Source organism: Microcaecilia unicolor, chromosome 7, assembly GCF_901765095.1.
Source record: "Microcaecilia unicolor chromosome 7, aMicUni1.1, whole genome shotgun sequence".
Classification (NCBI taxonomy): domain Eukaryota; kingdom Metazoa; phylum Chordata; class Amphibia; order Gymnophiona; family Siphonopidae; genus Microcaecilia; species Microcaecilia unicolor.
In genome coordinates this window covers 27479752-27551840 of record NC_044037.1, presented here as the reverse complement: position 1 = coordinate 27551840, position 72089 = coordinate 27479752, and positions in this window count along the sequence as shown.

The following is a 72089-nucleotide window of genomic DNA, read 5'->3' as shown; positions in this document are numbered from 1 at the left end:
AAAAGCAGGTCTACATTCCATGCACAGAAAGATGTAGTACCAATCCAACACTGACCCAGTCTTTTCTTTAAGACATGACGTTACCTGATCATATTACATTACATGAATGAAAGCAGATTTCACAGTCTTCACACTGAAGCATTGGCAATATTCCCAGGTATTCTTATAAATTCTTGTTTTTTGATTGTAACATGCCAAATCAGAGTGGCTCACTTGAAAACAGCCACATCTCATTTGCAGCTGCAGAAAGATTAATTTGAAGAGCTGAGTTGGTAAACACAGGCAATCTTTTTATGAACACCCAGAAATTGCGAATCTGCTGCTGTTGCCAGACTGATGACCTGAAACAAAATGTAATAGATTGCAACTGACATTTTTGTATATCAGGATTATTTTTAGCAGCTTCAGGCATAGAAGCATTCAGCACTTTACCGAGTACAAGTTGAGAAGTGGTGGACAGTCCACAGAACATGAAAAATCAATATACTTTAGAGATATTATTTTGTTACTATGTGCCTGAAATGTAAATAGGCTACCTCAAACTTACGGGAATGCAATAGTTTAGAAAACAGTTTAAAAAAAATGAAAATTCCAATGTCTCATAAAGGGGGAAATTCTCAGACTGTCAACTTTAAGACCAAACTTTTGGGCACATTATGGGCTAGATTCTATAGATGGCGCCTGAAAATTCTGCGTGGAAAAAAAAATACACCTAGGTGTATTCTAGAAAATATGCCTAAATTTTATAGAATAGGCTTAAATTTCTGTAATGTATATAGAATTCACCGAGCGCCTCTCCACACAACCAAATTTAGCCACGGCCATTTACGCCATGGTTTACTTGGCATAAGTAAATAAGTACATAAGCATTGCCATGCTGGGACAGACCAAGGATCCATCGAGCCCAGCACCCTGTCACCAACAGTGGCCAAAAGAACAAGCAATTTGTCCCGCCCATCCTAGAAATACTGTATTATTCCCTCGTCCATTCAATAACGTTCTATGGCTTTTTCCTCCAGGAAGTCATCCAACCCTTTTTTGAAGTCCGCTAAGTTAACCACCTTAACCACCTTTTCGGGCAGTGAATTCCAGAGTTTAACTACTCGTTGAGTGAAGAAAAATTTCCTCCGATTCCTTTTAAATTTACTACGCTGCAGCTTTATCGCATGCCCCCTTGTCCTAATGTTTTTGGAAAGCGTAAACAGACGCTCCCCATCGACCCGTTCCATTCCACTCATTATCTTATAGACCTCTATCATATCTCCCCTCAGCCGCCTTTTCTCCAGGCTGAAGAGCCCAATGCCTAAATTATGTGCAGAGTGGGTGTTGTCCCGTTCCGGGCCCTTACCTGGCGGTCCGCGGACAGGAGCGGGAGCCAGGGCGCCCATGGGACCCGGGAGGGCGGTGATAGTCTGCCTGGGGGATCGGGCGCTGCCGCCGGCCGCTCCGAGGCCGGCGATCCACAGAGGCAAGCGCCGGTCTCGAAGAAGGAGAACCGCCGGCCAAGATGGCGGCGCCGGCGTTTTCGTTCTCCTCGCTGGAGCGGGGCCGGCGAGGTAGCTCCGTCTACTTGCGCCGGATTGGCGCACCCCCCTGAGAGACTCCGCCCACTGGGCGGGAGAGCCAATCCAGGCCCTTAGGTCTGCCTGGGCGAAGGGGATTGGTCCCAGCTGGCATTAGCGAAGGAACGAGCGGGGGATTTAAACGGAGCCATGGAAGGAGTCCAGTGCTTCCGTTTCGTGTTTCAGAAGCCTATCTCCTTTGAAGACTGTGTTTGTTCCTCGTGGCAGCTAGCCGTCCCGCTAGCTATCTCCTTTGAAGACTGTGTTTGTTCCTCGTGGCAGCTAGCCGTCCCGCTAGCTATCTCCTTTGAAGACTGTGTTTGTTCCTCGTGGCAGCTAGCCGTCCCGCTAGCTATCTCCTTTGAAGACTGTGTTTGTTCCTCGTGGCAGCTAGCCGTCCTGCTAGCTATCTCCTTTGAAGACTGTGTTTGTCCCTCGTGGCAGCTAGCCGTCCTGCTAGCTATCTCCTTTGAAGACTGTGTTTGTTCCTCGTGGCAGCTAGCCGTCCTGCTAGCTATCTCCTTTGAAGACTGTGTTTGTTCCTCGTATCAGCTAGCCGTCCTGCTAGCTACCTCCTGTGAGGACTGTGTTGGTTCCTAGTGCTCAGCTGGCCGTGGCTAAGCCACCTCCCTCAGACTGTGTTTGTTCCCAGTGCTCAGCCAGCCGCCCGGCTAAGCCCTTCCCCAAGAACTGTGTACTCACATCCAGACCGGCCAGCCGTCACCCCGCGGTTCCAGCAGTCCTGCTGGCCGCCCGCAGCTGAGGGCTCAACCCTCGGTGAACGGCGGTCGCCGCGGGTGAAGATTCGGGGTGCTCGGCTGTTTCCTGGGGCCTTGTGGGGCTCGGGGAGACTTGAGAGCTCACCAACACCAGAGCGACAACAGAGGCGCGACAGAAAACGGAAGCCATGAGCTCGCCGACGCAACCTGATCTACGGGACCTGGCCAAGGTTCTCCAGCAGCAACAGGAACAGCTTAATGCCCTGTCTGGGGCACTCCAGAACGTATGCTCTCAACTTTCCACGCTTCAGGTACAGAACCAGGCCGCTGTGGCCCAGGGGGCCGCAGCGGCTCCCCGTGTGGGAGGGTTCCGCATGGGACCTCGGTTCCCTGAACCAGCACGATACGATGGGACCCCTGGAGGTTGTCGGGGGTTCCTTAACCAGTGTAACCTGGCCTTCCGGATGCAACCGGAGGCATTTGCTTCAGACCAAAGTAAAGTGGGCTACATTATGGGCCTTTGCGTAGGGAAGGCCCAGGACTGGGTGGCCCCCCTGAACGAACAACAGGACCCTATTTTGGATGATTATAGTGAATTTCAGCGCCGGTTCCGGATGGTGTTCGACCTTCCGGGGAGACCCTCCTCCGTGGCGTCAGAGCTGCTCCGGATTCATCAGGGAGAGGGCACGGTGGCCGACTATGCCATCCGGTTTCGAACCTTAGCCACGGAGCTGCGTTGGAATCCGGAGTCCTTGATGGCCATTTTTATGGAAGGCTTACAAGAACGAATCAAGGACGAATTGGCGGGACGGGAGATTCCCGGACAATTGGATGCCCTCATCTCGCTCTGTATACGAGTAGACACCCGATTCCAGGAGCGAGCCAGAGCCCGGGCGGAGCGGCAGAAGTGGGCACGAGGGACCCCCCGGACGGGCAAAGGGCCGTCCCCTCGCCAGGGGAACCGGGACTCCACGGAGCCCGGGGAAGAGCCGATGGTGATGGGCCGTCAACGGTTGACCCCCTCCGAAAGACAGCAACGACAGTCGAACGGACTGTGCTTCTATTGTGGCAAGGCTGGACATTTCCTCCGGACTTGTTCCGTCCGGCCGGGAAATGCGCTCCCCAAGGCACCCTGAGGGGAGGGTTCTTGGGGCACGCCGCTCCCCTACCGGACTCCCTGATCATCCTACCAGTAACATTACGGTGGCAGGAGGCCACGATCCAGACCCGGGCCCTGGTGGACTCGGGGTCAGGGGGCAACTTTATTGGACTCGAACTGCTGCAGAAAATGGGCTGGCCCACGCTCCCGCGGAGGCCGGTGTTGCGAATAACCTCCATCCAAGGGACTACCCTTCCCCAGCCGGTCACGGAGATCACCCCCGTGTTGGGATTGCAGGTGGGGGAGGATCATCGGGAGGAGGCCGAGTTCTTAGTGTTATCCCGGACCATTCACCCAGTGGTCCTGGGATTGCCGTGGTTACGGTACCACAACCCGGTTATCGACTGGGCCGGGGGAAGAATCCAAGCCTGGGGTAATTCCTGTCAGGAGACCTGTTGTAAAGGTCGGGCTGGCAGCTGTCCGGCCTTAAATATGTTGCCCAACGAGGGACAGGTTGAACTGGGCTCGCTGCCTATGGATTATAGAGACTTTGCAGACGTGTTCAATCCTAAGGAAGCGGAGGTGCTACCGCCTCATAGGTCTTTTGACTGTGCCATTAATCTGAAGACGGATACGGTACCCCCACGGGGCCGACTGTACAAACTGTCCCGAGGAGAGTCCAAGGTGATGCAAGAATACATCCGTGAGAACCTGCGAAAAGGGTTCATTCAGCCTTCTACGTCCCCAGCCGGGGCAGGGTTCTTTTTCGTTACCAAGAAGGATGGGTCCCTGAGACCTTGTATTGACTATCGGGGATTAAATGCCATCACCGTGAAAGATCGGTTTCCTCTACCGCTCATTCCCGAGCTCTTTGACAGGCTGCAAGGAGCTCAGATGTTCACTAAATTGGATTTGCGGGGGGCCTACAATTTAGTGCGAATCCGGTCAGGGGACGAATGGAAAACGGCCTTCAACACCCACGAGGGACATTTCGAATATCGGGTGATGCCGTTCGGCCTCTGCAATGCCCCTGCGGTGTTTCAACGTCTTATCAACGACGTGCTAGCGGATTTGCTAAACTCCACGGTGATTGTATATCTGGACGACATCCTGGTTTATTCTAAGGACCCCATGGAGCATCCGGGCCATGTTCGCGCGGTGCTGCACCGCTTACGACAAGCGCATCTATTTGCTAAGCTCAGTAAATGCGCCTTCCATCAGCGGTCCTTACCCTTTTTAGGGTATATCCTGCTTCCAGGGGGGTTACAGATGGAGCCAGACAAACTCCGGGCCATTCGAGAGTGGCCGCAACCGATGGGACTGAAGGCCCTACAACGATTCCTGGGCTTCGCTAATTACTATCGCCAGTTTATTCCCCAGTACTCTCGATTGACAGCACCGTTGACGGCGCTCACCCAAAAGAACGCGAGGGTCAGGGATTGGCCGCCAGAGGCGCAAGCGGCCTTTCGTCAGGTAAAAGAGGCTTTTGAATCAGCGTCAATTCTGCTGGCCCCCGATCCTGAGAAACCTTTTATTGTAGAGGTGGACGCGTCCGCCCTAGGGGCCGGGGCGGTCATTTCTCAAATCAACCCTGAGGGTCGGCGCCAGCCGTGCTCCTTCTTCTCACGTAAATTCTCCCCAGCCGAACGGAATTATACGGTAGGGGATAGAGAACTCTTGGCCCTGAAATTGGCATTGCAGGAGTGGAGACACTTGCTGGAGGGAGCGGAACACCGGTTTACGGTCATCACTGACCATAAGAATCTCCTGTACCTCCAAGACGCTCAGCGGCTGAATCCCCGACAGGCTCGGTGGTCATTATTCTTTGCCAGGTTTCATTTTCAATTAGTGTTCCGAGCGGCGTCCCAGAATACTCCGGCAGACTCACTCTCTCGGGCATTTGAGGTCCCGGAAGAGACCAAGGAGACTCATCCGATGTTAGATCCCGCTTGTCTCAGTGCGGCTACAGGGGACGTCGCACCGATCCAGAAGTTCGTGGCGGCCGCCGATCGGAGAAAGGTCATGCACTGGGGACACTCGTCTAGATGGGCCGGGCACTTCGGGTATCAAAAGACTCTCCGATTCATCACGAGACATTATCAATGGCCACAGATGAGACGAGATATTCTCCAGTTTGTTACCTCGTGCCCGGTGTGTGCACGGACCAAGCCAGTAGGAGGACCCCCCGTGGGAGACCTACAACCACTACCCGTACCGACCAATCCCTGGTCGGAGGTATCCATGGATTTCATCACTGACTTACCTCGTTCCCAGGGTCATACCGTGATCTGGGTTGTGGTAGACCGGTTCTCAAAGATGGCTCACTTTGTCCCATTCTCGAGCCTTCCTTCAGCAGCCTCTCTAGCCCAGGCCTTCATTCATCACATTTTTCGACTACATGGGCTGCCCAGTCGGATCATCAGTGATCGAGGACCCCAATTTACCTCACGCTTCTGGAGAGCCTTGTGCACGGCCTTGGGAGTAGAGACCCATTTTTCATCCGCCTACCATCCTCAAACCAACGGCATGGTTGAGAGGATTAACCAGACACTGAAGGGATTCTTGCGAGCTTTTGTTAACCAACGACAAGATAACTGGGTTTCTCTACTTCCCTGGGCCGAGTTCGCTTATAACCAAAGTGACCACTCATCCTCAGGACAGTCCCCGTTCTTCCTGGTTTACGGACGACATCCTCGGCTTCCAGGGCCGTTCCCTTCTACCGCAGTAACACCGGCGGGGGACCAAGTCGTGGCCGACCTACAGAAGGTCTGGGAGATGGCTAGGGAACAATTACAGAAGACCGTGACCAGGGATAAGATCTTTGCCGACCGCCATCGGCGGCCCGCCCCAGTGCTCCAACCAGGACAGAAGGTATGGTTGAGCACGAAGCATCTGAGGTTCCGAGTGCCTTCCCGAAAACTGGGACCTCGATATGCGGGACCATTTGCGATTCAAGAACGAGTTGGGCCAGTAACGTATCGGTTGCGGTTACCCGGTACCCTACGAGTGCACAACGCCTTCCATGTCTCGTTATTGAAGAGGTTCCGGGGGTCCGGGTGGCACCCGCACCCATCCCAAGAGGAAGATCTCCAGGTGGCCCCGGATCCGGAGTATGAGGTAGGAGAGATTCTTGATTCAAAGTGGCGGCGGGGAAAACTGTATTATTTGCTATCATGGAAATCGTTTGGTCCCGAAGACAACTCCTGGGAACCCGTAGCTAATGTACATGCTCCAGAATTGGTCAAAGCCTTCCACGCCCGGTATCCGTCCAAGCCCGGGCCCCGGAAAAAGGGGTCATCCGGGGAGGATACTGTCCCGTTCCGGGCCCTTACCTGGCGGTCCGCGGACAGGAGCGGGAGCCAGGGCGCCCATGGGACCCGGGAGGGCGGTGATAGTCTGCCTGGGGGATCGGGCGCTGCCGCCGGCCGCTCCGAGGCCGGCGATCCACAGAGGCAAGCGCCGGTCTCGAAGAAGGAGAACCGCCGGCCAAGATGGCGGCGCCGGCGTTTTCGTTCTCCTCGCTGGAGCGGGGCCGGCGAGGTAGCTCCGCCTACTTGCGCCAGATTGGCGCACCCCCCTGAGAGACTCCGCCCGCTGGGCGGGAGAGCCAATCCAGGCCCTTAGGTCTGCCTGGGCGAAGGGGATTGGTCCCAGCTGGCATTAGCGAAGGAACGAGCGGGGGATTTAAACGGAGCCATGGAAGGAGTCCAGTGCTTCCGTTTCGTGTTTCAGAAGCCTATCTCCTTTGAAGACTGTGTTTGTTCCTCGTGGCAGCTAGCCGTCCCGCTAGCTATCTCCTTTGAAGACTGTGTTTGTTCCTCGTGGCAGCTAGCCGTCCTGCTAGCTATCTCCTTTGAAGACTGTGTTTGTTCCTCGTGGCAGCTAGCCGTCCCGCTAGCTATCTCCTTTGAAGACTGTGTTTGTTCCTCGTGGCAGCTAGCCGTCCCGCTAGCTATCTCCTTTGAAGACTGTGTTTGTTCCTCGTGGCAGCTAGCCGTCCTGCTAGCTATCTCCTTTGAAGACTGTGTTTGTCCCTCGTGGCAGCTAGCCGTCCTGCTAGCTATCTCCTTTGAAGACTGTGTTTGTTCCTCGTGGCAGCTAGCCGTCCTGCTAGCTATCTCCTTTGAAGACTGTGTTTGTTCCTCGTATCAGCTAGCCGTCCTGCTAGCTACCTCCTGTGAGGACTGTGTTGGTTCCTAGTGCTCAGCTGGCCGTGGCTAAGCCACCTCCCTCAGACTGTGTTTGTTCCCAGTGCTCAGCCAGCCGCCCGGCTAAGCCCTTCCCCAAGAACTGTGTACTCACATCCAGACCGGCCAGCCGTCACCCCGCGGTTCCAGCAGTCCTGCTGGCCGCCCGCAGCTGAGGGCTCAAACCTCGGTGAACGGTGGTCGCCGCGGGTGAAGATTCGGGGTGCTCGGCTGTTTCCTGGGGCCTTGTGGGGCTCGGGGAGACTTGAGAGCTCACCAACACCAGAGCGACAACAGAGGCGCGACAGGTGTATTCTATAACAACATGCATAGATTTTAGAAACGCCCATGCTACACCCATGGCCACACCCCCTTTCAACTATGCAACTTGGAATTTATGTGCACCATGTTACAGAATATGCTTAGCGAGTTGTGCACGTAAATCTTAATGCCTATTAGTGCTGATAATTGCCTATTAACATCTAATTAACAGCGTTGATTTGCTAGTTAAACAATTAAGTTATGTGCATTGTTATAGAATACGCTTTGATTTCCACACAGAAATTAAGGTGCGATGTATAGAATCCCAGATTTATCCATGGACTTTGCATTAATTTTCAAAAAGAAAGCATACTCTTTTTTTCCCTTTGAAATGTGCACCTAAGAACATAAGAATAGCCCATTGGAATATAATGGGCATCTCATCATTTAGATACAGCTGATTTTTAGCTAAAAACGCTAGCCACACCTTAGTAAAATGCCCCCTTAACCATCTCACTCATTGTTCTGATTTGCAGATCATTTATAAGTATGTTAAATAGCACTAGTCCCAGTACAGATCCTGTATAATTATGGTACAGCCAGAGACCCCCCCTCTGGAATGGTGGAGGGCCCAGTCATAGAGCTCAGGCCATTACAGACCTTGGCTGAGTCAGAAATCTGATGGCTGACATAACTGGGAGCTTACTGGAAAAGTATGGCCTAGTTTGTAGCCCGGATTGAGGCCTAAATAAGCTAAATTAGGAAAAGTTAGGTCAATAGATATGGAAACAAAATGGAGGATTTCAGCACAAAATGGAAGCCGTATCTGTTGCAAAGTGGAATTTTCTCTAATGTAAGTTAGAAAAACAAGTTGAGAAGTGAGACTTTCCTGTGAGCAGGATTGTGGTCAGCCATGGTGTGAGAAAGGAAAGTTGTAGCTGGATGCAGGGTCTTGCTTTAGATTTGTGGTCAAGCGAGCTAAAGACAAAACCATGTTAGCATGATAGAAGCTACTCATTAGCATGAGCCAATCAGTGACAACCATGACATTAGCATAGATCCAATCAGGTATATCTACTGTCATATTATCCATATCCTCATTGTTCTGATTTGCAGATCATTTATAAGTATGTTAAATAGCACTAGTCCCAGTACAGATCCCTACGGCATCCACTATTTACCCTCCTCCATTGAGAAAAATAGCCATTTAACACTACCCTCTGTTTTCTGTCCAATAACCAATTCCTAATCCACAGAAGGACATTGCCTCCTATCCCATGACTTTTAAAATTTCTCAGGAGACTCTCATGAGGAACTTTGTCAAAAGCTTTCTGAAAATCTAGATACATTACGTCAACCGGCTCACCTTTATCCACACATTTATTCACACCTTCAAAGAAATAAAGCAAATTGAGACAAGACCTCCCTTGGCTGAGCCCACGCTGACTCTATTGACTATTGCCTTGTTTTTCATGAGGTTAGATTTTCTACATGAAATGATGCACGTTGATTATGTGAGTTACTTTCTCATTTTGCCCAAATGCCACCCCCCTTTCACAAGTGCTGCTCAAAGTGGAACATGTTGCTGGAGGCCGGCAGTCTTCGTACCCAATTTATATGTGCAACTTGCCATTTGCCCATGTAAATAGCTTTGAAAATTCAAGTTCAAATCTAAAGTCTCTGTTGAAGGAACCTCCTTATCCTCTTGTAGTAATTCCTTTTTTCGATAAGGTTGTATATAGTAAATCTTAGATATTGGAGGATGGGATTTTTCTGGAATCTTTAAATTCTCAGTTAAATACTGTTTAAAGGTTATCAATGGTGAGATAGCAAGCTGCTTAGGAAAGTTTATCAATCTCAAGATGTTTGATCGTTGGTAATTTTCTAAGATTTCAATCCTGTTTTGTAGGAAAGTATTTTCTTTTATCAAATTCATCTGGATCTGTTGGCAGCTTTGTATAACAGCAGAGTTATTTTCCATACCTTTACCCAAAGAAGTATGGCATGGTATACTAGCAATGTCAACACAATACGTAATAGAACATTATAATTGGTAGTGAATGGTAAGGCAAGGTTGTAACATATAGATGGGTAATAAAGTAGGAAGAATTAGAAAGTAAGGTGACTGATTTGAAGAAAGTTGCACATGGAGGAGTGGATTAACATTTCATTTTGGCTCTGAATTTATAGGCATGACATATAGAATCTAGCCCATAGTCTGTAAATGCATGGGGGGAATTCACATGGGTGGAGCATGGATGGGACTTAGGCATGTTTCCCACTTATTCGAGTAACTTATAGAGCACTGTAAGTTATGTGGTCCCTGTTGCATTTACATGACTGACGTTACACCACATCTATGGCTGGTGTAACTACGAGTGTGTAAATATAAGATACACTTGACACCTGGTTATGCTAGTATTCTATAATGGAAATAAGCTGTCACCACGTGGCATCTGGACACCTAAATGGAGGAGCCCACTTAAAGAATTGCCTCCTAAATTAACAAGAATTTAAACCCAAATACAGTTTAAATTCAATAGGCTGCCTTTTCTTATTCACTTGTTCAGAACCCTTATTTTATCATCCTCACTTTAATATTCCCTTATCTCTTGTTTGTCCTGTTTGTCTGTCCTAATTAGATTGTAAGCTCTGTCGATCAGGGACTGTCTCTTCATGTTCAGGTGTACAGCGCTGCGTACATCTAGTAGCGCTATAGAAATGATAAGTAGTAGTAGTGGTCTTTGGGATTCCGGAATCTTGCTACTCTTTGGGATTCCGGAATCTTGCTACTCTTTGTCCTTATCCCTTATGTGTGCTGTTTGTCTGTCCTGATTACGTTGTAAGCTCTGTCGAGCAGGGACTGTCTCTTCATGTTCAGGTGTACAGCGCTGCGTACATCTAGTAGCACTATAGAAATGATGAGTAGTAGTAGTTCTTTAGGGAGACTCCACATGTATCAATTATGTAATTCCAATGCACTTTTAATCACAAAACACAATTGTGGTTTGGTTGTATGATGACATGGAGAATCCCATCATGCATATGATTAAACAAGTGTAGGTTCTAATGCATATCTTCCCATACACAGAAAATGGCAAAGTCCCTTGATAAATCTAGAACAATGTGAATAATAGGGGTATATGTAAGGTTTGATTTATGGGGGTATATAACAATGTTTGGATCTTAAAATGATGTTGAGTATAATCTGAACTCATGGTTTCCATGAGTCACCTGCAGTTAAAATCTTCATCCCATTGAGATCTTGACATCCTTAAATTACTCAGCGGCCCTTTTACTAAGCTGCGTAGGTGCCTACGCGTGCCCAATGCGTGCCAAATTGGAGTTACCGCTCAGTTACCCTGTGGCTCTTGTGGTAATTTCAATTTTGGCGCGCGTCCACTGCGCGCATCTGAAAAATAAGTACATAAGTACATAAGCACCGCCATACTGGCAAAAGACCAAGGGTCCATCAAGCCCAGCATCCTGTCAACGACAGCGGACAATCCAGGCTTGAAGAACCCGGCAACCCCCCCCCCCCCCCAATTTTTTAAAAATAATGTTCAATGGACTTTTCCTTCAGGAATCTGTCCAAACCCCCCTTAAACTCCGTAAGGCCAGCTGCTGTCACTACATTCTCCGGCAACGAGTTATATTTTTTTAATTTTTTTATGCATGGCAGCTACGTGTATAGACCATTACCGCCCGGTTACCACGTGAGACCTTACCGCTAAGTCAATGGTTTGCAGTAAGGTCTCAGACCCAAAATTGACGCGCAGCAATTTTCATTTTGCCACATGTCCATTTTTTGTAGGTGCGCTAAAAAACAATTCTCCGCGCGCCCAAAACCCGTGTCTAAACTACCGCAGGCCATTTTTCAGAGCACCTTAATAAAAGGACCCCTCGGCTTCTTGCCATGGCTGGTATCCTTTTCTCTCCTTTCTTTCCCTCTGTCATTATGCTTCTGGTTGCAGAATGACTTGGTAGTGCTGAGAAATGGTATTTTTTTTTAAATTAAAAAGAAGCTTATACAGTACCTTTTTTCCTGTAAAAGTACATAATCTGAATAAGCTGTTTTCTATGCATTTATTTATGGCATCTCTTAAAGCAGAAACATACATTTGTTTTCCATAGCTCTGATATTTTGCCACTCCTCTGCCACCACAAAGTTTGCTGTCTGCCTGTGTGTTCCAACTTCTCAATTTCAGTCACTTTGCAATTCCGAACAGCCTGATGGTGCAGCAGGTAAAGATTTTTCTGTTCTCAGGAACTGTCGCGGCGTGGTGAGTGGGTGTGTGTCTACAGAACTGAATACATGCCAGATATGGCTGACGTTGAGCACTGAATTTGAAAGCGATGACATTTGAGAGATGTACAGCAAATCTTCTTAATGAGCAACAAAAAGTACTTAATCAATTTTGTGGTGTTACCAAAATGTGCTGGAGAATAATGAACACCAATGTCTATGAAAAGTCTGTAATATTACAATCCCATACAACTTGGGATCAATAGTATGATTATGTCCCACATTTATGAAGGGGAAAATAGGGGATAATCCTAGAAACATTTTCCATCGCCATGTCTGGAACAGCAGACGTCCATAGGCAGGAATGATGCTCTATGTTCAAAACTGTGGGACTCGTTTTGGCAGCCCAATAGATACGAGAAGACTATGGGACCCTTTTACTAAGCCGCGTAGGCACCTATGCGCACCCAACGCACATCAATTTGGGATTACCGCCTGGCTACCATGTGGCCTGGGCGGTAATTTCATTTTTGACGCGCGTCCCCTACACATGCCAAAAAAATACTTTTTATTTTCTGGCACGTGGCACTTCCAGGAGGTAAAAGGCATTCTACATGCGTAGACCTTTACTGCCTGGTTAAAGCGTGAGACCTTACCGCTAAGTCAATGGGTGGTGGTAAGGTCTCAGATCCAAAATGGACACGTGACAGTTTTCATTTTCAAGCATGTCCATTTTTGGTCAAAATATAAAAACGTCATTTTTACAGGTGCGCTGAAAAATGATTCCACACGCATCCAAAACACACACCTACACTACTGAAGGCCCTTTGTCAGCGCACCTTAGTAAAAGGTGACACCAGTTCAACCCACAGGAGGCAGGGCGGTTAAATGCTGCGATTGCTGCTGAGCTTGAATATTCAATGTTGGGCTGTTTCCGGTGACTGGCATTGAATATCTGATTTTTTTTCTTGGTTGGCTTAAACTTAACCGGACAAGTTAATATTCACTGCTGGCTGGTTAAATTTATAGTGGATTTTCTAATCTTCTTTTCGCTAAGATCAATGTTAATGTAGGAGTTTACTTCCAATATCATGACTGCCTTTTGCAACAGGAACATTTGTTTTAAAGACTTCTCTTGTTTTCAAAGGCATTGGACGCATATATATTGCTCACACTTTGCAAGTACACCCTGACCCCTGAGGTAGGCGTTGTTTTATGCTGAAACACGGCCCGTGTCGGGTCATTTGTCAATAAAATACTCCTGTTGTCTCAGTCTTGAAGGCCCAGTGTTGTTTTTGTTTGTTTGTACACTTTCTATGTATGCTGTATACCCTCTCTGTTTGTTCGGTAAGTTTATAGTGGCCAATGATAGGACTGCTATGTAGGCGGTCCAATTTGGCTGCTAAACTTATCCGGCAAAGAGCTGAATATTCCCGGCTAGCCGGTTATATTGCGTGATATAGCTGGTTAGCCACTATGGACCAGATTTTGTATTTGGTGCCATAAAATTCTGCGCTGAAAAAAAAAATACACCTAGGTGTATTATATAAACTATGCCTAAAGTTAGGCGCAGTTTCTATAATACGTCTAGCGCCTATCCATATGATTAAATTTAGTTGCAGGTATTTATGCCAAGTAAAGCTTGGTATATATGCCGGCGACTAAGTTAGGCGAGGAGCGGGTGTATTCTATATCAGTGCATTGGAGCCAACTCTGTGGGTGCTTGAGCACCCCCAATATTGAGAAAATTCCTTGTATGTGTCCAGGGAGGGGTAATTTCCATTGGGCTTAGCACCCCCAATAATTTTGAAAAGTTGGCTCTTATGTATCAGCGTACATAGATTTTAGAAAAACCCATGACCCGCTCATTCCACACCCGTGGCCATGCCCCCTTTTGGTTCTGCGTCTTAGAATTTACACACAGAACTTGACAGAATACGCTTAGCAAGTTCTGCGCATAAATTCTAATTAATGCCAATTAGTGTCAATAGTTGCCTGTGAAGTGGCAATTATTGGTGCTGATTGGCTTGCTATGATAATTAAATTGCGTGTGTAAATCAGAGTACGACCTGATTTACGCGCAATTCTCCTGTCGCGCTATATAGAATCCAAGGATATATGCAAAGTGCTAATATTCAGCGGAGATAACCGATGATCCTATGTTGAATATTAGCACTTATCCGGCTAAGTGCTATTTAACCAGCCAGGAGCCATTTCTGGCTGGTTAAATAATGCAGAATATTGGCCAGTCATTATAGTAAATACAGAATTATCTTAGCTGTAAAAAGGTAATTGTTACTTCATAATATATAGCTTTCAGCTTGCCTTCCTCACATCACAAGGACATTTTGGAATCACTGTTCACTCTATAGCGGGAGTCCTCCACCTGTAGTTCTGCCAGTTGGGGGTGCTGTCTCACTATCACATTTTTAATAGTGAGGGACAGGCAAACTCTGCAGAATTCCAGGGAAAATGCCTGTCCCCTAGTAACTGAAGACACAATATTAAAGCAGCACCCCCTGCTGGCAGCAATGTAGTTGGAGGACTCCCACTAAGCTTAGAGGGAACAGTATGTGGGAACCTGAAGAGGGTTGAAGATGAATAGCCACACTGCGCTAAGGAGAAATTCACTTGTACAGGTAACAGGCTGGCTTCTTCCTTACTGCTCCAGATGTTTTGAGGTTCCAGATCATCAGACTTTATTGATTTTGAGCATGTTTTATTCTTTATAGATCAGTGACTGAAGGGCTTGGCTATCTACCAGGAATTTTAGAGTATGAAATCATAAAATAAGAGCTTGACTTTTATAGTTCCTGCAGACTGGCTACACTGCCAAAGGATAAGGTGAATAAGAGAAATATGATGATGATGGATATACACAATTGTTTTCTCATTATTCCACTTGCATAAAGGAAAACTGTTAATTATTATATTTAAATCACTACAGAAGCAGAAAGGGGTGTTGTTTCTGTGAAAGATGCTTGCCCACTGAAGATTTGCCCCCCTCCCTCTTTTATCTTCCATTAGTGGTCATGGATGGGTGGTTGGGAGATGCCTATTTGCATGTCCAGGGGGAGGAAAAAGACCTTCTGGTATAGCTGCATAGGTCATGGGTTAGCTCTGCACAGATTGGGCTGAATGATGAGGTGGATTGGATTAAATAGTGAGATCAGAAACTGAAAGAGAAATGAAATTGTATTGTTAAAATATAGCTAGTGATACATTGGTACTTTTTTCCCCCATATATTCCATCAATGTGATTGTAGTTGTATTATATTGTAAGCCACATTGAGCCTGCAAATAGGTGGGAAAATGTGGGATATAAATGCAGCAAAATAAAATAAATATATCCTTTGGTAGATATTCAAAGAAATATCACTGATGTTACTGAAGTACCTGCATAATAAAATCTGCTTAAAAAAAAAGGGCATTGCATCAAATATGGTTTTTGCAGTAGAATTTGTCCAGGAAATATTTCTTTACAGAAAGGTTGTACATACATAAGAACATAAGAGTAGCCATACCGGGTCAGACCAATGGTCCATCTAGTCCAGTATCCTGTTTTCTGTACAGTGGCCAAGCCAGGTCACAAGTACCTGGCAGAAAGCCAAATTGTGGCAACAGCTTTCCAGTAGAGGAGGTGGAGATGAGCAGTTAGTGAGTATGGCTAAACTAGATAGGCCAATGATCTTTATCTGCCACCATTTACCTTAGTTCTATTTTACTTAAACCTATGTGGCACATAAGTTTAGAAAGAAAATTTGGAAAAGCATATTTGGAAAAGCAGACTCATATTTGGAAAAGTGAAATACGAAAGAGCCAAACCCCTCAGAGAAAAATTACACTGGCTCCCATTAAAAGATCAAATTACATTCAAAACTTGTACCCTGGTTCATAAAATTGTCCATGGCGAGGCCCCGGTTTATATGTTAGACCTCACAGACCTACCAACAAGGAATTCAAAAAAATCATCACGCACATTCTTGAATCTCCATTACCCCAACTGCAAAGGCCTCAAATATAAATCAATTTATGCATCTAGCTTCTCTTATATCTGCACGCAACTTTGGAATGCATTACCAAGTTCCATAAAAGCAACGCACGATTTGGTAGCCATCCGGAAACTATTAAAGACTAACCTGTTCAAAAAGACTTATCATTTGGACCCGTCTCAATGAACTATCGTCACAACTTTACCAGAGCAAGCTAACAGTGAACTATTTTTATTTGTTTACGTTAATCTTATTGATATTATTGAATGTTATACATTATCCTTATTCTCAAAGATCAGAAAAGAATTGTATATCTATTGATTTCTAATTTCTACTACATTTTCTGTACCTTTAAAGTAATAATATTCTGTATTTCTCATTCCAAAAATGGCGATCGTCATTGCGGCATAATGTAAGCCACATTGAGCCTGCAAAGAGGTGGGGAAATGTGGGATACAAATGCAGCAAATAAATAAATAAAAAGAAACTATTTTGCATAGGGGCTGCAAGTGGAAAACAGGAAGTCTAGATCAGGATGTCCACATTTTCCCAGTATTTTACAAAGGACTGTGCTGAATGCAGAGCCTTTTGAAAAAATTTGTATAAGGATGTCAGCAAATGAACATGCATTTACCAGCACCTACAGTGAGAACAATGCCCCTGATATTCAAAAGCATTTAACTGGCCAGGATCGGCACCCAGACGGTTAAATGCCCTATAACCGGCTAGCCACGAATTTTCAGTGGGACGTGGCCAGCCATGACCTGCTAAAAATTTGCAGTTAGTGGCTAGGGGATAGCCGGTTATATCGGCAGATATAACTAGCTATCTGTTGATTTTCAACGTAAGTTTGGTGGCCATATCTGGCCACCAAAATGCCTGGAATATGGTTCAAACTTAACTAGCCAGCAAATTGGCTTGGCCGGTTAAGTTTGAACCGGCAAAAATTAAACCGGATATTCAACGTCGGTTACTAGATATGGCCGGCATTGAGAATCGGGGCTCTGCAACTCCCACGGTCTGAATGTCAGGCTCAATGACTTTGTAAAAACACATATAGAAAAAAACCCCCGTGGAATCACTCAGGAGCTTCCATTTATACATTCCAGGTTTTATTCTTACAACTGGTGATTTGGGAGGCTAATCTATAAATGGTCACTTTCTTTTAGGTGCCTCAATGAGACCCTATTCTACAATTCTCTTATATGAGCACGCAACTCTGGAATACACTACCACGCAACCTGAAAACGATCTACGAATTAACCGACTTCCGCAAACGATTGTATCTCTTTGAGAAAATTTATTGCAAGGATCACAACACATGAAGTCCATACACACCAAAAAAAATGCATCAATACACTCTCTTCTGAATTCTCTTACCCCGTATTTTCACCACACTTAAAACTCTACCCACATATAAAATTGATATACCCTAATGTTCTCTTGCTATTGTTCTATCACCCTATCTTTTCCCCATTGTAACATTCCATTGTTTCTACGCCCCTAACGATGTTTTGACTTGAGTTTGTCTTCCCATAACTCCTCACAATGTAACCCATAATCGTACTGTAACACATTGTATTTCCATCATTCACAATGTATTGTAAGCCACACTGAGCCCGCAAATAGGTGGGAAAATGTGGGATACGAATGCAATAAAATAAATAAATAAAATAAATAAATTAAGCGTTCCCCTTCATTCATATTTTTAAGCACCATGAGAAGGCGGGTAGAGTCCAACAATTTGTTGAATCAGTTCTCTTTTACATTCCACACCTATTATCTTCATAAGTCCATTTTTTCAACTTTATATATAAAATCTTTTTCTCTTTACTAAATCTTCCCATATAAATAGTTTTCTTCAGACATCAAATTTTCCAATTGGCAAAGAAATCACACTTATCTTAAAGGTTTCCTTTCTTCATTTTCATTTTCCATTTACTATGTAGGATCCTAATCTGACATAGTTATATGTTTTGCTAGTCCAGCTGCATCAGGGAAATAAGGTTTCATTTCATACAATTTCTGGCATGAACATCCTTACACCAAAGGCTGTCATCTCTTTGAAGATGCTCATGCCAGAAATTGTATTGAATGAATCCCTGTTTCCCAGATGCAGCTGGACTAGTGAAACATAGTGCTATGTCATTGGCTGAAACATGGTGGATGATAACTTGTGAGAGTGCTTTTTTTTTGGCAGGTACCCAGTCTTTGGAATCAGCTTCTACTCACGTTGCTAATGGAACCAGTACTGATTAAATTTAAGGGATTATTAAAATACCATTTTTTTCCCTCATGCATTTGGGATACCAGAGGTGTAGGCCTCTTGGGGAAGTCCTCTTTGCAAGGTTTATGGGCCCGATATTCAGTCCGTGGGAATTAGCCTGACATCGAATATCCAGTTTATTTTTGGCTGGTTCAAACAATTGGCCAAGCTGAAATTCAGCGTTGTCTGGTTAAGTTTGAACTGGCTAAAGATAGGCCTGGTATTCAAGCGGCTAAATATGGGCACCACACTTAGCGACAATGTGCTGAAAATTGGTGGATAGCTGGTTGAATCTTCTTTAACACCCACAAAGTCGTTGATTGATCCTTATTCAGCTGCCATTATAAGGGGCTTGGCATCTGCAGTAGCTCCGACTTTATCTATAATTATGGAGAATTCATTATCTTCTGGGATGGTGCCAGGAAAATGTAAGATTTCTACAATTAAACCACTTTTAAAGGGAGATAATTTAGATGAATCTGAGTTAAGTAATTATAGACCACTCACTGTTGTTCCTATAGTATTGAAAGTAATTGAAAAAAATTGTTCTTCGTCAATTGAAGGAATTTGTACACTTGACACAGTGTTTGGATGATTACCAATATGGCTTTAGGGAAGGCCATAGCATTGAAACTCTGTTACTGTTCTTTGGATGTATTAAAGCAGGGGATTGATGAAGGCCAGACATTTTGCCTTGTTTCTTTGGATGTGTTGTTTGCGTTTGACACAATTGATATTGATCTTTGTTGTTAAAACTTAAAGAGATTTAGGCCACATGTTCTGGCACTGTCCTCCAATACGGGCTTTTTGGTCCTCAATATGTAGACAGGTTTCTAAGATGTGGCAGTTACAATGGGTCAGCCACCCAGGACTTTTGTTTGATGAATTCACAAACCGCGGAACCTGCAGGGCAGGTCTGCGCCACTTTCAGAGACGGGCAGTGCTGATGGGGAAAAAAACAATACTCAAGTTGTGGCTACAGGAAGACAAACCTACAACTCACCTGTGGAGGGGAAACATGATATCACTCTGCGCCTTGGAACGAAGGAATGTGAGTGATCTGGCTACCACAAGGGGGGAAGAATATCTGAAATGTTGGATGCCATTTTTCATTTTTGACTCTTCACAAAAAACCACCAAAGAAAAAGATGTGGGGACTATTAAATAATATACATAAACATGTCCCAAACATCAGTATGGAGCATAGGTCATAAAAAGTAATGTTTTAATCTCTGGAGACCATCAGATCTAACTGCCTCACACAACCATCAGAACATACATTTGTTCTATCGCAATCAGCGAAATGGTGTGGTGCAAATCCTCATCGGCTCCTCTCATTGTTCTACAACTATTCATTACATTCTTATATTTCTTTTTAGCAAACGATATATATCTCATAAAGAAACTAGTGTTTCTAAGAACACTTATCTTGAAAAATAGCAGCTTGAAGATATCAGAGGTATCAAAGATATCAGGGTGGGGGTTCCCTGATATCTTTGATACCTCTGATATCTTCAAGCTGCTATTTTTCAAGATAAGTGTTCTTAGAAACACTAGTTTCTTTATGAGATATATATCGTTTGCTAAAAAGAAATATAAGAATGTAATGAATAGTTGTAGAACAATGAGAGGAGCCGATGAGGATTTGCACCACACCATTTCGCTGATTACGATAGAACAAATGTATGTTCTGATGGTTGTGTGAGGCAGTTAGATCTGATGGTCTCCAGAGATTAAAACATTACTTTTTATGACCTATGCTCCATACTGATGTTTGGGACATGTTTATGTATATTTTTCATTTTTGGACACATTGGCACCACGAGTGCGCAGTAGAGTTTTAAATAGCTAAATAGAAGCATAAAGACCTAGAGGCCTGGTGAAGAGGGGGGAGGGAAGGCGGGAAAGGGGGGGGGGAAACTATGAAAAAGTAGGGATGACATCTATCTGTATTACAGGTGTGTAACTAGTAGGGCATGGAAACAATGTGAATGTTGTGATACCTGATGTTGATGTTAAATTTAGTTTGAATGTTATGCCACTAATAAAAATATATTTAAAAAAAACCTTAAAGAGATAGGGATTGGGGGAGCAGTGTGGAACTGGTTTATATCTTTTTTGAAGGGTTGTCAGATGCAAGTTATTAGTAATGGAGAGGTATCTACAGTGAAGCCAGTTAGTAAGTGAGTGCCACAAGGCTCTGCGATTTAAGCCTTATTATTTAATATCTATATGGCTTCATTGGGTAGAGTTTTTAGGAATTTGCAGGTAGAGTACAGGATCTATGTTGATGATGTACACTTCTTTTTTCCAGTCCAAGGAGGATACACAGATTTGACTAAACGATTGAGTGATTGTATGTCTGAAGTACAGAAATGGATAGATTTGAATAGATTAGTTTTAAAGTTTGATAAAACTAAATTGTCGTTTGTAGGAAAGGATGCAGCTCTTCTACAATGTCGGTCTGTGAATTTGGGTGATTCTGTGTTGCTAGTACAGGAATGTATACATGTGTTGAACATTATTTTGGACCCTTTATTGTCCATGAAGGATCAAGGATTGCAGATGGTTAAGTCAACTTTTTTTCAGTTTCATTTGTTAACAAAGTTACGGCCTGTGTTACCACATTGTGATTTCAGTCTGTGGTTCAAAGTTCGTATCGATTTCTGCAATGTACTGTATTTGGGTTTGTTAGAATCGAAGATACAAGCACTGTAGGTGATACAAAATACCTCCACCTGATTGTTGGTGGGTGTGTCTAGGTTTGAGCATATATCTCCAATCTTACGCTCTTTGCACTGGTTGCCAGTTCATGCTTAAGTACAGTACAAGGTGGTACAGTCGGTGCACTGAGGATTGTACTCTGATTGTGTTGCGCAATACCTTAAAGATGTAATTCAGGAATATTGACCCATGTGATCCTTGCAGTCTAAAAATTTGAAGTTATTGATGAATGATAAATTGCAAACTCTGGTATACGCTAACACAAGGAACACTGCGTTCTCAATAGCGAGTCCAGAAATCTGGAATAATTTACTTGAGGTTACTTGAGGTTATATAGTAGTAGGGCTCAGTTCAGTAAGTTGCTGAAGACGTATTTGTTTGAACATACATGGGACTGATTTTGCTTGTTAATTTTTTTGAATATTGCATACTCCAGTGCCTGTTATTGTCTTATTGTTTTTATTATGTATGTTGATTTGTGATCCACCTAGTTGTAGGTGGACTAGAAATTTTCTAATAAATAAAATAAATAACTGCGATGCTACGAGACAGTAAAATAACCTCACGATTCTACTGGGGTTAATTTTCCAGCTGTAACATGGCTTATGGTGTTCACCATATCTCATTTCTATATACCCTGTGGAAATTTCAACAACCCTGCATTATGGTAATGAAGCTTGTGTTAAAGCCCTTTAAAACATGTTCTAAGGAGCATATAAAGCGTGCTATTGCCATAACACAGCTTGATAACTACCCCTCTTAGTGTCGATAGAATGTATAGCTTGTTTATGCTACTTAGTGAATACATTTTTGAGTTTTGTGCACAGTAATATCATGGAAATACTTTCAAATATATTTTTATAATGCCTATGCTAAATTTTATTGCATCATTCAAAAGGGGTATTTTAACCTGTGCGTTCACATTTCTTAGGACAAGCATGCTAAACTTCTTTTACTGTGAGGTTTATTGAATAGGACTCTTAACCTTTTTTTAAAAATTGCCTTCCACATGACCTATTTTAATGTAAATCAATAGAATGGAAGGTGTCCAAAAGTCTTAGATGCTGACTAGAAGATGAAAAGGACTTTGTATTAATAAAAATGTGACCTTTTAGCTATTGTGAGTTTGTGCAGATGTCAATTATTGGCAGTTTTCATACATCATGACCACATTTCCTAAGCACTTGCTAAAAGTGAAAGTATCTCCAGTCCTGTTTGGATTTGGCATGGCATAGCATAGCATACCTTAAACTATGCTAGGAGTTTATCTTGTTGGGCAGACTGGATGGACCGTACAGGTCTTTATCTGCCATCATCTACTATGTTACCATGTAAGGTTAAAGAAAAGAAGATTAATGGCTCTAATGTGTTATATTCATTACTAGTAAAAAAGGCCCGTTTCTGACACAAATGAAACGGGTGCTAGCAAGGTTTTCCTCTGAGTGTGTATGTTTGAGAAAGTGTGTGTGAGAGTGACTGTGTGAGAGAGAGTGAATGTGCAAGTGTGTGTGTGTGACAGAGAGACAGTGAGGGTGGGTGTGAGTGTGTCTATGAGAGAGAGAGTGTGTGTGATTCTCCTCTCTCCCCTGCCCCCCTCCATCCACCCAGCGATTCTCCTCTCCCCTGCCCCCCTCCAGCCACCCAGCGATTCTCCTCTCTCCCCTGCTTCCCCCTCTAGCCACCCAGCAATTCTCCTCTCTCCCCTGCCAAAAATGAAATTACTGCAAGAGCCACGCGGTAGTTGGGTGCAAACTCCAATTTGGCACACGTTGGGTGCTCGTAGAACCTTACACGGCTTAGTAAAAGGGCCCCTTAGAGCTTACCTGACTGTTTTATTTATTTTATTCAAAAGGGAGGAAAAAAAACCTCAGCAGTCATGGGCTCATGCTGTAGAAATTAGGCAATGTCCATTTCACTTAGTCACTCTGACATGAGTACCACAGCTGCCTACTGACTCGGACCAATCATTGGCAAAAAACTCCCAATACTCATTTTCAATTCTCCCTTTCTTCACAATACTTGCAGCAAACATATACGTTTTATGTGCTTAATTACTGATATCCAATAGCACAGCAAAAAACCCAGCACATAGCTTTCAACGTACTTCTATCTCCAAACTGATGCCAATGGGGACCCGTTTCACCAATACAGGCTTCTTCAGGGGAAACTGTAGGTCTTAAGAGTCATCCTGCTATCAAACATTTGTTGTTTGCTGGCCGAGTTACTAGGCAGCTGTGGTACTCATGTCAGAGTGACTGAATGAAATGGACATTTGCCTAATTTCCACAGCATGAGCCCATGACTGCTGAGGCTTTTTCCCCTCCCTTTTGGATAAAATAAAAAAAAATGGTGCAAAATGATATTTGAGTGAAAAGAATTAACAGTGCAACCGAGAGAGTTTTGATAGGTTAATTTGGGGTCCACAAGGTTTTATGTTTGAAGCTGTGCTTTATTGGTGGAACCATTCACTGTTTTTTTGTCTTTGGTATAACTTCTCCCTTAGCCATTCCAAGTGAGGAGAGTCAGCTAGACATATCTCCCCCCCCCCCCCCCTTTCTATTATATGATATACATAGACAAAGGTCAATGCTACTTTGTTTAAACAGATCACATGTAATAGATGATCTAAACTGAGAATATCCCGAGACAAGTACTGTAATCGCTGACTATTTCATGACCTGTGTCACATTACCTTCCTGAGGTAACGTGGAGGGGCATAATCGAATGGGGCTGGCCATCTATAAGGGCGGCCATCTCTAATGGCGGCCCCGTAAAGCAGCATACCCGACCGTATTATTGAAACAAGATGGCTGGCCATCTTTCGTTTCGATAATACAGTCGGGGCCGGCCAAATCTCAACATTTGGGGCTGCCCTTAGAGATCGCCGCCATTGGTTTTCATCGATAATGGAAACTAATGGTGGCCATCTCAAACCAGACCAAATCCAAGCCATTTGGTCATGGGAGGAGCCAGCATTTGTAGTGCACTGGTCCCCCTCACATGCCAGGACACCAACCAGGCACCCTAGGGGGCACTGCAAATTGGGAGATGGGCGTCCTTCTCCTAAGGGCGGCCAAATTGGTACAATCGAAAGCCGATTTTGGCCAGCTTCACAAAGTTCAAGGGGGCGTGTCGGCAGTGTACCGAAGGCGGGACGGGGGCATGGTTAAGAGATGGCCGTCCTCGGCCGATAATGGTAAAAAGAAGGGCGGCCCTGACAAGCATTTGGCCAACTTTACTTGGTCCCTTTTGGTTCATGACCAAGCCTCGAAAAGGTGCCCGAACTGACCAGATGACCACCAGAGGGAATTGGGGATCACCTCCCCTTACTTCCCCAGTGGTCACCAACCCCCTCCCACCCAAAACAAATATTTACAAACATTTTTGCCAGCCTCTATGTCAGCCTCAAATGTCATACCCAGCTCCATCACAGCACTATGCAGGTCCCTAGAGCAGTTTTTAGTGGGTACTGCAGTGCACTTCAAGCAGGCAGACCCAGGCCCATCCCCCCTACCTGTTACACTTGTGGTGGTAAATGGGAGCCCTCCAAATCCCACCACAAACCCACTGTACCCACATGTAGGTGCCCCCCTTTATCCTTTAAGGGCTATGGTACTGTTGTACAGTTGTGGGTAGTGGGTTTTGGGGGGGGGGTTGGGGGGGCTCAGCACCCAAGGTAAGGGAGCTATGCACCTGGGAGCAATTTGTGAAGTCCACTGCAGTGCCCCCTAGGGTGCCCGGTTGGTGTCCTGGCATGTGGGGGGATCAGTGCACTAGGAATGCTGGCTCCTCCCATTACCAAATGGCTTGGATTTGGTCGTTTTTGAGATGGCCAGCTTCGGTTTCCATTATTGGCGAAAACTGAGGCCGGACATCTCTAAGTCCGGCGATCTCAACATTTAGGTCGACCATCTCTAAGGTTGACCTAAATGTTGAGATTTGGCCGGCCCCGACCGTATTATCGAAACGAAAGATGGACGCCCATCTTGTTTGATAATACTGTTGGCTCCGCCCCTTCCCGGGACCATCCCCGGAGATAGGCGCCCCCGTTCGATTATGCCCCTCCACATTATGCACCCAAATGCCATTATTTGCATGGTTTTTGAAGATTTTAGATGTCCTTGATGCAGTAGTGAAACATGGCCAATGTCGGTCGGTCTGCAATTTGAGATAATTGCTCTTATCTCAAAGAGCTCTTTGATGTTTATTTATAAAATTGAAATAAATATTTAAAAAGTATTTATAAGAGCAAGCCAAAAGCATGTTACTGACCCAATGAAGAGGTGAGCTATGGGTGATAGGCTCATGTGAAACGAGTCGCTGCTGAGGAGTCAGTACCTTTGGGTTTAAGTTGTTCTGGTGTTGGGTGTGTTGAGTGGGATTATTTGCATGCCAGCATTTACACCAGGTTTTAGCATGCGTAAGTGCTCATGCTCAAAGTTATTTGCGAGCTAAGCTAGTATTCTGCAAAGGGCACTCTTGGTACCTAACTTTGGGCTCACAAATTACCAGATAACCAGAAGATGTTATTCAAAAATTATATCTTAATTTGGAAAAAAAATCACCCTTGAAGAAAATCCACACAGTTTAAGGAGAACGATAAATTGAAGAGATCCAGTTAATGGATGAGACAATTGTTAATCATAACTGAACTGTGAGAGATAAGGGGTGCATCAGTCTTTGGCATATGCACATTTCTTGATTTCTGGGCATTTAATAAAGAAATATAAATTACGGTCGAAGAAAGTTTCATTTCATCCTCACTTGGACGTTTGATATTTTTGATGTCCATGCTATATGTTGATTAGGTTAAAGAGCAAACTAACCCCCGTTTAGTAAGCCATGCTAGCAGCTGCCATGTGCTAATGTTGACACAGCCCATTCACTTTTGAATGGGCTGTGTCAGCACTGCCACGCAGTAGCCGAAACAAGGGGTTTTGGGCGTCATTTAGGGGGTCTTTTCAAAGGCGCGGTAGCGTTTTTAGCATGCGATAATGATTTACCACCTAGGAATGCCAAAAAATCATCCCGCACATTCCTTAATCTGCATTTCCCTAACTGCAACGGTCTAAAATACAAACTAATGCAGGCGTCTAACTTTACCTACTTGAGCACACAGTTATGGAACGCTTTGCCGCGCAACCTAAAAACGATTTACGAATTAACGAACTTCCGCTGAAGACCCATCTCTTTAACAAGGCATACCACAAAGATCAACCAATGTGAACATACTCAACTTCTCCACATATATTCAGAACTGTCTTAGAACTTCTGCTTGTTATACTACTATCGTGTTCTATCATTATCATGTTACCCAAGATCCTTCTGTAACATTAATTGTCTATTTTCTAATATATTTCCACTATCCAAGATGTATTGTAAGCCACATAGAGCCTGCAAAGAGGTGGGAAAATGTGGGATACAAATGCAATAAATAAATAAATTAGTGTGTTCTAAAAGCTAGAGTCGCCCATAGGAATATATGGATATCTCTAGTATTTAGCACATGGTTATTTTTAGCGTGTGCTAAACATGCTAGTGCACCTTTGTAAAAGGACCCTTTACTGAATTCCCCCCAATAACGTAGTAGAAGGAGAACTATGTCTGTGCCAGAGCCGGTGGTGGGGGGCGGGACTGGTGGTTGGGAGGCGGGGCTAGTGCTGGGCAGACTTATACGGTCTGTGCCCTGAAGAGGACAGGTACAAATCAAGGTATACACAAAAAGTAGCACATATGAGTTTATCTTGTTGGGCAGACCGGATGGACAGTGCAGGTCTTTTTCTGCCATCATCTACTACGTTACCACGTTAGTATGTTAAGTCTTTGCTGGAGTTGAGTGGTTAGCTCCTAAACCACTGCTTGACCACTTCTTAAGCCTTCACGGTTTATTTTCTCTTTTCTGCTTTGCAATAAACTTGGAAAAGTAACTATCTCAACCTACTTGCCTGATCATATGTTAGACTCTCCATGTTGTTTTGCAATGCAATAGCATCGCTAATTTGCTGTGATATTATACAAGTAGCGGAGTGTTGATTTTTATTAGAACAGGTTGTCTTATTCTTTTTGATTAAATTAAATAACTAATGGTTTATTTGGCAAATAAAACACTTTAATTACTTTACTGTTGGCAATTGCTCTACTGGGGATGCCTAGATTAGATTTTCACAAAAAGATGCAATAATATAGCAGTGGTACACGATTACATCACCCTCACCACACGCTGAAATATAAATGAGAAAGAAAATGCTTGAAAAATTGTTCAGTGACCCCGGGGCACGTTAGAAGGGATATTTATTACAATCTATGCAACTTGAATTATGATAAGGGTTTGAGCCACAAAGAACCTGAAATATATAGATGCTGAATTCATGAGATGTGTTTTTTTATAAGTGTAACCTAAGAGGTGATCTTGTACCAATGAGGGTTGGTGAGGTAGAGATTGTACATTTTTTCACTGGGAAAAAAAAGTGTCAGAGAGGATCTTTCACCAGTAGAGTACACTATTGACTCACGTTCTTGTTTATTGTAGATGATGGCTGTGCATCTATTTCAACGCGGTTGAGCATATGCAGATTTGGTCCAGTTTGCTGGGCTACAACTGATTCAGCTCTGATTCTAGTTAGAAATGTTTCAGAACAAATTTCTACCTATTTCAGTTTAGTAATGAATTTGCTATAGACTGTTTAAAATGTCACTTCTAAGAGTTGAAGCTGCAGTTTTTACAGTTAGCTAGGCAATTAGTCTGTGCTAGAACCTTACGATTTGTTCGCTTTACACAGCTTGAGTTTTGCATATTGATCTGGAATTGCTTCCTGTGCTACCTCCTGCCCCGCCCTCTTGCCATGGCCAACAAATGGACACACTGGACGAGGAACAATTTTGGCCCCACCACCTCTCTTATGTTATAATACATAACACACTAGATATCATCTCCACCCCCTTAAAAATTAAAATCATGCAGAAATAGTCACAGCCATACAACTGCCACAATATGGTAATCATACAATCCTGCTTATAATCGAACAAGAAAAACGTCCATGTTCCGACCTAAATCGGGAGATGGACGTTTATCTCACAAAAACGAATAACGCGGTATAATCGAAAGCTGAACTTGGATGTTTTCAACTGCACTCCATCGCGGAAGCGTACAAAGTTGACGGGGGTGTGTTGGAGGCGTGGTGAAGGCGGGACTGGGGCATGGTTATCACCCAAACAGAGATGGGCGCCTTTCGCCGATAATGGAAAAAAAGTATGTGTTTGTAGCTAGAATTTAGGGCACTTTTCCTGGACCCTGTTTTGTAATGAATAAGGCCCCAAAAAGTGCCCTAAATGACCAGATTACCCCCAGAGGGAATCGGGGATGACCTCCCCTGACTCCCCCAGTGGTCACTAACCCCCTCCCACCACAAAAAAATGATGTTTCACAACTTTTTATTTTCACCCTCAAATGTCATACCCACCTCCCTGGCAACAGTATGCAGGTCCCTGGAGCAGTTGTTAGGGGGTGCAGTGGACTTCAGGCAGGTGGACCCAGGCCCATCCCCCCCTACCTGTTACAATTGTGCTGCTTAATGCTTAGTCATCCAACCCCCCCAAACCCACTGTACCCACATGTAGGTGCCCCCCTTCACCCCTTAGGGCTACAGTAATGGTGTAGACTTGTGGGCAGTGGGTTTTGAGGGGGATTTGGGGGGCTCAACACACAAGGGAAGGGTGCTATGCAACTGGGAGCTCTTTTACCTTTTCGGTTGGTGTCCTGGCATGTGAGGGGGACTAGTGCACTACGAATCCTGGCCCCTCCCACGAACAAATGCCTTGGATTTATTCGTTTTTGAGCTGGGCGCTTTCATTTTCCATTATCACTGAAAAACAAAAATGCCCAGCTCACAAATTGTCGAATAAAACATGGACGTCTATTTTTTTCGAAAATATGGTTCGGTCCGCCCCTTCACGGACCCGTTCTCGGAGATAAACGCCCTTGGAGATAGACGTTTTCGTTCAATTATGCCCCTCCATGTAACCCTGCTCTGGAATGAAATAGTGAAAAATCTAATACAGGAACATATTAGCAACAGACCTTGTGTATAAATGAGCACCATAATTCCTGTTTGCCTATGGGTTCTGCGAATTAGCTACCCAGTGCAGTGTATACAATAAAATCATTCACTGAGAGAATAAATTCCAGTTTCTTCACATAGAACAATTAATAACAATAACAAATGGAATAAAAACAAACAAACATACGCACTACAGTAAACCCACTCCCAAAACATCATAATAAATTTATCTCACCTAGATTAGAGGTGCGTGTGAACTTGAATGTTCGTAACCAAACTTCATAAGAAGAAAAACATTAAACTAGCTCACATCCATGGTCTTACATTGAGCTCCAAAAATGTTGAGGCTATATGGCATACTGTCATTGTTGGTGACATGCTGTAGGGACATTCAAGATGGCTGCCAATATAATACACAACTACGGTCATCATTGTCATAGTGCTTAAGTCAAGGCCATGGCAGGGAAAGCATGTCAGGAGGCAATTCTATAAATTGGTGCTTAGACATATGTGCCATGGAGGGGCATAATTGAATGGCGCCGGCCATATAGATGACCGGCACCGCAAAGGGCGGTCCAGAACCGTATTATCGAAAAAGATGGCCGGCCATCTTTCGTTTCGATAATATGGTTGGGGCCAGCCAAATGTCAGAGATGCCCGGGTTTGAGATGGCTGGCATCGGTTTTCGCCGATAATGGAAACTGATGCCAGCCATCTCAAACCCAGCCAAATCCAAGGCATTTGGTCATGGGAGGGGCCAGCATTTGTAGTACACTGGTCCCCCTCACATGCCAGGACACCAACCGGGCACCCTAGGGGGCACTGCAGTGGACTTCAAAAATTGGTCCCAGGTGCATACCTCCCTTACCTTGGGTGCTGAGCCCCCCAAATCCCCCCCAAAACCCACTCCCTACAAATCTACACCACTACCATAGCCCTTAGGGATGAAGGGGGGCACCTACATATGGGTAAAGTGGGTTTTGGGGGGGGCTCAACATTCACCACCACAAGTGTAACAGGTGGGGGGGATGGGCCTGGGTCCACCTGGCTGAAGTGCACTGCACCCACTAAAAACTGCTCCAGGGACCTGCATACTGCTGTCATGGAGCTGGGTATAACATTTGAGGCTGGCATAGAGGCTGGCAAACAAATGTTTTAAAATTTTTTTTTGGGGGGGGGTGGGACGGGGTTGGTGAGCACTGGGGGAGTAAGGGGAGGTGATCCTCGATTTTCTCTGGTGGTCATCTGGTCAATTGGGGCACTTTTTTGAGGCTTTGTCCTAAAAATAAATGGACCAAGTGAAGCTGGTGAAATGCTCGTCAGAGCCAGCCATCTTTTTTCCATTGTCGGCCCAAGCCGGCCATCTGATAACCACGCCCCATCCCTCCTCCCATACCCTTCCGAAATGCCCCCTTTAACTTTGGCCGGCTCTGCGACAGAAAGCAGTTGGAGCTGGCCAAAATCGGCTTTCCATTATACCGATTTGGCCGGGTTCGGGAGGTGGCCGGCCATCTCCCGATTTGTGTCGGAAGATGGCCAGCGATCTGTTTCGAAAATAAGCAGGATAGGTACCAAAAACTGCTAGCTATGTGTGAATGTGCAATAGGTGCTATTCTATAAGGTAACACCTAAGTGCTGTGTAGGGGCATTTTCAATATGATGTTTAAATCCAATTTTGGGTGTTTTGCTGAAAACTTCCAAAAAATCAAGTGGTGAACATAGCGATTTTTGAACCAGAAAACATATCTATCTTTTTGTTTCATAAATGGCCATTTGCTAGATGTTTTGTAGACGTTTTGTGCTCAGCGCATTTTTCTTTTGTGACCATTTTATTAAAAAAAAGTCCAAGGGAAAAATGCACAAACACAAGCCATTGGGAAAACTTGAGGGTCAGCATTCTTAGTAGACTGGCCACGTAAACATCCCAGCAGAGCAGTGGGGCCCCCTAGGGGGCACTGCAGTGGACTTCACATAAAAGGTCAGTACACATCTTACTGTTACCCCCTATATTGTATGGAGAGACCTCCAAAACTCACCAAAAACCTACTGTACCCAACTATACACCACTATAATAGCCCTTATGTCTGCAGGATTGACCTATATATGGGTAAAGGAGGGGTTTGGAGGGCTCACACTTTTCACCTCAAGTATAACAGTTAAAGTAAGATATGGGCTTTGGTTCCTTTCTCTACAGTCCACTGCACTGACCACTGGGCTACTCCAGGGACCTGCTTGCTTCTCCAGTAGGACTGGGCATAATATCTGAAGCTGTCATAGAGGCTGGTATATACTGTTTCCTTCACATCTTTGGGGGGTGGGAGGGGGCAGTGATCACTGGGGGAGTAAGCGGAGGAGGTCATGCCTCAATCTCTCTAGTGGTCATTTGGGGCACCTTTTTGTGACTTTGTCGTGATTGAAACAGGTCTAGACCAAAACATCTAATTTTTAGCCCTGGATATTTTTGTTTTGCGCCATTATGGCAGAAAAACGTCTAAGTTTTGGGAACACCCAAATCCCTCCCCCAACACACTCCTGACACACCCTCTTGTGATTTGGATGCACTGCAGATGAACTGTATAGAATAAACATCTTAAAAATGGGTTTCGAAAATAGCAATTTGGACATTTTTGCCGCTTTTTGGATGTTTTTATATTTTGAAAATGAGTTCCATAGTGTGTAACTGAAGGGGATGTATAGATGAGTAGAGTATGGGCAGGTCATGGGTGTTTCTTCAAGTGATGCATGTAACTTGGTGCACAGATGCCATTATAGAATTGGCGATCAACATCAGTGTTCCTAAATGGAAGCACCAATTTATAGAATTGCCTTCTTAATGTTAAAGGGTTAAATAACCCCATTAAAAAAATAAGAAGCTGCTGATTTATCTCTGCAAATTAAACAGAGATATAGGCTTCATTGAGGAATCTCACCTATCCTTTTTCAGATTCCTCACATGATGCAGATAACCTTTACAAGACCGACTAAGGTCTTTTCACCTGCCTTAAGGAAATGTAACATGGTCTTAATTATAATTAAGAAAACTATGATATATGAAATGTGTCATATGCATCAGATATTGAGGTCATTGGTCATCCCTGACAATAAAATATAACAACATTCCTGCATTTTGTACTTATTTAATGACTATGCCCAAATAGTGATTGTCTAGACTTTGGCGAAAAATGACTCTGGGTCTATTATCCTTGGAGGAGACTTCAATCAAATGTTAGACGCCTACATAGGTAGACAGTCTTTCAGTACCCATTTACAAAAGTAAGTCTAATTGAAGCATTTTATCAATAAAAACCCAGTAGAGGTTACAGCATTCTACGGGACAGGAATATACCTTCTACTCCCTACCCCACCAATCGTTTTCCCAAATTGCTTTCTTTTTGGTCCTGAAAGTACTGATAGCCCACCGTTTGACTTCAGACATCCATGGGATTATATTTTCTGAACACTCAGTGATTTCCATAACTCTGGCTGCCTCTTTTAAAGTGTGCAGACCTCCATCATGATGGCTTTATATAGCGCTGCTGCAGGACTCCTCTTTAATGGAGCTGATAAGATCAGCTTCCAATGAATACGTTAAAAAATAATGCTATCCAGATATCTCACCATATGTGGTGGGATGTGTATAAAGCAATCCTGTGAAGCTAATTAGCAATTATATAGCAGGGAAAGCAAAAGAACATAAACAAAATTTATTCACAATGGAGCAGGATATAAAGTGACTAGAGTTCACCTGTATCTCTAGCTTCAGTGTATTAAACATAAATATCAAACATTAGAGTCAGGAAACAGGCTAGTTGATTAGTATGTAACACTCTTGATATTATGCGGAAAATAACCAGTCAGGCTGACTCTTGGCTCAATATTTAAAAGAGATACAAAATAAAACAAGGTCTATAATAAAAGATAAAGCAGGGGTGAGCTACATCCAGGATTCAGATAGAGCTGGTCAATATTATTGTAAAAATGTATATACACCAGAGGTAAATCCCTCCGAATCATGCTATGCTTGATTTCTGGACCAACTCACTAATCCCACATGCGCTCTGAATCAAAGAGACTTATTAGATCAATTACCCAGGAGAAACTTCGAGCAGCTATTAAGTCATTGCCCTTAAGGAAGACTCCAGCACCAGATGGATTCTCATTGGAGTACTACAAGATATTTGCAGACATTTTATGGAGTGGAAGAGTGTCCTACTGGTTAGAGCAGTGGTCTTGAAATCAAGAAGTGACCAGTTCAAATGCCACTGCTGCTCCTTGCAATCTTGGGCAAGTCTCTTAACCTTCTATTGCCTCAGGTACAAACTTAGATTGTGAGCCCTCCTGGGACAGAGAAATATCCAGTGTACCTGACTGTAACTCACCTTGAGCTACTACTGAAAAAGGTGTGAGCAAAATCCAAATTAAAAAATTTTTTGGTACCTCAGCTAGTATTAGCTTACAAGCTTTAGTAAATCAAGGAGAAGCACAGAGTACCATTTTGGAATGTAAAATAATAATTATCTCAAAACCCGGTAGGCATCCCATAAACACAGAGAATTACAGACCTTATCAGGTAGTTACCCATCTTCATTCAGGGACCGAAGTAGGTTTACTTCAAGCTCATTCCCTGTTGATAACTTGTTTTCTGCAATGTCCCATCATTGGCCTCCAAGCATGATCCAATTGTAGCTCTCTCTTTAGATGTAAAAAAGGCATTTGACAGGATAGAATGACGGTAACTTTTTAGAGTACTACAATGACTACAGTTTGGACCACCATTCATTACAATGATCCAGCAAATACACTTGACCCTTCAAGCAGCTGTCTTTGGGTTCCTTTTACTAAGGTGTGCTGAAAAATGGCTTGTGGAAATGTAGGCGTGGGTTTTGGGCGTGCGCCAATCCACTTTTCAGCGCGTCTGTAAAAAAGGCCTTTTTGCTGAAAATGGACGTGTGTCAAAATGAAAATTGCCACATGTCCATTTTGGGCCTGAGACCTTACCGCCAGCCATTGACCTAGTGGTAAAGTCTCACACGGTAACTGGGCGGTATTGACCTACGCACACCAAATGCCACTTGGCATGTGTAGCTGATGTTAGTCAGAAAATAAAAATATTTTTTGGGTGCAAAGGCCACGCGTTAGCTGTACGATAAGTCCATTTTGGCACGCATTGGGCGTGCGTAGATGCTTAAGCAGCTTATTAAAAGGGCCACTTGGTCAACAACTGCATATCTCCTACTTTTGTACCCTCAAAGGGAATAAAACAGGGCTGCCCCCTTTCTCCCCTCCTATATAATTTTATCCCTAGAACCAGTAATACTAGCATTTCAAGTAGCCCCTTTCATGAGTTCAGTACTGACACTTAGGGGTCCTTTTACTAAGCTGCGTAAACGTGTGCACAACATGCTCCAAAATTGAGTTACTACCCGGCTACCACGTTGCTCGTGCGGTAATTTCATTTTTGGCGCATGTTCGATATGCACATCCGAAAAATAATTTTTATTTTTGGACACGCGCCAAGTGGCATTTGACACGTGTAGGTCATTACCACCTGGTTACCACGTGAGCTGTTACTGCTAGGTCAATAGCTGGCGGTAAGGTCTCAGACCCAAAATGGATGCATGGCAATTTTCATTTTGCCGCACGTCCATTTTCGGCAAATATTAAAAAGGGTATTTTTTGCGAGTGCTCTGAAAAATGATTCTGCACATGCCCAAAACACGCATCTACACTACCGCAGGCCATTTTTCAGCACACCTTAGTAAAAGGACCCCATAGAGTATAAGTCCTCTACTGCTATACTGCCATACTCGATTGCTGGCCCGTTACAAGAGTTCATGGAGCTGTTTTCCAATTTGACTGGTTATAACATTAGTTTGAGTAATGAATCTGATTCAGATGGTAAACTCATGGCCGGTGAGCCTTAGATATTCAATGCCCATACTCGGACATGGCTCAGCATTGAACGTCTGGGGTTAATTTAGCCGACTACAGTAGCATTTATAAAAATGCTGAATGCCGCTGTCTGAATATTTACTGGCTAAAATGTATATTTTTTAATATAAATTTTCCTTAAAAACAGAGAGAGCTTCATGTGTTTACAATGCCTGTCTATTAAGTAAAGCTATTAGAAGGATATTTCATTTATTAAAATGTGATGTGTCAGGGCCAGATTAATGCTAATCTTTAAAATATTAGTGATACACGCATTTTTAATTATGTAAAAATACAATATAATAAGTCTTTGACAGAAGAAGAAGAAGACAAGATGTATACTGGAGATCAGAAGCAGGAACATTTTTGATTAAAGCTGCTAATCAAATTTGTTTCACTCCCTAAACAACGGATATTTTGCTTTTAGGCTGTTGTGAGGGGAGGCTTGCCATTTGTCTGAACATAAATAAATGCAGTCTTCACACTTTTCTTATCTGCAGTTTGTCAAAATAGCTGTTGGTGGCATTAAATGGATTTCATATTCGGTGAAAAGTTTTAAGAATTTCTATTACAACTTTGCTTTGCCTTCTTTATAGCTAGGGAATAATTTTACAATTTCCCTCAATGGTGAAAAGTATGAGCCTACTTTTCATGCCATAGATTTTGCTGGGTATTTCAAAATAAAAGCACCTGTGTACTTCATTTTGAGAATTAGCCCTGGAAAGTGTGCAAAAGAAATGCTTCCCTCGGCAGCCTGTAAAACTATGTGCACAGTAATCAACATAAGAACATAAGCATTGCCATACTGGGACAGACCGAAGGTCCATCAAGCCCAGCATCCTGTTTCAAACAGTGGCCAATTCAGTTTACAAGTACCTGGCAGAAAAACAAAAAATAGCAACATTCCATGTAGAACCCCAAAGAGTAGCAAGATTCCATTCAGAATCCCCAGTACATAAGTACATAAGTATTGCCATACTGGGACAGACCGAAGGTCCATCAAGCCCAGCATCCTGTTTCAAACAGTGGCCAATCCAGTTTACAAGTACCTGGCAGAAAAACAAAAAATAGCAACATTCCATGTAGAACCCCAAAGAGTAGCAAGATTCTAGAATTCTAAAGAATAACAAGATTCCATGCAGAATTTCAAAGTGTAGCAACATTCCATGTAGAACCCCAGAGAGTAGCAAGATTCCATTCAGAATCCCCAGTACATAAGTACATAAGTATTGCCATACTGGGACAGACCGAAGGTCCATCAAGCCCAGCATCCTGTTTCAAACAGTGGCCAATTCAGTTTACAAGTACCTGGTAAGATCACAAAACAATACATTTTATGTTGCTTATCCTAGAAATAAGCAGTAGATTTTCCCCCAGGGTGCAACTGAATTGGGTTTTCAGGATTTCCCCAATAAATATGCATAAGATCTATTTGCATGCATTGTTTGCAAATAGATCGCATGCATATGCATTGGGGAAATCCTGAAAACTCAATTGGTTTGTCGAGATTGCCCACCACTGTGCTAGGGCAAGTGATAACGGCTGCATTCAAGCAACATGGGACAGGCCGTCAGCAGTAGAACTAATATAGAGGCAAATATAGTGAGGTCATTATTCAGCCGTCTGTTGAATATATAATTTGAAATGCCTAATTTAGATGGGTGGTTCATTTTGCTCTGATAGTTTGTATCCAGCATATTCTGTTTGGTGCTACGTGATCAGTGAGTTGACAACACATATACAAGTAGGACTCTTCGTTTTGCATTCATTACTTGGTGTATTTATTGACCCCTGATGCAGACGCTTTCTAGCGTCGAAACACGGCCTGTGTCGGGTCGTTATCTCTGATATAATAAAGACTGTTGGACTCACGTCTCCAGTGGTGAATCGCAGTGGCGTCGCGAGGGCAGCTGACACCCGGGGCGGGTCGCCGCTACGCACCCCCCCCGGGTGCAGCGTGACGCACCCTCTCCCCTCCCGCGAGAACATACCTCGAAGGCGGTAGAGGGGTGGGTGGGCGGGTCAATCCGCCGAGCGCACGCCGCTGGGAGGGTGTCAGCGCCTCGCTGGTTCCTTGCTCTCTCTGCTCCGGAACAGGAAGTAACCTGTTCTGGGGCAGAGAGAGCAAGGAACCAGCGAGGCGCCGACACCCCCCAGCGGCGTGCACCCGGGGCGGACCGCCCCACCGCCCCCCCCTTCCTACGCCACTGGTGAATCGTCTATTAGTCTCTACTTTTGCCTTCTGTGGTTCAAAGTGGCACTAACCTTTTAGATAAATCTGTTGAGCGTCAACATGTAACAAAATGTTTGAGATGGAGTTCTACATGATATTTATGCAGATTGTATATCTTAACAGAATGAAGATGTTAGAGCAGACACAGTGATAAGGAACAGAAGACTTTATTTATTTATTGCATTTATATCCCACATTTCCCCACCTTTTTGCAGGCTCAATGTAGCTTACAATACATCATGAATAGTGGAAGTATAATAGAAAATAGACATTTAGTGTTACAGAAGGATCTTGGGCTACATGATAATGATCAAACATGATTGCAATATAACAAGTAAATGATGTAAGACAGTTCTGAATACATGTGGAAGAGTCGTGTGTATTCACATTGGTTGATCTTTGTGGTACGTCTTGTTAAAGGGATGGGTCTTCAGTAGTTTGCGAAAGTTTGTTAGTTCGTAAATCGTTTTTAAGTTGCGCGGCAATGCGTTCCATAGCTGTGTGCTCAAGTAGGTAAAGTTTGACGCGTGCATTAGTTTGGATTTTAGACCTTTACAGTTAGGGAAGTGAAGATTAAGGACTGTGCGAGATGATCTTTTAGCATTCCTGGGTGGTAAGTCTATCAGGTCTGACATGTAGGCTGCTGCATCTCCGTGAATGATTTTGTGAATTAGGGTGCATATTTTGAACGTGATGCGTTCTTTGAGTGGGAGCCAGTGTAGTATTTCTTGTAGGGGTTTGGCACTTTCATATTTTGTTTTACCGAATATGAGTCTAATAAACGAACTTCAAAAAGTGTGCCTGACACAGCTGTGTTTCACCAAGTAGGGGCTGCTTCAGGGGCTATATATTACTGTCAAAACAAATGAAACCAACATGTAAATACAAGGAAAATTACTTGAGAAATAAGAACATAAGAATAACCATACGGCATCAGACCAATAGTCCATCTAGCCCAGTATCCTGCTTCCAACAGTGGCCAATCCAGATCACAAGTACCTGGCAGACACCCAATTAGTAGCAAGATTCCATGCTACCAATTCTAGGGCAAGCAGTGCCTTCCCTCATGCCCATCTCAATAACAGACTATAGACTTTTCCTCCAGGAACTCGTCCAAACCTTTTTTCAACACAGATAAAATTGTCAAACTGAAAATAATACTAAAACTAGACACATATATTGACTTCATGATAATGCGTAACTTCAAGGAGGTATATATGTGGGTGGTCCATGAGAGAGGTATGGGCATGTCTCCAACTTATGCATACAACTTATGGAATAGTATAAGATACATACATTCCATACTGCTCTTAGGTGAGCTCATTTATGGAAGCTGTAGACCAGGTGTTAATGGTCGCACCAAAATGTAGGCATACCAATATTGGTTTATGCTAGTACAAGCCGTTGAGCCCATTAAAACGGGCAAAAGAAGCACCGTCAAGAAAGCAGTCTGAGCCCCACCAGGTCCAGCCAAGCCCCCGCCCAGGAAAGTCGCAGAGGGAAGCGCCAGCTCCCAGGCCGGTCTGCGGTCACAGAAGTGGCGGTGGCAGCAGCTGATCGGACCTGTCGGTCTGTGCCTAGGATCCGCTGTCGGACGATCCCCGCCCAGTGTTTGCCGGTCACCCACAGCTGTGTTCCTGCCTGTAAGTTTAACTATGTCGGGAGAGATGTGTGACGTGCCGTGCATGCGCAGAACGTTGGTCACTCATCATTTATATAGTAGATTCTATAACCAAATCAGGGTGCCCAGATGCCATTATAGAATAAGTGATCCCCATGTTGCAGTTCTCCTGTTATGGCTCACTGTCATAGCTCAGATGTGTGCGTGTAACCTGAACGTTGGCATGTATGCAAGAATGTGCATACATACACTGTTCTTGGTGCCTAAATGTTGGCAATTTCTTTATAGAATTACCTCCTTTATGTCTAAGTGGTGCCACCCTTGCAATGCCTCAAATTCAGCCCCCTTTATGGATATATAACTTTGCATGTAAACATCCATAAGCATTCATTCAAGTACCACAGATATTTAAAAACGACACCGACCACATAAATGCTTTTGAACATTGACCTCGTTGAATTTAGGGCAATTCATGTCATGGGTCATACATAAATTTCTGAAATAATGAACGCTTTCTTAATTGTAAAGCGAGTGTTTTATTTAAAAAGGATGTTTCCTCATAGAAATAGAAAGGGATAAAAGCCTTTGTAAATCTAGCCCTTTGTCCCTACGGAAAAAAATTGGTATTGAACATGCTCCTTAATGGTTTGTAGCCTGCTTGGAATTCAGCATAAAATAATTTATTATCCTTTTTACTTCATTAGCTTTGAGAAAAGATTGCTCTTAACCTTCCAAGCTCCTTCTTATGACAGCATTCATATAGTACAATGGCATGTCATTATAAATAATCAAGTTTATGTCATTGGCCCAAGCTATTTTTATTTTCCTTGGATTTAAAGAAACAGCAATTTTTACTTAAAACAGTAAGCATATTCAATGTGGACATCTTTGTCAATTTGACAGGTTTAGAGATTTGTGGAGTAAGGGGTTGCTAAGCATAGGTGTGTTTGAAGTATCTATTTCATGTAAGTTTTAGGTGCCAACTAGTCTTTTTGAAATACTAGCATAAATGATAGCACTCTTGCTTACATTGCTGACATGTAAATGTTTACGCTTATAATTTTAAGTAAAACCCACTATCTTCAAGGCAAAATAGTTTACAAAGCGACAGTAGAATAACCACAATACAAACTTCAGTCCCAAAGTCCACAATATTTAAATATTTGTGTAGAGCAGTGGTTCCCAAACCTGGTCCTGGAGTCACACCACTCAGTTAGGTTTTCAGGATAGTCACAATTAATATTCATGAGAGAGATCTGCATGCAGTGGAGGCAGTGCATGCAAATCTCTTTCATGGACATTCATGTTCAGTTCGGGTCGCTGTATCTCAAAAAAGATATAGCGGAATTAGAAAAGCTTCAAAGAAGAGCGACCAAAATGATAAAGGGGATGGAAGTCCTCTCGTATGAGGAAAGGCTAAAGAGGTTAGGGCTCTTCAGTTTGGAAAAGAGACGGGTGAGGGGAGATATGATTGAGGTCTACAAAATCCTGAGTGGTGTAGAACGAGTAGAAGTAAAATATTTTTTTACTCATTCCAAAATTGCAAAGACTAGGGGACACTCAAGGAAGTCACATGGAAATACTTTTAAAACAAATAGGAGGAAATATTTTTTCACTCAATGAATAGTTAAGCTCTGGAACTCTTTGCTGGAGGATGTGGTAACAGCGGTTAGCGTATCTGGGTTTAAAAAAGGTTTGGACAAATTCCTGGAGGAAAGGTCCATAGTCTGCTATGGACCGGATGGTATTCATCCTAGAGTACTGATAGAACTGAAAAACGAGCTTGCGGAGCTACTGCTAGTGATATGCAACTTATCCTTAAAATCGAGCGTGGTACCGGAAGATTGGAGGGTGGCCAATGTAGCGCCCATTTTTAAAAAAGGCTCCAGGGGAGATCCGGGAAATTATAGACCGGTGAGTCTGACGTCGGTGCCGGGGAAAATGGTAGAGGCTATTATTAAAAACAAAATTACAGAGCACATCCGAGGACATGGATTACTGAGACCGAGTCAGCACGGCTTTTGTGTGGGGAAATCTTGCCTGACCAATTTACTTCAATTCTTTGAAGAGGTAAACAAACATGTGGACAAAGGGGAGCCGGTTGATATTGTGTATCTGGATTTTCAAAAGGCGTTTGACAAGGTACCTCATGAAAGGCTACAGAGGAAATTGGAGGGTCATGGGATAGGAGGAAATGTCCTATTGTGGATTAAAAACTGGTTGAAGGATAGGAAACAGAGAGTGGGGTTAAATGGGCAGTATTCACAATGGAGAAGGGTAGTTAGTGGGGTTCCTCAGGGGTCTGTGCTAGGACCGCTGCTTTTTAATATATTTATAAATGATTTAGAGATGGAAGTAACTAGCGAGGTAATTAAATTTGCTGATGACACAAAGTTATTCAAAGTCGTTAACTCGCGACAGGATTGTGAAAAATTACAAGAGGACCTTACGAGACTGGGAGACTGGGCGGCTAAATGGCAGATGACGTTTAATGTGAGCAAGTGCAAGGTGATGCATGTGGGAAAAAAGAACCCGAATTATAGCTACGTCATGCAAGGTTCCACGTTAGGAGTTACGGACCAAGAAAGGGATCTGGGTGTCGTCGTCGATAACACACTGAAACCTTCTGCTCAGTGTGCTGCTGCAGCTAGGAAAGCGAATAGAATGTTGGGTATTATTAGGAAAGGTATGGAAAACAGGTGTGAGGATGTTATAATGCCGTTGTATCGCTCCATGGTGCGACCGCACCTTGAGTATTGTGTTCAATTCTGGTCGCCGCATCTCAAGAAAGATATAGTAGAATTGGAAAAGGTGCAGCGAAGGGCGACTAAAATGATAGCGGGGATGGGACGACTTCCCTATGAAGAAAGACTAAGGAGGCTAGGGCTATTCAGCTTGGAGAAGAGACGGCTGAGGGGAGACATGATAGAGGTATATAAAATAATGAGTGGAGTGGAACAGGTGGATGTGAAGCGTCTGTTCACGCTTTCCAAAAATGCTAGGACTAGGGGGCATGCGATTAAACTACAGTGTAGTAAATTTAAAACAAATCGGAGAAAATTTTTCTTCACCCAACATGTAATTAAACTCTGGAATTCATTGCCGGAAAATGTGGTGAAGGCGGTTAGCTTAGCAGAGTTTAAAAAGGGGTTGGACGGTTTCCTAAAGGACAAGTCCATAAACCACTACTAAACGGACTTGGAAAAATCCACAATTCCAGGAATAACATGTATAGAATGTTTGTACGTTTGGGAAGCTTGCCAGGTGCCCTTGGCCTGGATTGGCCACTGTCGTGGACAAGATGCTGGGCTCGATGGACCCTTGGTCTTTTCCCAGTATGGCATTACTTATGTTCTTATGAGGCAGACATAGGAAGCAACTGCTTGCCGTGGGATTTGTAGTATGGAGTGTTGACACAATTTTGGTTTCTGCCAGGTACTTGTGACCTGGCTTGGCCACTGTTTGGAAAACAGGATACTGGGCTAGATGGACCATTGGTCTGATCCAGTATGGCTATTCTTTATTTATTTATTTGTTGCATTTGTATCCCACATTTTCCCACCTCTTTGCAGGCTCAATGTGGCTTATATGGTACCGTAATTGGCATTAACCGATTTTGGTGTAACAAATGCAAGTTGCGAGTAATATCAAGGTGATATTATGGTAGAATGAGATACATGTATGGTAAAGACAATTGGGGAGAACTTAGTAAGGGAAGGAAGAGTAAAGATATGTCCGTTACGATCTTTGGTTACGTTGTGTCGCAAATGACCAGGTTTTTTATGTTGGGTCGGTGAGGTATGCCCTTCTGAACAGTTCTGTTTTTAGTGCTTTCCGGAAATTCAAGTGGTCGAGTGTGGTTTTTACTGCTTTTGGTAGGGCGTTCCACAGTTGTGCGCTCAGGTAGGAAAAGCTGGATGCATAAGTACATAAGTACATAAGTAGTGCCATACTGGGAAAGACCAAAGGTCCATCTAGCCCAGCATCCTGTCACCGACAGTGGCCAATCCAGGTCAAGGGCACCTGGCACGCTCCCCAAACGTAAAAACATTCCAGACAAGTTATACCTAAAAATGAGGAATTTTTCCAGTCCATTTAATAGCGGTCTATGGACTTGTCCTTTAGGAATCTATCTAACCCCTTTTTAAACTCCGTCAAGCTAACCGCCCGTACCACGTTCTCCGGCAATGAATTCCAGAGTCTAATTACACGTTGGGTGAAGAAAAATTTTCTCCGATTCGTTTTAAATTTACCACACTGTAGCTTCAACTCATGCCCTCTAGTTCTAGTATTTTTGGATAGCGTGAACAGTCGCTTCACATCCACCCGATCCATTCCACTCATTATTTTATACACTTCTATCATATCTCCCCTCAGCCGTCTCTTCTCCAAGCTGAAAAGCCCTAGCCTTCTCAGCCTCTCTTCATAGGAAAGTCGTCCCATCCCCACTATCATTTTCGTCGCCCTTCGCTGTACCTTTTCCAATTCTACTATATCTTTTTTGAGATACGGAGACCAGTACTGAACACAATACTCCAGGTGCGGTCGCACCATGGAGCGATACAACGGCATTATAACATCCGCACACCTGGACTCCATACCCTTCTTAATAACACCCAACATTCTATTCGCTTTCCTAGCCGCAGCAGCACACTGAGCAGAAGGTTTCAGCGTATCATCGACGACGACACCCAGATCCCTTTCTTGATCCGTAACTCCTAACGCGGAACCTTGCAAGACGTAGCTATAATTCGGGTTCCTCTTACCCACATGCATCACTTTGCACTTGTCAACATTGAACTTCATCTGCCACTTGCACGCCCATTCTCCCAGTCTCGCAAGGTCCTCCTGTAATCGTTCACATTCCTCCTGCGACTTGACGACCCTGAATAATTTTGTGTCATCGGCGAATTTAATTACCTCACTAGTTATTCCCATCTCTAGGTCATTTATAAATACATTAAAAAGCAACGGACCCAGCACAGACCCCTGCGGGACCCCACTAACTACCCTCCTCCACTGAGAATACTGGCCACGCAATCCTACTCTCTGCTTCCTATCTTTCAACCAGTTCTTAATCCATAATAATACCCTACCTCCGATTCCATGACTCTGCAATTTCTTCAGGAGTCTTTCGTGCGGCACTTTGTCAAACGCCTTCTGAAAATCCAGATATACAATATCAACCGGCTCCCCATTGTCCACATGTTTGCTTACCCCCTCAAAAAAATGCATTAGATTGGTGAGGCAAGACTTCCCTTCACTAAATCCGTGCTGACTTTGTCTCATCAGTCCATGTTTTTGTATATGCTCTGCAATTTTATTCTTAATAATAGCCTCCACCATCTTGCCCGGCACCGACGTCAGACTCACCGGTCTATAATTTCCCGGATCTCCTCTGGAACCTTTCTTAAAAATCGGAGTAACATTGGCTACCCTCTAGTCTTCCGGTGTTACACTCGATTTTAGGGACAGATTGCATATTTCTAACAGTAGCTCCGCAAGTTCATTTTTTAGTTCTATTAATACTCTGGGATGAATACCATCAGGTCCTGGTGATTTACTACTCTTCAGCTTGCTGAACTGACCCATTACATCCTCCAAGGTTACAGAGAATTTGTTTAGTTTCTCCGACTCCCCCGCTTCAAATATTCTTTCCGGCACCGGTGTCCCCCCCAAATCCTCCTCGGCGAAGACCGAAGCAAAGAATTCATTTAATTTCTCCGCTACGGCTTTGTCCTCCTTGATCGCCCCTTTAACACCATTTTCGTCCAGCGGCCCAACCGACTCTTTGGCCGGTTTCCTGCTTTTAATGTATCTAAAAAAGTTTTTACTATGTATTTTGCTTCCAACGCTAATTTCTTCTCAAAGTCCTTTTTTGCCCTCCTTATCTCCGCTTTGCATTTGGCTTGGCATTCCTTATGATCTATCCTGTTACTTTCAGTTGGTTCTCTTCTCCACTTTCTGAAGGATTGTTTTTTGGCTCTAATGATTTCCTTTATCTTACTGTTTAGCCACGCCGGCTGACGTTTAGTCTTTTTTCCCTTTTTTCTAATACGTGGAATATATTTGTCCTGAACCTCCAGGATGGTGTTTTTAAACAGCATCCACGCCTGATGCAAGTTTTTTACTTTGCGAGCTGCTCCTTTCAGTCTTTTTTTCACCATTTTTCTCATTTTGTCGTAATCACCCTTTCTATAGTTAAACGCTAGCGTACTTGATTTCCTAGTTTCACTTCCTTCAATGCCAATATCAAAACCGATCATATTATGATCACTGTTATCAAGCGGCCCTCGTATCGTTACCCCCTGCACTAGATCATGAGCACCACTAAGGACTAAGTCTAGTATTTTTCCTTCTCTTGTCGGCTCCTGAACTAGCTGTTCCATGAAGCTGTCCTTGATTTCATCAAGAAATCTTATGTCCCTTGCGTGTACAGATGTTACATTACCCCAGTCTATATGCGGGTAATTGCAATCCCCCATTATTATTGTGTTGCCCAGTTTGTTTGCGTCCCTGATTTCCTTTAACATTTCCGCATCCGTCTGTTCGTCCTGGCCAGGCGGACGGTAGTACACTCCTATCACTATCCTTTTCCCCTTTGCACATGGAATTTCAATCCACAGTGATTCCAAGGAGTGTTTTGCTTCCTGCAGAATTTTCAATCTATTTGATTCAAGGCTCTCGTTAATATACAATGCTACCCCTCCACCAATCCGATTCACCCTATCACTACGATATAATTTGTACCCCGGTATGACAGTGTCCCACTGGTTATCCTCCTTCCACCAGGTCTCAGAGATGCCTATTATATCTAATTTTTCATTTAGTGCAATATATTCTAACTCCCCCATCTTATTTCTTAGGCTCCTGGCATTCGCATATAGACATTTCAAACTATGTTTGTTGTTCCTAAGTACATCATGCTTAGTACTTGACAGTATTAATTGGCAATCTTTTGTCTGATTTTTATTGTTATTTAAAGATACCCGATCTACTACAATCTCTTTTGCAACCTCACTATCAGGATACTCTATCTTCCCTGTTATGGTGATATCTTTGAAAGATACCTTATCCCGAACCATGCTCTTTTGAGCGACTGTCGGCCTTCCCCCCATTTCTAGTTTAAAAGCTGCTCTATCTCCTTCTTAAACGCCGATGCCAGCAGCCTGGTCCCACTCTGGTTAAGATGGAGCCCATCCTTTCGGAATAGGCTCCCCCTTCCCCAGAATGTTGCCCAGTTCCTAACAAATCTAAAGCCCTCCTCCCTGCACCATCGTCTCATCCACGCATTGAGACTCTGGAGCTCTGCCTGTCTCTTGGGCCCTGCGCGTGGCACAGGTAGCATTTCAGAAAATGCTACCCTGGAGGATCTGGATTTCAGCTTTCTACCTAAGAGGTGGATTTGTATTTGAGTCCTTTGCTGCTTGGGTAGTGGAGGTTTAGGTATGATCGTGCTGATTTTATGGTGTTTCTGAGTGGTAGGTCGATGAGGTCTGTCATGTATCCCGGTGCCTCGCCGTAGATGATTTTGTGAACTGTCGTGCAGATTTTGAATGCGATACGTTCCTTAATTGGAAGCCAGTGCAGTTTTTCTCGGAGTGGTTTGGCACAGTCAAGATGCGCTTTTCCAAATATAAGCCTTGCTGCTGTGTTTTGGGCGGTTTGAAGTTTCTTTTTGATTTGTTCTTTGCATCCCGCATAGATTCCGTTACAATAGTCTGCGTGGCTTAGTACCATTGACTGTACCAGGTTGCGAAATATGTTTTTATGTTCTCATCTGCAACCTCAGCAGTGCAACTTGACAGTACTCAACCTTCAATGATGCAAGGATTACAGCACTCAACTCCTCATTGGCTAGCAGATGCAATTTATACTATATTTTCAAATCAAATTTCATATCACCTGCCAAGTAAATACACAGATGAGCCTACCTTGTAACAGACTCAACGTCTGTCTTGCTTACACTAAGCTCAGATACAGGGATTTCCAGCTCTGTTGTGCTATACTTTATATGCCAGCTGTTCTTCTGCTCTAATGAAAGTACATTTTGTTTCATTGAGCATGCCTACAGAGATCAGTCATGAGGTTTTCTCATGCAGCTCTGTCTCTGCAGGCATCATTAGATGTTTGTGCTCTTAGTTCTAGAATAATTTATATACGATAGTGGCCGATGGGCCAACAAGTAGGCAGCGTGAGGGCATTGCACCTCCCTCCATGTGTCCAATTGCTGTTTTACCACTTATCACCTCTCTTACCCTGGATCCCTTCACTTTCCCTCCATGACCCCTGCCATTATCCTTCTCTATAACCTTCTTTTTTTGGCATCTTTTACATTTCTGATCTCGTAATGAGATGGTGCTATTGCATCAGCACACCTGCATAGAAGCCATCAATGAGTACGTGCAAAATGCACTTTAGATATTGCTCTGAGTTTTTGGAATCCTTCTGCAACCGACACAATAAATAGTGATAGTCTACAGAAAATTCCATTGGCAAATTTATTGCGGCTGCTTGTGCCAATCAATTTCATTGATTATATTACCTATACAGGGCTGCGGCATACTGCAGACCAATGCATCTTGCTATAACATTCTTTTTGATATGATATAAAATATAATCTTAAAAAGACTACTGAATTGCTCTTTGAAGGCAGTGTGATACTGGAAATAACAGAGCAACAGAATTTTTGAATCACAAGCATTTAACAGTAGAAATAGCAAAAGTAATACCTGTTGACCGTCTAGGGATGACACCTTTGCACACCCCAGGTGTATAGTTTCGGAAGAGATGTGAGATTAATCAAAATAGTTATTCATATTTTGATGCATGCCGACAAGCAAAATGATGCAGTGTTTTCCTAACAATCCATCTATAACATTTTGTTATTTATTTATTTATAGCATTTATATCCCGCTCTTTCCTGCTCGATAGCAGGTTCAGTGTGGCTTACAAGGTATGGTACAAAGTATCATAGAGATAATACAAAGTATGGTACAAAGTATCACGGAGATAACCCAGTTATAGAGAGTAGGACAATAGGAAGAGATGTGGGGAGAGGATTGGAGTATGGGATCATTCAGAAAGAATGCACCTGTTCTGAGCAAAGTCAAATGAAGGCAAGTTGGTCATTATAAAAAGAGAGGTGTAATTAATAACACACCAGCTTCTCCCAGCTTTACTAGGAAGCTTGTAGTCCATCTGGAAGTTCTGCGTCTCTTTTGCCTGAGCTAAGTCCTCAGCCTTTTTCTATCTGCAGCACTCAAGTCATATTTTTTTCAGACCTGCTATTTATCATTTAATTCATCAATTCCATCTGTAGCTTGGTAGAAGAGGATTGATCTATTGCCAGTCTTAGCCTTTAAATGCGACCTCTCTTTTTCCTCGTCTCTCTCCTGGGATTTCCTTAATTTCCCCCTACCTGCATTTTTGCGAGGATTGGAAATGAGAGTATTTTCTATCCATCAGTTTCCTTTAGGCCAAATATTAAGTTCTAGGTAGAACTCAAAAACTTTAGCACACCCTGTATTTTGCTACAAAAGTGAACAGGCATTTTGCCTGCAATGCCTTATTACAATGGCATTGTAATAAGCTTTTCAAAAACCCTGGAGTTGGCAGTTTGACATGTGGTCAAGAAGGGCCAGATCTTCCATTCTAGCATCAGTACTAAAGTAAAATTGTTAATGGGAAGGTTACTTGCAGTTATGTAAAAAAAATCCAGATGAAGTTTTGGATGTATGGGCCACTTGAATAATTGATCATTAGCACCCAATTATTGGCACTACTGGACTTGTTGTTCAATTAACTTGCACACACAAATTGAGCACATACCCAGATTTGTGCATGCAACTTACATAGATAGTAACATAGTAGATGTTGGCAGATAAAGACCTGTACGATCCATCCAGTCTGCCCAACGAGATAAAATCAATACATATGGTATTTATACCTGTTCTTGATTTATCCTTGTCATATTTAGGGCACAGACCATAGAAGTCTGCCTGGCACTGGCCTTGTTTTAAAATTTCTGAAGTTGTTGTCAAAGCCCCCGAAAAGTTCCACTCCGGCCCATGCAAATCTAATTTAGCCTCCATCAGGGCACAGACTGTAGAAGTCAGCCCAGCACTGGTTTTCTTACCTAATCTCCCCTAATCTTCTTTGGATCCGATCCTTCTAAACAGGATTCCTTTGTGTTTTTCGCACACATTTTTTGAGTGCTTTACATAGAATCCGGGGGTTAGCATATATGTATACACAGCATACCCGTGTAAATGCTAGCAAGGGTGCATAAGTCCTATTCTGCAAATAGTCACTTAACTTACATGAGGGATCCTTTTACAAAACTGCAGTAAAACATGGCCTTAGTGCATACTTATGCGTGTTTTTCTCACACACGAAAGCCACTTTTTACTGCTGCCAGAAAATGGCTGATTTTCCATTTTCTGAATTAATGGTCATTGGATGGTTTCACTCTCCAGGTAACATAGAACGGTCTGTTTATTTTTGATATATGTTCATATGCATTGTTTTTTTTTAGCATATGTATGTGTATTTTGATGCCCTGGATTGGCCACTGTTGGAAACAGGATGCTGGGCTTGATGGACCTTTGGTCTGTCCCACTATGGCAGTACTTATGTACTTACGTATTTATGCACCACCCTTTCTATATGAAAGAGTATTTTTGTAGATTACTCCTGAGTTTATTTCCTCTTAATTTCATCCTATGTCCTCTCATTCCAGAGTTTTCCTTCATTTGAAAAAGGCTCACCTCCAGAATATTAATGCATGGAGGTATTTTAACATCTCTATCATATCCCCTGTCTCCTGCCTTCCTTCCAGAGTATACATATTGAGTCTATGACTGTCCCTATATGCTTCGTGACAGAGACCACTGACCAATTTTGTAGCTGTCCTCTGGACCAACTCTATCTTGTTTTTAGGTGCGGTCTCCAGAATTGCACAGAGTATTCTAAATGGGGCCTCACCACAGACTTATACAAGGGCACTATTACCTCTTTTTTTTCTGCTGGTCATCCCTCTCCCTTTGCACCTGAGCATCCTTCTGGCTTTGACCGTCAACTTATCTACCTGTTTGGCCACCTTAAGAATATCAGATACAGTCACCCCCAAGTCCCGCTCTTCTTTCATACACAGACATACTTCACCCCTATACTGTACCTTTCCCTTGGAGTTTTGTAACCCAAGTGCATGACCCTGCATTTTTTAGCATTAAATCTTAGTTGCCAATGATTGGACCATTCTTCAAGCTTCGCTAGATCCTTCTTCATACCATCCACACCCTCCGGGGTGTCCACCCTATTGCAGAGTTTGGTATCATCCGCAAAGAGACAAACCTTACCAGACAGTCCTTCTGCAATATCACTCTCAAAGATGTTAAAAAGAGCAGGCCCAAGGACTGATCCCTGTGGTACACCATTGATAACATCCTGTTCCTCAGAGCAGTGGCGTTACGACCCTAGCTGACACCCGGGGAGGAATGCCGATGCGCCACCCCCCGGGTGCAGCGCGACCCCCTGCCCCCAGGTGAAATGACACCCCCCCCGGGTGCACGCCGCTGGGGGGGGGGTGTCATGGTGCGCGCCTGTTGCCCTGTCTCCGAGTTCGCAATTCGCATGTGTTCACTGCTCCCTCTGAGTCTGCCCCAGAACAGGAAGTAACCTGTTCCGGGGCAGACTCAGAGGGAGCAGTGAACACATGCGAATTGCAATGCGAACTCGGACTGAGACAGGGCAACAGGCGCGCGCCGCGGCACCCCCCCCCCCCAGCGGCGTGCACCCGGGGCGGACCGCCCCCACCGCCCCCCCTTGGTACGCCACTGCCTCAGAGGAAACTTCATTTACTACTATCCTCTGTCTCCTTCCACTTAGCCAGTTTTTAACCCAGTCAGTCACTTTAGTGCCCATAATGAGGGCCCTCAGTTTATTTAACAGTCACTTGTGCAGAACTGTGTTAAAGGCTTTGCTAAAATCCAAGTACACCACATCTAGCACCCCTCCCATGTCCAACTGTTTGGTCCCCCAGTCAAAGAAATCCAATACAATTTGTCTGACAAGATCTGCCTCTAGTGAAACCATGTTGTCTTGGGTCCTGCAGGTCCATTTGGTTTGAGAAATCTCACAATCCTTCACTTTAGAAGCATTTCCATTAGTTTACTCACCACTGAGGTCAGACTGATAGGTCTGCAATTCCCAACCTCCTCCTTACCTCCGCCCTTGTGCAGAAGGACCACATCCGCCCTTGTCCAGTCCTCCGGGACCACTCCAGATTCTAAGGAATCATTGAAGAGGTCCGACAATGGAGCTGCAAGAATGTTTCCAAGTTCCTTGAGTGCCCTTGGATGTATCCCATCAGGCCCCATCGATTTGTCGCATTAGTATTTGTTTTCTGTGGTTCTACCCTCAACCTTTCATCCTTGAACACAGAACAGAAATAATTGTTAAGCAGTTCAGCTTATCCTGATCAGCTTCTACATATTCCTCCCCCTCCCCCTCCCCTTTGAGCCTCACAATGCTGTTATGGCTTCCTCCTATCACTGAAGGAAAACACCAAGCAGCAAACAGTAGAGGAAAGGAGAAGAACCTCTCACAGATGGTGTCCAGGAAAAACAACAGTCTTCAATAAAAAAAGGCAGTGAGTTCCAGAGCTTAACTATTGTTTGAGTGAAAAAATATTTCCTCCTATTTGTTTTAAAAGTATTTCCATGTAATTTCATTGAGTATTCCCAGGCTTTTGTATATTTTGAAAGAGTGAAAAATCGATTCACTTCTACCCATTCTACACCATTTAGGATTTTATAGACCTAAGTCATATCCCCCCTCAGCCATCTTTCTTCTAAGCTGAAGAGCCCTTCTACTCATACGGGAGGAGATCCATTCCCTTTATCATTTTGGTTGCTCTTCATATGGAGACCTGTTGCATTCTCTATACAGGCACTGCCTGGGGCATCTATGATCTCCCTTTTGCTCCTAGGAAGCACACCTTGTACCGGAGGTCATAAGAATATAAGAACATAGGAATAACTTAAAGGTGTTGTGAAACACAAACAGTAGTGCATGCAGCACATCTATATGATGCCAACTCATTGAATTTAATTAACATATTTTTGGATTAGAATTTAAACGTTTATGTACTTGCTATTTTATTGGACAGACTACTTGCAACTTGCTTCTCACAGGTCTCCCACTAAGCCACCTCTCTCCCCTTCAACTTGTTCAAAATTCTGCTACATGATTCCACCAGTGTGGCTACACTCATATTAGTCCTCTCCTCAAGTTACTTGTTGGCTCCCTATCTGTTTCCGCATACAGTTCAAACTCCTCTTATTGACTTACAAGTGCCTTCACTCTGCAGCTCCTCAGTACCTCTCCACTCTTATCTCTCTCTCCACTCTTCCCCAGGAACTTTGTTCATCAGATAAATCTCTCTTATCTGTACCCTTCTTCTCCACTACCAACTCTAGACTGTTCCTTTTACCTTGCTGCACCATACGCCTGGAATAGACTTCCTGAGCTAGTACGTCAAGCTCCATCTGGCCATGTTCAAATCTGGGCTTAAAGCTCACCTTTTTGAGGCTGCTTTTAACTCCTAACTCCTATTCACCCGTTCAGCACCCATGTCTATTTTTATCGTTCCTGCCCTAAGTAATTCCCTTATCACTTATTTGCCCTGTTTGTCTGTCCTAATTAGATTGTAAGCTCTGTCAAGCAGGGACTGTCTCTCTTACATGTTTAGTGTACAGTGCTGCGTATGTCTAGCAGCGCTGTTGAAACGATAAGTAATAGTAGCTGTTTGATGTGGGACATAATTATCGTATTCCTAAATGAAGGTATTTTTTTTTTAAGTCAGACAGAGGGATGTTGTTCTTTACGTCATTCTCTGGTTAGACTGGAGCTTTCTCAGACATTTTTAGATGATATATTTTCTCATATCTTTTTTCAATGTTTGTTCTTTTATTCCACCAGAGTGTCTTATGAAAGAGAAATTGTCTTATGAAAAACCAAAATGCTCCATAGTGTCTGAACCTATTGGTTGAAACTACTCCACATCCTGTACTATAAGTGCAGAAATGCATCTTTTAAAGATCAATATTATTTCCAAGTAACTGAACAGCTAAATCAATACACTGCATGGGGTTTATTTTGATTGCAAATTAGTAGGTTTCAGCCTTTCTCAGATTTTTAACTAGCAACACAAATTCCATAAAACTGGATTTGAGGTGGAAATTTCTTGCCAATTAGTACTTTGAACTATATGCCATTTCGGCTAGATGCTTAATAAATCTTCAGGTTTCAATTATTAACGCATGTGTTCTGCAATTTAATGGGAAGACGTATAACAAAAGAACAACGGAATTCAATAGCAACCATTACTGGATTAGTTTCTAATCCCTTCTTCTCATGAGATTCCTTTAAGTGAAATCACATTTTTTTGCTTGTTGCCATAACACCATATTAGTAATGAATATTAACCTAATAAACAGCTTTAGATTTGTGAAATCTGACTGGCTAACAATGAATCATTGGACAATCATCATCGTACAGTATTCACATGGATCATAACATTGTGAGACTCGTTTCAGTATTAGTCATGCAACATCATTGTAGCACTAAATGGTTTGCGACGATTTAGAAAGTATCTTTTTCATTTTGTACCTATGAGAAATATTGTTAATTTTATTATAACAGAAAAAGTATCCCTATAATCAGACTGGCTTCACCATTAAGTAAGACTGGAGGTTCACCCAGGGCAGCAAAGGACTATGAATGCACACTTTTATCTGCAGGAGGGGTGGGCAGTTTTCAAATAGCTCATTTACCTCATTCAGGTGGTCTTTTACAAAGGCGCGCTAGCGTTTTTAGTGCACACTAAACACTAGAGACGCCCATGGGAATATATGGGCAGCTCTAGCGTTTAGCACACTCATATTTAGCTCCAGTTACCATCACGGAGATTGGCCTTGTTTGACTGCGGATTGCCCCTATTTTGTTCGTGATTATCGCCTCATCACCTGTCTCGTCCGATATACCATGGAGAGCAGCTGTCCGTCTTTCCTCGCCATGTTTGCGTCGACGGTGCAGTGGTGGGTGCCGGAGGGCCTGTGCCGATTGCCGCTCGGCTTTGCTTCCGGACCGGGGTCGTCCCCTGCGCTGCCGGTTGTCGGCTGCTGGGCATCTGTGGCTGCTTTGCGCTGAGGAGTCTGCTTGGAGAGTGCTGCACATTGTAGGTCCCGTTTCCTCCTGGACCACCAATTCCAGCTGTTGAAAAGAAAATGTAGACCTTAATTAGAGAAAAGAAACTAAATAAAAAAAAAAAATTGTTGATGTGCACACCAACAGTTTCTGGCACTGTACTCACTTTCCCACATCTTCTCTCCCAATCAAAGCAATAAACACACACATCAAAAAGACAGTGCACTATAATCCCAGTGAAAATGCACAGTCACTACATTTAGGGGCATGGTTAACAATCCTGCTCATTTTCGAAAGAGAAGGGTGCCCATCATTCGACACGAATCGAGAGATGGGCGCCCTTCTCGCAAGGGCGGCCAAATCGGCATAATGGAAAGCCGATTTTTTGACACCCTCGCCGGCTTTCCGTTGTGGGGACGACCAAAGTTCATGGGGGTGTGTTGGCAGGGTAGCGAAGGCGGGATTGGGGCGTGATTAGGAGATAGGCGTCCTCGGCCGATAATGGGAAAAAGAAGGGCGCCCATGACGAGCACTTGGCCGACTTTACTTGGTCCATTTTTTTCATGACCAAGCCGTGAAAAGATGCCCGACCTGAGCAGATGACCACCGGAGGGAATCGGGGATGACCTCCCCTTACTCCCCGAGTGGTCACTAACCCCCTCCCACCATAAAAAAAGGTTGAAAATACTTTTTTGCCAGCCTCAAATGCCATATTCAGGTCCATCACAGCGTGGGCTACTGTTAAGACATACTAATTTACTACTAACTCATGCTATTTTAGCACAGCTGCCAAAAACCGCAACGCATCCCTGATAGCAAAAGTATTATTTTTGATGCCAGCTGAAGGGCAGTATAGAAGGTTTTCAGGAGAAGATGTCTTGTCAGTTTTTCACATTAAACTGTGAGTTTTGATTTCTTTTGCAAGCGGAAGGAAGCCCGTGTGACTTTAAGTGCAGGCAGTGGGAAACAAACGTGTGTGATTCCGAGCGTAACCGAAAATGAAAGCACACATCAGTGCCTATTTTTCTGTGCTTGAAGAGGAGCCTTTCAAAAATTTTAAGTGCAAACGCTCTTTGAAAGGCTCCTATTTAAAAGCGCAGAAGAACAGCGCCAACATGTGCTTGCACTTCTGGTTTCGTCTGGAGGACATGGGCAGAGGAAGCTGGTGCTTGCCACAAAACCCTTCTGCACATTTGCCAGGCAGGTTCCTTCCCTTGCTTTCAGTTTTTTTAATGCAAAGTAACTGCATTTATTATTTGCATATCATTTCCTTTGAGCATCACTTGGCTGTTATTCTTTGTTGTTGTTGCTCTATGTGGTTTTGCATTGTGAGCTTTAGCGCCCAGCTTTGAGCATTGGCCCTTGTTTCTGTAACTGGGAGACGTGCTCACGCTCCCGCCCATTCTCCACTCATTTGGATGACCCCCTTGCATTTGCGCACTATTGAGGTCTTTTACGAAGTGGCGGTAAGCTAATCTGGAACTACTGCTGGGCTACCACAGCAGCCCATCGGTAATTCCCACTCCCAGCATGCTCTGCTTCCGGCGCTACAAACATTTTTAATTTTGTAGTGCCAGTGTTTACCCGGCAGTAAGTTACTGCTGGGTTAGTGTGGGAGCCCTTACCAGTGGCGGTAAGTGCTCCTCCTGAAACGGCTGCGTGGCAAGTGGTTCACTTGCCGCATGGCCATTTTTTAAAAACGCTGCAGTAAAAGGGGTCCCTCAGTGTGCTTCAAAATCACAAGCTGATGCCAGCGCAAGCTGCCTTTTACCGCAGCTTGGTGAAAGGACCCCTATGAATGGAATTCAGTAAATGGCATTCAAAGTTATGCACCAAACTGATAGGCGCTATGTTAGCGCTCTGCCTGGAATGACAATAAGGGGGCCCTTTAACTAAGTTGCGGTAAAAAGGTTAAATTATGTTGCCTGGAACCAGGGGCGTAGCCACGAGTGGGCCTGGGTGGGCCCAGGCCCACCCACTTTTGCCCAAGGCCCACCCAGGAATGGTGCGTTCGATGTCCCCAACCAATACCGCATCCCTAGCTGGCTCGCTCCCTTCCCTCCGCTCCCACTCCCGTCCGGCGAGTCCTTCAATTCTGTTTTTTTTTTGTCCTTCTGCCTCAGTGCTTCCAAGTTCCAACTTAAGATTATTAGTGTGCACTTGCACTACCTGTCAGCGATTCACACACACACAGGCCGGCTTCAGCGTTCGCTCTTCCGCATCCCGCCCGTTCCGATGCAACTTCCTGTTAGGGCAGGAAGCACGCGGCAGAGGGAAGCCCATGTCTGTGAATCACTGGTAGCGCAGCACGCCAGTACTAAGTTAGAAGCACCGCGGCAGAAGCATGGAGGAAAAAAAACTGAAGTGCCGGACTCGCGGGACATGGTGGGAGCCCACAACACAACAAGAGCCATAAGATGAAAAATGGGAGAGTACGTCTTCACTACCCTGCAGATGAAGATTGTCTGGTTCCGTACAGCAGTGGCGGGTAGGAAGATGTGCATTTTTCTGCGGCGGCTGCTGCGGTGGGAGGGGGGTGGGGGGGGGGGTGAAGAAGAGATGAATCTTCAGGCCCACCCTCCTTGGGCTCAGGTCCACCTCAAATCAGCCCTCTGGCTACGCCACTGCCTGGAACTCAAATATAAATGCAAACAAACATTCTGTATCCACAGAAGTCTTTCTCACATGCAATGTGTGCAGAGCAGAACTAGGGCATCTTCCCATAGAAGTCACTATATATATATATATATATTTATCACATTTTTACCCCACATTTTCCCACCTATTTGCAGGCTCAATGTGGCTTACATCAAACCGTAGAGGCAATCGCCAATCCGGTAAATATACAAGTACAATATAGTGTAGTGATCAGGAAGCATCAAAAGAACAGGGAGAGGAGGTGGGTGGAAGAAGAGAACTGGAAAAGACATTGGAGAGGAGGCGAGTGGAAGCAGTGGCGTACCAAGGGGGGGGGGGGGCGGTGGGGGCAGTCTGCCCCGGGTGCACGCTGCGGGGGGGGGGGGGGGTGCCGCGCACCTGCTAGCTTCGCTCGTTCTGTGCTCCCTCTGCCCCGGAACAGGTTACTTCCTGTTCCGGGACAGAGGGAGCATGGAACGAACGAAGCCAACAGGCGCGCGGCACCTCCCCAGCAGGTAAAAATGCACCCGGGGGGGGGGGGGGGGGTCGTGCTGCACCCGGGGGGGGGGGGTCCTTTCGCCGGGGGGGGGGGGTCGCTACACCTGGGGGGGTGCATCGGTGACCCGCCCCAGGTGTCAGCCACCCTAGGAACGCCACTGAGTTAAAGTAGAGATCGGGAAAAGATGCTGGAGAGGAAGCGGGTAGAAGGTGAGATCAGGGGAAGATGCTGGAGAGAAGGCTGGGTGGAAGGGGAGATCAGGGGGAGATATAAATATATAAATATATATTGATTCTAGTTTCATCTCAGTAGCAGCAACTTAACCCCACTCCAGCAGCAGAACTATTATGAATGAATACAAAACCCTATTAACGTCAAATCTACCGTTCCATATCAGCACCGACAAGGACCTTTCTAGGAAAAGGCAGCATTATAAATATCACAGTGAGCGTTATTGAGAAAACTGAACAAGCCGGAATAATATATCAGAATAACTGACCTCAGGCACACAGCACAAATAGACCCTCTCGAAATACTGAATGTAACCACAAACTAAGGACCTTGTGAATGGGCTTTGTCTGTATTGTCGTACTGGGAACCGCTAGCACGGCTTGATAAAAGAGGCTCTAAAAATAAAAATATGTAGACAAAATTAACATGAAACTTCAAAAGTCAGATTCTGCATGCAGCACAACACCAGAGAAATAGAAAGAGATGCATTTGATCCTGCAATGTGCAAAATATAAAAGATAGCAGATGGTTCACAAAACTGACACATCCAATCACTAAATGGAAAATAAAATTATTTTTTCTACCTTTTTTTTCTCTGATTTTTTTCTAAACATATTGATCCTAGTTTCTGTTGCTTCTTTCTTCTATCCTCTTACTGTCCTGTCCAGGGCCTCCTGTCCATTTGCCATTTCTTTTCTGTCTTCCTATGTTCTTCATTTCCTCATTGATTTTTCACACTCAGCTTTCTCCAATTTATTTTCTGCCTCTCAAATTTCATGTCTGTCTCTCAACCTTCGGTCTTCAAGCTCCCTTTTTTTTTTACTGTTTCTGTCTAGCTCTCCATATCTCTCCCACCTTTTGTCAAACATTTCTCCTCTTCTTTTCCATCTATATCAGGCATCTTTCCTTAACTTACCTCATATCCAGTTATCTCTCCCTGATCTTCCTTGCCACCTTCCTCCATGTTCAGTATGTCCTTCCATCCCCCTTTCCACTATGTCCAGCATGCCCCCCTGATCTTCCTTTCTACCTTCCTCCCTGCCCAGCATGCCCCCCTGATTTCCCATCTTCCTTCATTTCTAGCATGTCCACCCCGATCTTCCCTTCCACCTTCCTCTGTGTCCAGTACATCCTCCCACCTACTTTTCCATCATATCCAGTGTCTCTCCCTGATCTCCCCTTCCACCCAGCCTTCTCTCCAGCATCTTCCCCTGATCTCTCCTTCTATCCGCTTCCTCTCCAGCATCTTTCCCCAATCTCTACTTCCACTCGCCTCCTCTCCAATGTCTTTTCCTGTTCTCTCCTTCCACCTGCCTCCTCTCCAGCATCTTTCTCTGATCTCTTCTTCCACCCACCTCCTCTCCAGTGTCTTCCCTGACCTCTCCTTCCACATGCCCTCGTCTCCACAGTCTGTGGTAGAAACCAAAACTGTAGCACAAGGTGTGGGAGCTCCAGTGCATGCCCCCTCTGAAACAACTTCTGAAGTCAGAAGGGGTGGCACCACTCATGAAGCGCATGAGTCCTGAGGCCCATGCTGCCATTTTCTTTATGCCACTGCTATCCCATTTGGGTAAAGGGTGGGATGGGGGAGGGAAGGAGGTATTAGCTGCTTTTGTCCAAGATACCAATGTGGGGAGAGGAGGAACGAGGAGGCAGCTGTGAAGGGTCAATCCAATGAGGCAAGCTTTCGCTGCCCCTACGCTTGGGCGCTCTGAGCTCATGTCTCACTGGACCTCCCCAGTGTCCAGCATATCCTCTCTACCAACCTAAAATGGTCTGTCATTTTTCTTCTCCCTCACCTACCCCATGTGTTCATGCATCTCCCCACCCCCGTCTCCTCCTTCCCCACTCAGCATTGTACCTTCTTGCACCCCCACTGTGGTCCACCTCCTCCCCCTCAAACCTGCCTTTTGTCTCCTTATTTCCTTCTTTTCCCAGTGTCCAGTATATCCTCTTTCCCAGCTCAGAAGTTTGCATCTTTCATCTTCTTCTTCCCTTGTCCCTCATGTTCCAGGATCTCCACCCCTCTCTCTCTCCTCCTTCCTTGTCCCTCTGCTACTCACCCCGTCCCTTCTGCCTCTTCCTTCTCTCACCTCCCATCCATTTTGTCTCCTCTCCTCCCTCCTCCTGTTTCTTCCTGCTTTCTCAGTCTGAAAAGAGGAAGGGGCAGAAGGGAAGGGGTGAGTGGCAGAGGGACAGAAGAGAAGAAAAAGGGAGGGGAATAATTTAAGAGGAAAGAGAAGGAAAATAGGAAGCAGCTGATTCACACCTCACATTCCACAGTACTCACACCTGAAAACCCTTTGCACTTATAGTCACACATCTGCCCTTCACTCTCACATCTCAGACCCCTCCATCCTCCTGCACAAACACACAGGTTACTTACATCCAGGCCCTGCACTTCCCAACCTCACACACACTCCACACAAACCTCCTTGCTCCACACACCCCCCAGCACTTACATCACTGCCCAGTCAGTATTAATGGATTTTAGGAGAGAGGTCATTCTTGCTGCTCCCCCCATCTACTTCCTTTCCTCAAGCCTGTTCTTGTCTCATGGATGGCGCCTTCCCAGTGCAGCTGCTGTGAGCAAGAACTAGAAATGGCTTTTGTAGAGCCTCGTGCTGTAGTGTTTCCAGCTGGGTTTTGCCGGAACCACTCCCATGGCAGCAGGAACTGCGTCAGAGGGGGCGATCTAGCAGAGCCTGGCTGGAAGCGCTGCAGCACAGGACTCGGCATTGGCTGTTCTTAGTTCCTGCTCTCCACGGCGGCACTGGGAAGGAGTCATGGATGAGAACTGACTTGAAGGAAGGGAGCAGAGGTGCGGGGGGAGGGAGCAGAGACATTGGGGCAGCAAGAAGGGACAAGGTTGAATGGGGGAGAGGAGAGAGAGAGAGACAGAAATACATACTGGAATGCACCAGGCAGGGGAAGGAGAGTGAGGCACTTGGTCCAGCAGCGTTTTAGGGGGGGGCAAATGACCCCTCACCCCCCAGACTATGCTCATGCCCTGCGCTAGTGGCGGGTGCTGTTTTTGCTGTGTGCTGAGGCCCGTTTTACCACAGCAGGTAAAAGGTTGAAAAAAGATTACTCTCACCGCGTGGCCATGCGTGGGGGGGGGGGGGGGGGGGGGGAGTAGCACTTACTGCCACCCATTGAGGTGGCAGTAAGGGCTTCTGCACTGACCTAGCAGTAACCAGGTAGCATGCGGCACTGCACGATTACCACCGGGTAACCCCCTGAGGAAATATTTTTTAAATATTTCTGCTAGCGCCAGAAATGCCGCGCTCTGGGGGTGGAACTACCACCAGCGCCTGTGTTGGGCCGGTAGTAGCTCCAGATTGGCACATGGTAAGCCCATGGTGGGCTCACTGCCACTTAGTAAAAGGGCCCCTTACAGAATATTAGCTTAGCGTGCATTTTGCCACCTAACTTTGGCCGTGAGCATTTATGCTGCTAAAGGGCTGGTGTAAATGCTGTTTCCCAATTTATAGCAGTTAGGTGCAGAAATGACAGTATTCTATAACATCCTCCCATGCCTCTCTCATGGCCATGCCCCCTTTGGAGTTGTGCACTATGAAAATTAGGTGCACATGTTTTAGGATAGGGTGTTCAGCAGATCCACGTGTAACTCCTAAAACTGCTAATTAAGTGCTTGTGAATTCCAATGATGACAGTATTCTATAACATCCTCCCTAAATTCTGGGAACATTCCTGATCCGTCCATGCCCCTCCAATGGCCACACCTTCTTTGGAGTTGCGTGCTATGAAATTGAGGCATGCATGTTATAGAATAGCACATAGGGCAGATACACTTGTAACTTCCAATTAACACCAATTATTAATTGTTGATATCTACTTAACTAATTAGTTTGCACATGGATCTGCGATTGGTACCCAAATTTGTGCACTCAACTTTGGGCGACCTAGATAGATTCCATGGGCATAGCACTTAGGTTTGTGCCTACAAAATTGGTGCCAAAAAATGCTTAAGTGCTATTCTATAAGCCACGCCTAAAGATGGCGCTAGTTTGATCTACAAGCCATTGATAAACCTGGAAGAACTTGACCTGTTTATGGTTGAAATGAAAAGTGATGTGGTGAAAAGTGAAAGATTTTAATCTCTCAGATGTGGCTTTGAGTATCATCATTGCAGAACTGTTTAAATCCTGGAGTCTCAACACTCAACTTGGTTCCTACAGTGTGAATGGTATGCATACAAGTGACCAGCATCAGTGGTAAGACGGATGTAACAGTCAGGTGGTGGTGGGAGCCAAGTGTCACAAAAAAAGTCCAAGTCCTAGATTTGAATGCAAACTTTTGTAGGATGTGAAAGCAGCATCTTGGGAAGGCGCTTCTTGCAGAGTCAAAGGGATGTAATGAAGTGCAGGAGTGGTGAGAAAGATGAAAGGGAGCTATGGAAGGAGTAAATCATTATCCTTGAAAATTCCTTTTGATCAAACCTGTGGCACCCAAAACCAGGGGCGTATCTGAGGTTCGGCGGTAGGGGGGGCAGGGGCTTGAGTGAGGGGGCACATTATAGCCCCCCCGGCCGCCGCCGCCGCCCCCGCCGCCCCCCCTACCGCCGTTAACCCTCCCTCCCTCCCCCGCCTACCGCCGTCACCTACCCCCGAGGTCCGCTTCCTCCTGCCGGCTTTTTAAAATATTGCTTCAGCTGGTGGGGGACCCCAACCCCCCCGCCAGCCCAGCCGCGGTCTTCTTTAACTTCTTCATCCTCGTCGTGCTCTGAAAGCTGCATGCATCCTTAGTTCCAGTTGGATGGAGTCTGACGTCGCAGTACGTTGACGTTACAACGTGCTGCGACGTCAGACTCCGTCCAACTGGAACTATGGATGCATCGCGTGCAACTTTCACAGCACGACGAGGATGAAGAAGTTAAAGAAGACCGCGGCTGGGCTGGCGGGGGGGGGGGGGGGGGGGGTTGGGGTCCCCCACCAGCTGAAACAATATTTTAAAAAGCCGGCAGGAGGAAGCGGACCTCGGGGGTAGGTGACGGTGGTAGGCGGGGGAGGGAGGGAGGGAGGGTTAACGGCGGTAGGGGGGTCCGGGGCGAAATCTGCGGGGGCCCAGGCCCCTGTGGCCCCACGCAGATACGCCCCTGCCCAAAACAATAGGAAATATTTCTGTATCTTTCTGCTACATGTTCCTGCTCTCTAACTGCATTGCGTGGTAGTTAAGGATCTTCTTTCTCTCTGTATGATTCACTGAATCATCATCACTTTGGCACTGACACCTGCATTATCAGTGCGGTTCTGTTTTTCTCTGCTTTTCTTGCATCTGGTTTTTATTACTTGGAATAGGAATGTCCTATATAATCATAATCTCTTCATTCTTCATAATTCTTTTCATATTATAATCCTAGTGATTTTCTGATATAGCAACGTTGTAATACTTACAAAGTTTCCAGAAGATGAGGCATGCCATCTTATTGTGTCTTTCTGTATAAAATTTTCTGCTATCAGAACTTCAGGAGAGCAATAACTGTTTCCTGCTCTGTTTTACAGATGTCTTTTGTGACAGTTTTCTCCTATCCTTTCTGTGAACCGTCTCATCTGTAATCTGCAACTACGAACCTCTCATCCTTAGGATTCAGTTCACCTCTCCTTAACCATTCACGTGTCTGGTTTTAATTAACAAATGGTTCCTGGAGTAACATTTTGTATTTCTCACTGTATTTATGCATTTGCCACTTGTTTTTCCGTGCTTGCTAATCTAATTAGAAACATAACAAGATCAGCTCGAACATATCTTAATCTCCGCTACCTAAACAACACAGGACTCAAATACAAAACAACATATGCATCCAGCTTCTCCTATTTAAGAGCACAACTATGGAACGCACTACCAAAAACAGTAAAAACAACATACGACTACCTAAAGTTCCGGAAAAAACTAAAACTGAACCTGTTCCAAAAGGCATATCCCACCAACCCAACATAAGAACCAGAGAGCCTGTTACACGACAACACCAAGAACTTAATGGACTCACCCCTATCCCCCTGTTCCTACTGTAGGCGGATTTGCCAGATAATAAATTACCTGAAACAAGGTTTCCCAACAGAACTATCCGCAAGCAGAATATTCTGTTCTCTGTCTAGGGGAAGGGGGAAAACCTTGGCTATGGCCCTACATGCCACTATTTCGGTCACAGAGAGAACTGAGAAATCAGGCTGAGATATATATTAGCTTTATTATGGATAATATAAAAAGGGATATACAAAATAGAAATTTGGCAAAGCTTTGGCTGAACAAAAATACTGGCAGTAATTCTTACAACTATATTCTCACACTACACACATTTTTTACTGGTTGCTAGGTAAACTTGCACAACTGATTAGAATGCAATAACTATGTTACGAGGTAGTATGGTAATTAGCAGCTTCTTTCCCGACCAAGGTTATGACTAACACCAGCCTTATGCTCAGGTAATCACCACTCGCTAACCCAGACTAATAGGAGATAGATCACTGTCTCTCACCAGGCAGGCTGACCTCCGGGGACGCCTCTCAGGAGTAGCACAGGTTACCTCCCAGACTCAAGCTGAGATATCAGCGAGTCTTCGTCAGAGCCACGACAGGCACTCTGCAGCAGTCAGCAAAGGCACAGGCCACACCTTGTAGGTAGCTGAATCACACGGTACTCTTCCAGATACACAGTTCATCAGTTGGTGGACCTTCTTAGGTCACTGGTCTTCTTTCCACCTCCACCTTCTTCCAAGGATTCCGACTAACTAACTCCCCAACTCTTCCCACTCTTCCAGCGCCTCTCGGTCAGGTGATACCAATTATCCTCTTGTACCACCCTGTGCATGGGCAAGAAGAGTTCTTGTTTTTTCTTTGTGACCTTGGAAATGGTAACTTCTGGTGCTATGCATGCCTCCTTTCTCATCATCTCCGAGATAGAAGGGAAATAATTGGAGCACAGAGTGTCCTTGGCTTCAGCAAGCCTGTCGGTGATTTTCCACAAACTGAAGCTGACTCTGACACAGAGATGTGCAGGTCAGAGATTTGCAGCAGCCATCTTCTAGTAACAAGATGTCATAGGCTTGTATAGGCCAAGACCAGCAAGGGAGACACAGGGACATATCCCTACACTACCTAATGCTACCCAATGTATCTACCATATATGTACCATACTCTACCACAATCACACCTTGTACTTGTGCACACTATGTATTTGTTCAGACCGGAACCGGCGAACGCCGCTACGGTACTATGTAAGCCACATTGAGCCTGCAAATAGGTGGGAAAATGTGGGATACAAATGTAACAATCAAATAAATAAATAAATCATTCTTTGAAGAGTTCTTTCTCTTGTTTTGCAAATTCTATTGCTTCCTTCTCTATATATACTGGTGAATTCTTACTAATTTCTTTTACTTGTCAGAATCCTTGTCCAAGTGTAGTGATAGAGATGAATTCTGGACGTTTACTTTCATATTTCAACACTTATTGCATGATTGGATTTGATTATATTAAACAAGCCTATGATAGTAGCTCTATAGGTATAATCTAGTTCTACTAGGCCCATTCCTTGTTTGACTTGGTATACCATTGATGCTTATAAATGACCTTGTGGGCATGGAGGAGTTTTTTTGTTCATGCATTCAGTTTTTGAAGATATGAGAAGAGGCCAGTTTACAGTTATTTTTATTTTTGTTACATTTGTACCCTGCGCTTTCCCACTCATGGCAGGCTCAATGCGGCTTACACGGGGCAATGGAGGGTTAAGTGACTTGCCCAGAGTCACAAGGAGCTGCCTGTGCCTGAAGTGGAAATTGAACTCAGTTCCCCAGGACCAAAGTTCACCACCCTAACCACTAGGCCACTCCTCCACTGTTGCTACTATTTGAGATTCTACATGGAATGTAGAAGTCGGCCCTTGCAGATCACCAATGTGGCCGCGCAGGCTTCTGCTTCTGTGAGTCTGACGTCAGACTCACAGAAACAGAAGCCTGCGCAGCCTTCTACATGGAATGTTGCTACTGGAATAGCAACATTCCATGTAGAATCTCCAATAGTATCTATTTTATTTTTGTCACATTTGTACCCTACGCTTTCCCACTCATGGCAGGCTCAATGCGGCTTACATGGGGCAATGGAGGGTTAAGTGACTTGCCCAGAGTCACAAGGAGCTGCCTGTGCCTGAAGTGGGAATCGAACTCAGTTCCTCAGGACCAGAGTCCACCACCCTAACCACTAGGCCACTCCTCCACTACAGTTCAAAAGCTGTATGACAGTGTGGGAATTACTAGTAGATTAATGGCTTGCTTCTTATTTTGTGATGTTAAAGCACTTTCCAGAATCAATTTTAATCTCCTGTAATATTCTTTACTGATTTTTTTCTCTCAGTAATTTATAATTGACAGTTACTTCTTTCTATACTCCTAGATATTTATTTATTTATGTATTCTTGTATCCCACTGTTATCCAAAAATACATTTTGGTTCAAAGCAGCTTACAATTTACATTTTAGGATGAGAAATACAATAGTATATTACCATTATAAAGAGAACGATAATTTATGTAGTTATTTTTAGAGGCTTAATGAGGTAAGTTTATAGATGTAGGACATTGATGGAGGTAGGACAATAGTTTATATGTTTATCTGAGGAGTTTTGATGAGGTGGTTTTGTAGAGGTAGGGCATCGATATCTTGTATAGTTAGCTTTTGTAGAGGTAGGGCATCGATATCTTGTATAGTTAGCTGTAGAATTTTTTGAAGAAGTAGGTTTTCATTTCTTTCCTGAATTGTAGATAGTTAGTGATGCTTCTTGTGGCTTTTGGTATTGAGTTCCAACATTTAGAACCCAGGTAGCTAAATCCTGCTGTGTAGATGGTTTTATAGGTTATATTTCTACAGTTGGGTAGGTGAAGAAGTAGGTAACCTCTGGTTTCTGGACTTGCATTTCTCAGGGATGGTTTAATGCACCTTCCTGTTCAAGATCTGTTGTGTCACAGCCAATAGTGAGAGAGATGTTTTTAGTTCTGCTAAGGAAGGTTGCCTTATCACATCCGTCTGAGCCAAAAATAATCTTGATATCATTTTAAAAGCTTTTCAGTTCATGGAATTGTTCTTTCTTGATCACTATAACTGAAATCTTTACCATCTTTAGGATTAAGGATAAATCCATAGTCCAAGGAGATATTAACAGCACTCAGTGGATTAAGTGTCATATAAAACAAAGGTGATGATAGGAGTTTCCATAGAATATTCTTTGCTGGACCTCGGAATTGTCAATCTTTATACTTAAAATGGAGAGCTGATTGGCACATTTTCATAGTTAGCTTGATGTACCCGGTCAATTCAGAGTTTATTTTGTACCTTTCAAGGCAATTTATTATCCAAGAATGTGGGATGCTATTATAAACTCTTTTATAGTTAGTCCATGCTATTTTGAGAATTCTGCTCTGATGAGGGCTTTATTCAGCATTAACTGGTGCTTTGCTCCCTCTTATTGTCCTTCTCCTCTATTGTCATTATGTTATCGAAATTGATATGATCATATATTCTGTCAGCATCGATTGTAGTAAACAGCTTAAAGGCTATAGGTAGAGAAGTTATTGCTTTGCAGTTCTCAGGCTAAATTATCAAAAGGTGATCCCATCCAAACCAGCCAGAATAGCGAAGCATGCAGACATATCACTTTGTAATGAAAAAATGGAGGAAAAAGGGGCCTCAGTGGATGCCGTGGCCAACGTCTTGCTGTAAAGCACTTGTAATAGTTGGCATAAGTACATAAGTAATGCCATACTGGGAAAAGACCAAGGGTCCATCGAGCCCAGCATCTTGTCCACGACAGCGGCCAATCCAGGCCAAGGGCACCTGGCGAGCTTCCCAAACGTACAAACATTCTACACATGTTATTCCTGGGATTTGGGATTTTTCCAAGTCCGTTTAGTAGCGGTTTATGGACTTGTCCTTTAGGAAACCGTCCAACCCCTTTTTAAACTCTGCTAAGCTAACCGCCTTCACCACATTTTCCGGCAATGAATTCCAGAGTTTAATTACACGTTGGGTGAAGAAACATTTTCTCCGATTTGTTTTAAATTTACTACACTGTAGTTTAATCGCATGCCCCCTAGTCCTAGTATTTTTGGAAAGCGTGAACAGACGCTTCACATCCACCTGTTCCACTCCACTCATTATTTTATATACCTCTATCATGTCTCCCCTCAGCCGTCTCTTCTCCAAGCTGAATAGCCCTAGCCTCCTTAGTCTTTCTTCATAGGGAAGTCGTCCCATCCCCGCTATCATTTTAGTCGCCCTTCGCTGCACCTTTTCCAATTCTACTATATCTTTCTTGAGATGCGGCGACCAGAATTGAACACAATACTCAAGGTGTGGTCGCACCATGGAGCGATACAACGGCATTATAACATCCTCAAACCTGTTTTCCATACCTTTCCTAATAATACCCAACATTCTATTCGCTTTCCTAGCCGCAGCAGCACACTGAGCAGAAGGTTTCAGTGTGTTATCGACGACGACACCCAGATCCCTTTCTTGGTCCGTAACTCCTAACGTGGAACCTTGCATGACGTAGCTATAATTTGGGTTCTTTTTTCCCACATGCATCACCTTGCACTTGCTCACATTAAATGTCATCTGCCATTTAGCCGCCCAGTCTCCCAGTCTCGTAAGGTCCTCTTGTAATTTTTCACAATCCTGTCACGAGTTAACGACTTTGAATAACTTTGTGTCATCAGCAAATTTAATTACCTCGCTAGTTACTCCTATCTCTAAATCATTTATAAATATATTAAAAAGCAGCGGTCCTAGCACAGACCCCTGAGGAACCCCACTAACTACCCTCCATTGTGAATACTGCCCATTTAACCCCACTCTCTGTTTCCTATCCTTCAACCAGTTTTTAATCCACAATAGGACATTTCCTCCTATCCCATGACCCTCCAATTTCCTCTGTAGCCTTTCATGAGGTACCTTGTCAAACGCCTTTTGAAAATCCAGATACACAATATCAACCGGCTCCCCTTTGTCCACATGTTTGTTTACTCCTTCAAAGAATTGAAGTAAATTGGTCAGGCAAGATTTCCCCACACAAAAGCCGTGCTGACTCGGTCTCAGTAATCCATGTCCTCGGATGTGCTCTGTAATTTTGTTTTTAATAATAGCCTCTACCATTTTCCCCGGCACCGACGTCAGACTCACCGGCAACACATGGCTGTTCGATCATAGGCTCTCCTTAAAAATCCTCCCAGTAATATTCAAAAATAGAGCGATGTAAAGTTTATATTTTTCTTTTTTTATGTATTTCTTTCTTGAAAAGTGCAAATATTTTCTTAAAATGTTGATCACTGATTGTGTCCACATACATCGAACTAGCTGGTAAGGTCGACATAATCATCAATGGTGATCATCATCAAAGTCAATCTCAATCAAGGTACAGGAAGTTTTATACTTTTTTAGTCCTGACCCCGTTATGACTGATGAGCATAAGTATAACTGGAGGAGACTTATCTTAGTTAATGACTAAATATAATGTTTACATCACTCTATTTTTGAATATTACTGGGAGGTTTTTTAAGGAGAGCCTATGATCGAAGAGCCATGTGTTGCCGACTATTATAAGTGCTTTACAGCAGGACATCGGCCACAACATCCACTGAGGCCCCCTTTCCCTCCATTTTTTCATTATGCATGCTTTGCTATTCTGGCTGGTTTGGATGGGATCACCTTTTAATATTTAGTGCAGACTACATATAATGGATTCCTTTCTTCAACATAGGTTTTGATATTGCTCTGTAGTTCTTGGGAGCATTATTTTTATTTCATGTTTGAAGAAGAGTTCTTCCTGTAACTAGATATCGTAGTGTTAAGTCTGGCTGCTTGATCAATTGATTTTTGCAGATAACCAGATGGAGTAATATTAAGTGTTTGAGCCAAAACTGCTCAGTCCTTCTGGGCCAGGTCTCTTCAAGTTTGGTAGTGGGCAGCTTTTGAGAATGAGGCAGTTTGTGGGGTGGTAGGACAATTTCAGGGGTCATTTTATGGAGTGGAGCAGTTGTGGGTATAGGTTTTGGAGACGGGGCAGTTTGAAGGGTGGTGGTGCAATTTTGGGGGGTTGGTATAGTTTTTGGGTGGTGCAGGTTTATGAGATTGTAGAGCAGTTGCAAGAGTGTAGTCTTTGGGGTTGAGGCAGTTTATGGGGTAGTAGGACAGTTGCAGGAGGATGGATTTTAGGGGTGAGGGTTGTCTGTGGCATACTAGGACAGTTGCAGAGGATAGCTTTTTGGTTGTGGGGAAAATTGGGAGTGGTTGGTCAGTTTCAGGAGGATAGTTTTGGGGTGGGTGGTGGGTGGAACAGTTATGAGGGAGGATAGTTTTGGAGGTGGGATAGTTTGAGAAGTTGGGAGAGTAGAAAATGAAGAATTCCCTATCCAGGCCATTTTTTCAGGGGGTGGGATGAGGAAGGTTATTTCTCTAGAATCCCCAGTCCAATCTAGTCCATTTTCAAACTCAATGTGGGCTCCAGGAGTGATACCAAACCACTCAGAGAAAAACTGCATTGGCTACCAATCAAAGAATGAATCACGTTCAAAATCTGCACGACTGTTCATAAAATCATTTACGGCGAGGCACCTGGATACATGACAGACCTTATTGACCTGCCAACCAGAAATACCACTAAACCTACACAGTCATATCTAAACTTCCACTACCCAAGCAACAAAGGACTCAAATATAAATCCACCTATGCATCCCGCTTTTCCTACTTAAGCGCACAACTATGGAACGCACTGCCAAAAATAGTAAAAACTGTGCCAGACCACCTTAATTTCTGGAAATCACTAAAAACGGTCCTGTTCAAAAGAGCATACCCCACCGACCCAACATAAAAATACATAGACACCTGCGACACAATGCAACCAAAGAACGTAAAGGACATTACCTGACTCTTCCTCCCCCCCCTTTCTAAGTTCCCCCAACTACACCTAGCTTACATGTACCTTATCTACATCACATTGTATTGATTTGTACCACGTATTTGTTCAGACCGGAATCGGCTAACGCCGTTAAAGGCAATATGTAAGCCACATTGAGCCTGCAAAAAGGTGGGAAAATGTGGGCTACAAATGCAACAAATAAATAAATAAATAAATAAATAAATAAATAAATAAATAAATACAGGAAACTATATATTGATGACCTAAGGTTAAGGCCATGCAAAATGGTTGAAACTATACAAAAAAAAGAAAAACAAAATTACTGACCATAAAAATGCATGGCTTCATGGGAGTGTGTGAACACGGGTTCAGCAAAGGGAAATCTTGCATTAGGGTTTTTTGAAGGTATAAACAAAAAGTGGACAGTGGCAAACCATATTTGGATGTTTAGAAGATGTTTGACAAAGTCCCTCAGGAGAGACTCCTTAAGAAATTAAAGAATATGGGATAGGAAGCCAAACTGGCTAAAAAACAGGCCACTGAGAGGAGGACTAAATGGTCAGTTATCTATAAGGAAAAAGGTTAGTAGTGGAGTTTTCTAAGGGTCTGAACTGGGACCTGTGATGTTGAACATATTCATAATTGATCACCACTCCTCACCTGTTAGAACCTTACCATTATTCCCTCTGACTCCCCCCTGCGACCCAACCAGGTTTAAACCTTCTTCTGATACCAAAGGTAGTTTAACTCTAATATTAGAAGAGAGTTGACCTATATATACTCTCTTTGTATGAGACTGAATTTTCCTAGGAATTTAGGTGGATAAGAAAGAGAGATTATCGTGCAATTTAATGTCAGAAGGGAAGAATGGAATACAAAGAAGGGCAAACAGGATTTAAAAGCCGAAAGAGCTCTCTTCAACCTGATGTGGGTTTTGTTGACCTTTTTTTCTGAATAAAGCTGGGAAGCATGATTCATGCATCCTTGCTTTTGCTTTTTTTTTTTTTTTTTTAAATCTTCCTCAGGCATTGCCCACACTAAAATTTTAAAGAGAGGTATGACCGGTTTAAAGTGTTCACAAATTGTTATATTAAGATAGCTATACAGATGATTATGAATGAAACATGAAGCATTTCAAGCTGCAGTAAGAAGCACAAGGTTTTGTTCAGATTATAATATTATTTTTATGTACAGTATATTCTACTACTACTATTTAACATTTCTAGAGCGCTACAAAGTGTACGCAGCGCTGCACAAACACAGAAGAAAGACAGTCCCTGCTCAAAGAGCTATGTAATAAAAGTGAGCCAAGTATAGAACAATCAAGCCATTGTGACATTACTGATGAGGTTGGCTCTTATTGGTGGACTGAGGCATTATGACATCACAATATTAGCTCTGGTTACAAGAGACTACTACTACTACTATTTAGCATTTCTATAGCGCTACAAGGCATACGCAGCGCTGCACAAACACAGAAGAAAGACAGTCCCTGCTCAAAGAGCTTACAATCTAATAGACAAAAAGTAAAGCATTTAAATTTAAACTATTTAAGCAGTCAAGCACAAGAGAACAGTCACAGAAGGACTGAAGATGTTGAAGGGTGGTCAGTGTGATTAGGTGTAACTCTGGTTGGAGTAGTGGGAGAAGGTGATAGAAGAATAGAAATGGGTGAGGTAAAAGTA